Source organism: Rhagoletis pomonella, unplaced genomic scaffold (assembly GCF_013731165.1).
Source record: "Rhagoletis pomonella isolate Grant_MI unplaced genomic scaffold, Rhpom_1.0 Rhpom_scaffold_00008, whole genome shotgun sequence".
Classification (NCBI taxonomy): domain Eukaryota; kingdom Metazoa; phylum Arthropoda; class Insecta; order Diptera; family Tephritidae; genus Rhagoletis; species Rhagoletis pomonella.
In genome coordinates, this window is record NW_023458562.1 from 17,753,619 (window position 1) to 17,825,707 (window position 72,089).

At 35.1% G+C, this 72,089-nt stretch overlaps 5 protein-coding genes across 5 annotated transcripts in view; 3 read left to right on the plus strand and 2 right to left on the minus strand.

Moving 5' to 3' along the window:
• The first annotated feature begins 31,171 nt into the window (after positions 1–31,171).
• On the plus strand, positions 31,172–31,710 carry LOC118744281 (LYR motif-containing protein 2). Its single transcript, XM_036477182.1, has 2 exons — positions 31,172–31,307; positions 31,373–31,710. The coding sequence occupies exons 1-2, from the start codon at positions 31,269–31,271 to the stop codon at positions 31,673–31,675; spliced, it is 342 nt and encodes a 113-aa protein (XP_036333075.1). The 5' UTR covers positions 31,172–31,268; the 3' UTR covers positions 31,676–31,710.
• A 177-nt stretch (positions 31,711–31,887) lies between these two features.
• LOC118744279 (membrane-bound transcription factor site-2 protease) lies at positions 31,888–34,330 on the minus strand. Its single transcript, XM_036477179.1, has 3 exons — positions 33,979–34,330; positions 33,434–33,913; positions 31,888–33,381 (listed from the first exon to the last, which is right to left on the minus strand). Exons 1-3 carry the CDS (start codon positions 34,051–34,053, stop codon positions 32,284–32,286), a joined length of 1,653 nt encoding a protein of 550 aa, XP_036333072.1. The 5' UTR covers positions 34,054–34,330; the 3' UTR covers positions 31,888–32,283.
• Positions 34,331–34,385: 55 nt separating this feature from the next.
• Positions 34,386–36,685, plus strand: LOC118744280 (serine protease inhibitor 42Dd). Its single transcript, XM_036477181.1, has 4 exons — positions 34,386–34,477; positions 34,547–35,859; positions 36,287–36,428; positions 36,485–36,685. The coding sequence occupies exons 2-4, from the start codon at positions 34,999–35,001 to the stop codon at positions 36,613–36,615; spliced, it is 1,134 nt and encodes a 377-aa protein (XP_036333074.1). The 5' UTR covers positions 34,386–34,477; positions 34,547–34,998; the 3' UTR covers positions 36,616–36,685.
• Positions 36,686–36,714: 29 nt separating this feature from the next.
• LOC118744278 (recombination repair protein 1) lies at positions 36,715–41,062 on the minus strand. Its single transcript, XM_036477178.1, has 6 exons — positions 40,317–41,062; positions 39,550–40,020; positions 39,376–39,480; positions 38,861–38,956; positions 38,439–38,650; positions 36,715–38,377 (listed from the first exon to the last, which is right to left on the minus strand). Exons 1-6 carry the CDS (start codon positions 40,843–40,845, stop codon positions 37,718–37,720), a joined length of 2,073 nt encoding a protein of 690 aa, XP_036333071.1. The 5' UTR covers positions 40,846–41,062; the 3' UTR covers positions 36,715–37,717.
• Positions 41,063–70,222: 29,160 nt separating this feature from the next.
• Positions 70,223–72,089, plus strand: part of LOC118745096 (collagen alpha-1(I) chain-like) — a 9,345-nt gene continuing 7,478 nt past the window's right edge. Inside the window, exon 1 of the mRNA XM_036478634.1 lies at positions 70,223–70,472. Coding sequence (XP_036334527.1) covers positions 70,223–70,472 — 250 coding nt within the window. The remainder of the gene's footprint in view (positions 70,473–72,089) is intronic.

Here is a 72,089-nt window from a genome sequence, read left to right on the forward strand (position 1 = left end):
AACCATTTTCCGAAAAGTATTGTTTTTTAAGAATTCTATACCATTTCTATGAAAAGTTGCTTTTTCCATGTAAAATACGTACATGGAAAACTTTGAGCGCTTTGGGCGACCTCTATCATTTTTTGATTTCAAAAAGAAAATAAATAAATAAGGGTATACTTTTTCGGTATAGGGGGTGAGAGCATAAAAATTCCGACTTTACTTTTACCCATATATTTTTAGACCGCCCTACTGTACATACATATTCAATATTATTGTAAAAACGAGTAACATACACCAACAACAACACTGGAAAATAATTCGCATTAAATATTATGGCTATAATGAATGAATGGCACAGGAACAGGCAGGCGTTCGAAGGCGAAATGCTGAATTGGACAAATGTTCGGAAAAAGAGGAAAATTGATTGGAGTTACAAGGCCCGATTGAATTCGCTAAAACGCTAATGGCAAATAAACTTTATGTACGTGTGTTTATATATATGTACATAGCAAATTTGAATTTGAGTAGATATTTTAATATTTGCATAGGTATCTAGTTGGCGTACATAAATACTTTCAAATGTGAGTGATTTCGGAAGAGATGAATGATACGTTTTCAAAACGAAAGGTTGTATGGAAATTCTGAAACGGATGTGTACGGATATGTATGTATGCATGCTTTGGTGTAGTGGTTAGAAATGAAATAAAACAAAACGTTTTTTTCTGATATCCGTCGCGAACTCGGCCAAACACCTAAAGAAAATATGAGTGCCAAGCATTATTTTTTATTTTTCATATGCATTTATATAAAAGCATATCGCATCAGTTGCAAGACTTTCTTTCAATGATCAGAATAATAAAACATAAATTTTTATATATGTAGATATACTACCCTGCCCACATTTAGTTCATACATTTCACACTTTTATTTCATACAAACTTGAAGTAGAAATATATCAAAGTGTATGGAGTAAAGGTGGGCAGGGAAGTATGCGAATATATGTACATCTGTATGGACAAGTTTCTTTATTGCCTCCTTACTTTTATCTTGATGACTGTTTTTATTGTATTTTCGCACTTTCACCTTCTAGCAGACATGTAAACAAATAAGATATTCATATTGTCAACAATATGCAAAAATCCTTGTGAGCTTGCTAGCGACTACAAACTCACCCACTTTAGCATACATATGTATGTACGTATGTATGTACATATATACGTACTACAGACCCTACAGGAAAAGCTAGTGGAGCTGTGAACTAGAATATTAACAGTTTGCTTTGCAGCTCTTCTATCTCTTTTTCATAGGAGCAACTAGTATTTGTCCGACTATTCGTCCGCATCAACTGGTATGAATATTTACTAGGAGTAGGATATGGTGACAGGATATAATGATATACATACATACATATGTAAGTGAGTAAGGTTTTTTGATCGCGCTTCTGCTAGGTTCTAGGCTGAACTTCTCCAATTTGTGGTCTGCGTCTTGATGTTGTTACACAAATTGAGGGATCTACAGTCTTAAGCCGCCTCCGAATTCAAATGGATTTTGTTAGAAATTTTTTCATGGCAGAAATACACTCGAAGGTTTGTCATTGCCAGTGCTTAGGGGTTAAAAATAAAACTTAGAATAGCGAAAAAAGCTCTAAATTTCCTGCAAGGAAGCTTTATTTCATTCTTATATGTACACATGTATGTATGTCATAAATATATGTATGTATGCATGTACGTACATTTAGTTGAGGACACTAAACTATTAATTCTAATTGAGCGCGAAAAAAAGTATGCGTACATAAATGAATGTATAAATGCTTCCATATGTACAGTTGCACAGTATGTACAGTTACTCACAGAAGTATTCGTTATTTAGTTTTTTCACAATATTCAAAATGTTTTACTGAGATACAGCATTTTATCATAAGTGGCCGTGGTCACGCCCATTTTCCAAAACTTTGTGCCAAAATTCTTCATATTCATTCATATACTAATTTTCAACAATTTGGATCCAATATTTACTGAAATATCTTAGTTTTTGAATTTTTCGAAAATACCGTTATATGTGAAGTGGGCGTGGTTATAGTCCGATTTCGTCCATTTTCAATACCAACCTACCTTGGATAAAGGGCAACCTACATACCAAATGTCGTTAAGTTATCTCAATTTTGGCTCGACCACTGTGCTACACGCCTTATCCTATTCTAAACGGGGCCACAATTTATACATATGTACGTGTTGAGGCTTGGGAGATCTGATGTAAAAATTTGCTTCCTACATGTAAGTACCACCCTAAGGTATATACACTCGTGGCCACGCAAACCTTACCATAGCTTTAACTTTTTTTTAATATTTGGTAGAATTTTGTATGTTAATAATTTTTTTGTTTATTATAGATCAAACAGTTAAATAAAAGTTTCCAACTATGTACAAAAATTTTGAAATATTTATCAAATTTTCATCAAAATGGCAACCTTTTTAATACAAATGTTTAGCAAAAATTTAATTTGCGCAAGTTTGAAGTAGCTCAAAATCCTTGGTGATTTTTGATTTTTTTTTTTGCCGACGGTCTTATGTAGTTTTTTCTATGTAACGAGAGCTTTTTATGTGGGAAAAATTCGCAACATCGCATGGAAAAAAATTGTCCAATATCAACTAGAACTTTGAGCTACCTCAAAATTGCACTTCATTATACTAAAATGAAATGGGCTATTAAACTGCATACCCGAAATTTTCCTAAACAAATTTTATTAAAGGTTAGAAGTTTTAATGAGAATTATACGACTTTTTCTAAATTTTGTACAAAGTTTGTATACAGTTTTTGTTGCGGTTTGACCTACATAACATATTATATTAAAAAAAAAAATATTTATTTTTGTTAATTTACAAAATTCTATCAAACTTAAAACAGAAGTCACGGGAAGGTTCGCGTGGCCACTAGTCTATGTATGGCATATTTTTACACACAATATCGCACAGATTCTTGAAAAGTGTATCAGCTCAGAGATTCCCCTTTTTTCAGAAAATGCAAACAAAAATTTCTGAGCTCGGGGAAAGAGAGCTTGCTGTGGTTTCTTCCAGCAAATACGAACAAAGTACTTAATACTTCAGCTTTTACGGGGAGGCAAATTCATAGATGAGCGTGAACGTTTATAGTAAATATTTACCTAATTCAAAAACAATAGTTTTTGAATTGAAACACTTTTGAACAACGTATGCGATATGTATGTACATATGTATGTATGTATATAAATATCTTCTGTTGTTATACGTTGAGTTTTGTTTTTAATTTCAAATTTAGCAAATGACTTAATACCAATAACCTCTGCATGATGAGCAAAGAAAAGGCAACTACTTGTACGCTTGTAAATCCATACATATTTATTTGGCAGATTAGAGAAATTTAAAGAAATGTACGGAAGAGTAGAATGTAGGCATAAATACATACACATATATGCATGTATGAGAATGTTATTTGTAATCTGTTTATATATAAATTTTAATGTTAGCGGCATGTGAACTTTATGAACATGCTCTTTGTAACCACGCGAGCGATTCTGATTGTTTTGCCAAATCACTCATTTATAAATATGAGTGAGTTTTTTTTTGAGAAAGAAAGCACGTGAGCTTCTATAAAAACCAGTGTTGCCATCTTTTGATTTTCAAAAAGCACCAAAAACTTGGGAAAAGAGCGTTTTACCACACTAAAAGTACCAAATTTTTTGAATCAAGGGATGCTTTTTTCATAACATAATACCGAAGTACTGCACATTAAAACTGGTATATCTCGAGAAAAAAAATCGAATGGCATTAAACGAAAATGATGCCCTAATTATAAATGAGCAAATAATTTGATGTTTTCATTATATAACCTCAAATATCGCTAAAAACCGTGTTTTTGGCATTTTGAGGTTGGGATATCTCAAAATTCTAGTGCTACAGCAATTGTGAGGCCAGATTTGGATTCAGCACCAAGAAACGACGTGTTTTACTCAGGCGGTAAAAAAAAAAAATTTATACAAATAATTAGAAAAGAAAAAAAGAAATACTTAACTTACTTGCGTACTAGCATTTTCAAGCCGAATAGAATTTAACAAGGTGGGCAACTTCAGCTTTTTATCAATCATGGTTGTATTTTAGTCCATTTAAATTTGTAGGTTCTTGTAAATTCAGTGCTGCCATAGCCTTAAACATTTCAAATAATTTCAGGTTTTAACTATCTCGGAGTAATTTTAGTTCAGAAAAAAGCACTAAAAAAGGCACTAGGCACTAAACAATTTTTTTTGGCGTTTTAATTTTCAAAAAGCACTAAATTTAGTGCTTAAAGCACCGAGTTGGCAACTATGATAAAAACAGCTTTGACCCGTAATAAGGCGCGCCAAAAAAAAAAGAAATATGTATGTATGTATATAATTTGAAATCAGCTTTTACACCTTTTTCGATACTTATAGGCATACTATTTGGAATGAGGTTTCTGTTTAAAGAGATGGAACGAAGTAGAGGCAATCAAAGGAAATTTAAATGTTGATCAAGTTTCATATAATACAAAATAAAAAATATTTAGATTTTACACTGCCTTTTATAACGGGAAGCACACTCTCATAGTTTTATTTTTGCAACGCCTCCCTGTTCTTGAAACTCTGGCCATTCCATACAAAAGTAAAAGGTGTAAAAAAACGATCGCGGAAGGTCTATCGTTTCAGAGGATTAGAAACAAGGGGATATAATATTTTTAGACAGCAAGTGAAATGAAAGGTGTACAAATTTACCTCATAATTTCTTATACAGTAAAACCTCGATATAGCGAATTTTGATAGTACGAAAAACAGCGTTTGCTGAGTCCCCTGGAAAAACCTCGCTGTTGCGGAATTTCAATTACAAATGGAAATGACGAAAAAATTTTAAGCGTGAAAATCTTCGGAATAAATTGACAGTTAAAGTCCCGTTTAGATAACCCATTATATAACGAAGTGTTACAAAAGAACGAAACTGTATTTATAACGAAGTTTTTCAAAAATTTTAATATTCTACATAACTATAAATATAAAACGAAACTATAGATTTAATGAAGAATTTTTCGAACCCCTTCAACTTCGTTTCGAGGTTTAACTTTAGTAGCTGTGTATGTACAGATCCGATTAACTAATTAGTAACAAAATTCAAAATGATATTTTGTGCAAATTGTGTTTATTTATTTATTTATTTTTAAAAATTTTAATTTATATTATAATTCAATTTAAAACAGAAACCACATTAACAAAAGTTTCAAAGCTTGCACAAATTAAAAAAAAAAAACAAATTTCAAAAACTCGTCATCAAAATTAAAAAAAAAAAATCAGGTATGCAGTTTTGTAGCCCATTCAATTTTAGGCTAATAAAGTTTCAAGTCGCTAAAAACTACCGTTGATTTTTTAGAATTTTTTTTTTTGCGGAGTGTGTTGCGCATTTTCTCCCATATGTCCCACGATCAAAATCTATTTGTATAAAAAATCCGCAAAACCCTCCACAAAAAAATCTAGAAAATCAACTGCAAGTCCTAGCTACTTAAAACTTGTACTTTATTAGACTAAAATTGAATGGACTACAAAACTGCGTACCCGAAAAATTTTTTTAAATTTATATGACAATTTTTTGAAGTTTGATAAATTTTTTTATATTTGTGCAGGCTTTGATACTTTTATTTGGTTTCTGTAGTATGTAGGTTGAATTATATTTTAAATGAAAATTATTAAATATAAATAAATAAACATAATTTGCAAACCATATCATTTTGAATTTCGTTGCTTATTAGTTAGTTGATCGCATCTGTACATACATACACACATATACATAAATATTTTTATATCTGCATATATTTTTTCATCTTTGCCACATTGACTTTTTGAATGCCGCTGTCGACGTGGTTGATCTCTTACCGATCAATCGTGCTGCCGATATTTTTACTTTTGTTTATGTTATTGGTTCATGAAAAAAACGCTACTAAAATAATAAAACGGCGCACAACAACACTTGGTTAATAAGAGATATCGCACACCGTCTTCACAAAAGGCACAACTCAAAATTTGGCATTTTTTTAAATTATGCGCTAAAAATGTACACAAAGCTTGTATGTATTTACTTTTCATCAAAAGCTGGAGCACATTTTTGTTAAATATTTATTAAAAAAAAACTAAGGTAAAGTCTTCATATGATTATCATGTGCTAAGAAATAGTTTTTCGCATTTTCTGATAAACGTGTAATTTTGAGTTGTGCCCCTTTTGAAGACGGTGTGCGATATGTATGTATGTTCGTAAATGAGTATACATCCTGTATTGAGGAGAACACCACCTATGCATGTACATACACATATACATATCTACATATATAATTGAACATTTTTAATTATCTACACAGTGAAATATTTCAAAGTAAGAATTCCATTACAAAAGAATCGACGATACCCGATACGCAAAAGTACTCGCTACTTCCCATCACAGTGTACATAACTATGTACAAACATATCTATACCCCAGCGTCTGCCTTCAAGTAGAATGCATGCATCTTTTAATTGCAAATATGTATGTATTTTCATCTCTCTGCACACCAAAAAGAAAAACTTTATTTATCGCCTTTAGCCGCTATTTGTCTGCACTCGAGGGGTATCGACCTGATTACGCTGCAGCCTTATTTATGCGTAGAGCATAAAACTGCATTTATAAACGCCCATAACCGCCAGAGTCGCAACCGAGTGTATGCACATAGTTGGGATTAAAAATAACATATTGGGAAACAAAAAAAAAATCATTTTAATACGAATGCTAATTTAAGAAATACGCTTTAACAGTTGGGCGGGCGGGGCGGCAAGTGTGCGGCTATATGGCTGGGGAAAACCATATGTTTTCATTTAGAAATAGCAAAGCTCGCCAGTTGCCATTGGGATTTGTTTGTTTTTCAGTTTTTTTTTTTTATAAAAATTCTATTCTTTTCAAATAAACGCTAACCAAAAAGTCTACCAAATTGCTTTTGTTATGCTAAAATGACCATTGCTAGGGAGTAAATATTACATTGTGTCCTTGTGCCTTTTACATTTAGTTAGATAATATGTAGTGGACAAAAGGCAAAAAACACGCAATGTTTAGAGAAGTTTTCAAAAACTAAAAGCTCAGCAAATATCGTATTACACAATAGCGTAAACTATTTACACACAAATGAGTATGGGTCCTACACACACGAATGAGTATGGGTGCTACATATTAGATACATAAATATGCGTGTGGCAAGATTTGTTCTAAACTAGCAAAAGATTAGGAACGCAGCGAGTGTGGTAACTCAGCTTTTGGTGTCGGTTGGCATGGGGAATAATCTTACAGTGCAACATTAAAAGCAGGCGAAGAAGTAAGTATGTGATATGAGATGTCTTAGGCTCTGGTAATGCCCAGTAGCAAAATGAGCATCCCGAAAAGTTGATTGTTGGTAAGCGAAGAGGTAATGTGTAAGCTTAGTATCCAGCTCCTGAGGAAACGGTCAAGAAAAAATTGTCATTACTTCGTTTGTGTGAAATCTAATATTTCGCAGACTATAGTCTCACTATTTTTTCACGAAATAATGGAACGGCCATATATTTGTGTTGCAAACATGGGTTGCCTTGTGCTCTTTATCGCAAAAAAAAACTTTAGAAAACCGTAGTAGTACTATCAACTTTCTTTATAGCCTACTGTTTTTTTATCTGACAAATGATATTTCGTGATCTTTCGCAAAAGGCTCTTTCGTTTCGTGTTTAGTGGAAAAATAAGAGAAATTGTCAGAAACTTTTTTTTAACTAATTTTTCATGTTCCTCAAAATAAAAACTTAGCTTAAAAGTAAGTCAAATCTGTGTACTCATACATATATTTTAAGCTGGATTTCCACTAGGCATTAAATGAAAAAAAATTTAATGACAAAGTAGAACATTAAAAAATATTTGTATTAAAAAATAGTCATTAAATTCAATTCTACATGGCAATTTTTAAATGCCCTAAATATTTCGTAATTTCAATGCCTATGCTTTTTGGTATAATCATCGAATAACTGACTGCAGTTTACCTCCAGCTATAAAAAAAAATCATCATGCCTGCCGTTACGATAATTTTGTTATCGGTAAACGTATGACGCTATTTGTACTTCTGATACATAGTTTGACAAAACACATTTCAAAGGTAAGAAATGGTCGTTGCTAATATGAAAGCAACTAGTAGCATTCCCTGCAGGGTCTATACATACATACACTTATGTATTAGATACTTAGTGCCGCAGCTCGAATGACCGTTGCCTTCTTTATTAATGAAAAAACATATCAAATTACCATCAACCGTAAGAGAATACAAACAAATGACAACGAAAAGCATGTTAGGGCAAAAGAGTAGATAGTCGAGTTGTGAATTGTGGTGAATGTGTGTATTCTCTGTGTATGCATTTGCAATGATTGTACCAGTTTGAGTGTGGAGATCAGAGTAGCTATAGTTTGAGCTGCCTTTGAGTAGGTGATTAAATGAGTGAGAGAGTAAGTGTACTCGGCTTGCAAATCGTAATATAAATTTGTCGGTACAATTATATGTACACTCAGTTTGTTTTGAAATACGGTAATGGCTTTAAAGGCAAGTGATATTAAATAAATGTGATGTGCGAATAAAAGGAGTATGCGAAACATTTTTCAGTTCTAAGCAATTAAAAAGAAAAATGTTTAATTATTTAAAACTTTGATTCTAATTTAGCACCTGATTTCACCAAAGCACAAACCGGAAGTTTCAAAAGAACATAGTTTCGTTGCTATTCGCATACTTCATGAAAGTCGAACCTGCAATCATTCAGTAATAGCCCCAACTTTTTTTTATTTGTTTATCTTATTTAAAGAAATTCCCAATTAATATATGTATGTGCGAGTATAAATAGGTTATGTATAGGGTGATTAAAGCTTGATTCAGATCTTTGACATCAGTTATGTTAATGTTTTTTTTGTTCCAGGAAATTCATACTACATGCTTTGGCAAAGTTAATCATGGAGCGATACTCAGTTGAAAAACGCGTAAAAGTAAGTGATCCACGTGGCTGCTCTATAAGAAGTGCATTTCGCGCATTGCGTGATTTTTTCGGTCAACATAACCGGCAGAAACTCGAGGAAATTAGGTCGTTGCAAAACGTGACAACAACCCTGCATTTCTGTACAGGTCGTTCGGCCGAAAATATTGCTGATGTGGAACAAAATGTGGATCAGGCCGCGATAACAGCAACTGAATATTTCCTATGGCATCGTTTATAGGATTTTAACAAAAGACCTAATATATTTACAAGCCTACAAAATTCAATTGACACAGGAACTGAAACCTGTTTTAGCGCCATGAAGTCATCATGGGCGATGAGGCACATTTTCACCTAAACGGATACGTTAACAGGGAGACTGTCGTATTGGGGTAGTAAAAATCCACATGTCATTGAAGAAAAAACTATGCACCCACAACGAGTCATTGTTTGTTGTGGTTTTGGGCTGACGGGTCAACGGACCGTACTTCTTCGAAAAGGATGCCGGCAACACCGTTATAGTGACATGATAACAAAGCCCTATTAGGAACCAGTTTCCCGGCACGCATTATTTCACGAAACAAAGAGGTCAAATCACCGCCAAAATCTTGCCATTTGACACCCTTGGACTTCTTTCTCTGGAGCTAAGTGAAAAGTTTGGTCTATGTCCGTAAGTCCGAGACACGATTCCAGCGCTGAAAAACGAAATTATATGCGTTATAAATTATATACAGCGCGAACTATGCCAAAAAGCCATTTCGACAAATTTTGTTGTGAGTTATTTATAATGCTGATTACACACGAGGCAACATAAAAGAACATCTGTGATCTTACTAAATTGCACTTATGTATCTCTATACTGGTGGCTGGTACTATCTTTTTCTTTGCCACTTTGCACAACTTTTTAGCATAGTATTTGAAGCACAAATTTTTCAGAAGCAATTCATAAGCGCCAACATCAACATAAGCAACTTTTGTATTACTCAACCTTTTGCTAATGAGAAGGTCATGTCTCGCTGTTCTCGCACAGAGCGCGTCTAGATAATATTGGATTTATGTACGTTGAGTTGCAAGCGAATATGACTCTATACATATGTAAGTACTATACATAAGAATTAACAAGAGCAATAGCGTATGTACATACTATAACCGTAAACAATTATACTAACATCAACAGCCAGTCACAAATGCCCCCCATCAGCAAAAAGTTGCACCACCGGGTTATTTATAGGTTGCCGAGCAAGGAATGAGGTGATGTCGTCATAAAAAGGTAGCCTTTTTATTCTTGTTCCTTTGAAAAATGTCTTTATTAACTTGATGGAATAATACCACTATTACTATAGTTCGAAATGACACTGAATTGCTTATTTTGGTGTCAGTCACGTGCTTATTTCTGGAATAATTTCTTGCAGGGGAATAGGTACATTGGAAGTAACTAAGACCATACCACCCATGATGCACTCGCAACCAATTGGCATATCCCATTACTAAAGTCTCTATGTACACAAGTACATACATATATTAGGATAATGATTTACTACTCAGTTTCGTTTTCTATTTCTCTAGTTGAATTTTTCTTTGCCGTTATTAGTATTACTGCAATGTAAGTGTATGTAGTTTTGTTCTTGTTTCGTTTGCTCCATGTCTCTGCTTTCACTGTTCTTCTCTTTAAACTTTGAAGCGAAGTCTAGACTTACAATGGCCTATCATATGTCAACGTCAGAGTACAATGTACTGAGCTAAGTGGGCAACCCACATACTCAGTTAACTTTACTTTGAATTGGCGCAACCTAAAACAGTGGTTCACATACGAGTATCTAGAGCTCCCCGCGATAGTTGGGGTCCAAACAATTTTGGAAGTCTAGTATTTTTGCTTGTTAGTATAGATCACTGGTTTTCCCCTACCCACATACCTGTATGAAATAGGTAGTGTAGTTGCAGTGCTTAGAGCGAAGACATTGAAAAACAATATCGGACCTAATCCTCATTCACCCAATCCCAATTCGTTTTTTTCGTGAAATTTACTTCATGGCTAAGTACACCCGGAAGTGTGCCATTGTCTCTTTACGGGTGACGGGTATTCAACATTTTATCTATCATTTAGATATAGCCTGGCTGGGCCTCGAATTTGGATCATACTTGAAACTTATTAGTGTGGTTTCCGACCTGGTAAGTCCATTGACCAGATTTTCACAGCGCATCAAATAGACACTCGATAGGCAAATCGACACACACCATATTTTTGTACATCTTAAAGCTGTTTTTAACGGCACGAAAGGAAGCTGTCTGTACGATGTCACGTCTAAATTTGGGATCCCCGCAAAACTAAGACGGTTATGTAGAGTGACATTGAGCACGACTTTCCGCTCCGTCCAAATTGGGAAGGATCTGTCCGCGCCGTTTGATACCAAATGAGGTTTCAGAAAAGGCGATTCACTCTGGAAAGCGTCTTAAGAGCTGCCAATCTGAGTCGCAGTGGGATGATATTGAAATCGTTGGCCTGAGACCTACGGACGTTAGCGAAGCATTTTGCAGTTTAGAAAAAGAAGCTATAGAGGTCGGTCTAGCGGTGAACGGGGGCAAGACAAAGTGCCTCTTGTTAACCCATAAAAAGTCTTTGCATATTGGGACACACATCACTGTTGGCAGCCATAACTTTGAAGTAGTGTCACTTTGGAAATAAAGCGAAGAACAACTCTTACCAAGAGGTTCTACTTTGGGCTCGGTAGGCAACTGAAAAAAGGGCGCTTTGCTCTTTCGACGAAGAAAAATCACGCTCTTCAAATCTTTCATGTCTAAAATCGATTATAAGGCTTCGGGCCTTTTGAGAGAACTATTATACGCAAGATGAAGAAGATGGAATGTCAAACTGTACGCGCTTTTTAACGACATGGACGTAGATAAAAGCATATAAATACAACGATTGCGCTGGCTTGGACATGTTGTTTGCATGGATGACGACGCTCCGGTGAAAACAAAGCAAGGTCGCCCTCGAACACAAGAGAAGGAGCAAGTTCAGAAGACCTGTCCGCGCTAGGGATGAACAACTGACGCAAATCCGCAAAGGAGAAGCTTTTGGTTCCGGCCCAAACCGACAAACGGTTGCAGTGCCAAATAAGAAGAAGTAGTTGGACACTGAGAAGTTATCAGTTTAATCTGAGATTATTTTATAATTACATACTAACAAGGGAGGAATTGTGTATGGCTAATCTGCTTCTTTAATTACAGTTTGTAGAGTTTAAGTTCAAAACTGAGGATAATCTATTTACCCAAATGTAAACCTATAATCTACGTATGTTTGTTTATATGTGGTGGGATGAAATTATCTCAGGATCTACTACTAAGCTCTTGATCAAAACACTCTTGGGGTGCCCTCTTACTCTTATAGTTCGTGTTCCATGCTTCTGCCCACTTCTATCCGCAGCCCTATCTACATAGATATGTACATATAATAGGGCAGCCAACTTTACCTAAATTGGTAAACCATGTCTCAATCCTCAATAGGAACGAAGAATACACTTATCGATATTCTATAATTGCATACAATAAGTTTCAACAGTATTAGGCGAAGGAAACGTGTGCGTACGAAAATGAGATTTTTTCTTTATTGCATTTGCAACGCAACCCACTATGCCGCGTCTAATGTTTCCGGCAGACTTGGCAGTCGGTTTTAAGTTCAGGCAAACTACTACATTATAATGTTAGTGCTAGCCAAGCTGTTGGTTAGGAAATTTTCCTTGCTATAACCCCCACAAACTCCTTGACTGACTGCGCTCAGGTGATGCATTACTACCACTCTTGTGTATATTATGGCGCAACATTAATAAAGCTCAATGGGATAATGAATATCAAGATAATGTAGTAGGAAAGAAAAATGAAAATTGATGATAAGCAACGTCAAGACGGTAAATTCAAATTGCCAGTCATTGTAGTTATGGAAAATTGTCTGAAATTTAGTACTTTTAGTAAAACTTGAGTATGTATTTCGAAGCCTTTAATAACTCAACAAACTTTACAGTGGCGCACGTGCGGGGTAGGGCAGCGGGTAATACTGCTTACTGCCGGCAAGAGAAATCTGATCTGATCCGATACCCCCACCCCACCCCTCGTCTAAAATCTAATATTTCACACTGTTTGTCTACAATTTGTATGTATGTATGTACTTGGAATAGTTATATTTTTCTCCGCTTGACACCGAGGATATCACACTCACCAAACTATTTACATACATACATATGGAAGTATGTGCGAGAACATGTACTATAGAAGGCAGCGCTTAGTATTGAATTGTACTAACACATACCGGGTACCAAGTGTAATCGAATATCAATAGCTAGATATTGAATAACGCGGGCGTCCTTCTTCTTGATAGCACTTTTCTTATAGTACACGAGGTGTGTGTATTTGTTTTGGTTGTGTTTTTTTTTGCAATTTAATATTTTCTACTATTCTATATTGCAAAACAAAAACACAATAACAGCAACAAGCTACCGAAATGGGGTGTGTATGTATATATTTACATATGTATGTCTGTATGTACATGAATCGGAGTATATATTTCTAAATGGATAAAAGTATTGAATGCCGCCTATATACATACATACATACATACGATGCATACGAATATGTGTGTATTTATGAATGTGCCTATGAGAATGTGTCATACGATCATATGTGTTGCATGTGGCTGTCATATGAATACAAATGTTATAAATATGCATGAGATTATTATATTACAAGGCGTATCGTAAGTGCATTTTCCGATATTAAATGACATTCGTGCAAAACGCAAAATTGTTAACAAAACATAAATGATCACACATCTGTGGTCTTGACTGGCATAAGTTAGCTAAAAGTGGTTTTAGATTGCATTTTTGTTCTTGGGTAGGACTATGGTTGTTTAAAGTCCAAGCCTGGTGCGAAATTCACATACTCTAATTTTGATGTTAAGCTGTTGGGGCAGGCTAAAATTTTGCTTTGTTGTTAAGCTATTAAAAGTCTCATATGTATAAGGCAAAGGCTTAGCGAGAAAATTTGACTAAAATGCGAATAGGGATAAAGTTAAAAATTTCTAAAAAATAAGGATATCGATTAATATGTATGTATATCGACGATTTAGTAAAGTCGACAATTAGTTCCATTAACAGCTTTATTGCAGGGACCGTAACAGTTACAAAATCGCTCTTTAACAAATTTTTTGTGATTTTTATTTAATTACTCTTTAAATAACCGTCATTTCTGACTCTTATTTTATAAATCGAAAATAACAATTATTTTTGATTTTTATCTAAATAATCTGCAAATAACAGTTACTTATCTTTGATTTTTGAATTATTTATAAAAGTCATAAATAAAAATCAGTCACTGACTGCCAATGATTTAAAAAACAAAAGCCAGTGACTGATTTCAAAAGTAAAAGTCACTGATTTCTTTTTATTGAGGACTTTATAAATAAAAGTCTTCAATAACAAATAATATATAAGTCAAAAATAATTATTATTTTGGATTTATAAAAAAAAAAAAAATATTTTCAAATTTGAGTCTCGGTGAAAAAAGAAATCGATTGGCATGTATCACTTAGTTGTAGAACATTTCTTCCATAGTGAACTTTTTCATGACAATTTTCATCAATAACCGTTATATTCGGTCCCTGCTTTTTTGATAAAGACAACGCGAACTACAGAAAACTATCTACAGTAGTAGGTATTAGCTAGATAGATTTGTTAGAGGATTTTCACTGCGACCTTGGGTCTATTGTGCCCTCAAAGTTCAACTTAAAACCTCGTCCAGGCCTAGTGCCTTGATGAAACCGAGCAGTTTCGTTAGGGGTAGAGACTGAATATGCCTAAAGTTCGGTCACAACCTCGTGTTAGTCTTCTTCTCGCCACCGCATTGCATTCTAAGAGGTTTCTGGTGCTCTGTCATCTGCGCTAATTCCCACGAAATGCATATGTGCCTGCAGCCTGCAGTGACCTGTTAGAAGTCCTGCTATAAATTTCAAATTAGTCTTTTGCAGACGTACTTTCGCCTGCCTTAGGCCAGGCTTGTTCTCCCAATGTACTTTTCTTAGCTGACGTTATTTAGATCTGTAAGTAAGGGTCTGGTCCTACTGGTCGAGTGGCTGCTGCTGATCTATCTAGTCTGTCAACGTCCTTGTTGCCCTGTATGCCTTTGTAGTCCAGGACCCACAGCAGTTGCACTGTGTTTCGATCCGCTAGTTTTGTTGTTTTCGTACAAAATATCCTCCTAAACACTTCCACATTTTCTGTGCCATTTTGCACGCCTTCGGCAGATCTCGGAGCTATCGACTTTCACTCTCGCAGATGGAAATTTTTACAGTCACTGAAAGTTTCCTTTCTACGCTTTCACCTCGAGCATTCAGCGCAACCGTCACATGCCGGCAAGGACATGCGGTCGAGCCTAATCATGCCTTCTCCAAAAATAGGCAGTCTTATAACCAAATTGTTATGAATCCTTATCTGTGTACGATTGAAATGGAGGTACGATGTAGTTACGTATGTTTGTATGTATGTGACACCTGCAAAGGCTTTTCGTATTGTTTTTGAAATATCTATGTTTCATTGTCCGTAAAACGTCATACTTATGCACTTTATCTTAGATAAACGCGTAATTCGAGAGGTTAGCGCAAGCAAAACAAAAATCTTACCGAATTACCCACATTACATATGTGCATGATGCGATGCGGTAAGCAATTATCCATATTTTGGTATCAATTAAGTTATGACTCTTCTACGTACATATGTACATACATATTTATGTATTTCCTCTTTCTTGCTAGCGCATTTATTATGCCTGTCTAAGCTCCTTGGCGAATTTGTGCTTGCAATGAAATATCATCTTGCATCAGCGGCGAGTCGGTATAATATTTTGTTTCGTTTATAATTATAACCTCACACCTGAGTTTGTTTTTAGATTTTCGCCTCTGTCGTCTAACCAAAACAAACGGTTATATGTTGGCAATGTTTTGTTAATGAAGTGCGCACGTTTACCTTTTCGTCTTCTTCCCATTTCCATCATTTCAAGCTTTGTTTAGTTACCTTAATATTTTTTCTGTATTTTCCTTGTCATTAAGTCGATGCGCTAACAAATGGCGCCTTACAAAAATACGCCATGCAATTTGATATCTACATAGCAGTGATGCTTACTAAACAACAAAACGGATAATCACCAAAACAAAGGTCTTATGCCAGTTTTGTTGCAACAAGGATAAGTGACATGTGTAACGTGTTATTTTTCCGCGAAATATACTTTCATTGTGTTTATTCTTACATGTCTTTCGGCTTACGTTAGAACGGAATCAGATATGCCGCTAAGAATAGACATCAGATGGAAGAAATCATAACAAATGTTAGCGATTAATGTCGAATTCGAAGGCGGGTGGTGGAACGATGGTTTCGATGTGGTTTACTTAGCGAATAATTAAGTAATTAATTTGATGGTGGCTTATAAATAATGCTACACTCTCCGTTTAATGTGGACATAATTATTAGACTAGCTGAGAAGCAGACAGAAAATGGGCGAAACAATTGGAAAACTATGATTTATATTGACTTTTGTACGAGCTATCCGATGGTGCTATGCCTTTTCCAAAATTTTTCCATTTTCACTGGGAAAATTCGAAACGAATATTTATTTGAAATTTTTCTCGATGATGGTGATTTTCAATATTGTTTTAAGTCGTCTCAATCGAAAGATCAGGTCTTTTTATATAGAAATCATATATAAAAAGGGACCTTTTTTTATTTTTCCGAGTCATGTAGCATTTTAGAGAGCGCTAAACTGATCGCGGCGCTCCGTCGTGTAACGTCGGCTACGTTCACTAGCACGACGAGGTCGGACCAAAAGGAAGAAGGCTGTTAGCTGAGTTGGATTGACTGTGCATTAAAGTGGTCCAAAAATGTATGTGAAAACATTAGGTCGGATTTTTAATTCCACCACCGCCTAGGATTGTTCTATACCGAAAGAAAATATACCCATATTTTTTTATTTTGAAATAATGGCTGCATTTCTTTATTCATTCTGAACGTTTGGAATAAACTTTTTTGTTTATTTATTCTTTAGAACGTTCCTGATGATATGTTGACGTATATTTCAAACGCATTCTGTTTATTCCGGCTGTGAAATGGGATTATCCGGAATGTATAAAGAAACGCAGCCAAAAAAAAATTAGGGAGTGCTCAAAGCGCTCAAAGTTTTCCATGTATTTTATATGGGGAAAAAACCACTTTTCGTAGAAATAGTGTAGAATTTTGGAAAATCATTATTTTTCAAACGGAGAACTTTGCTTATCTTCAGAAAATTCCCAGTAATAATTGTTTCTTTAACCATTTTTTCATGCTAACTATATTTTATAGGTCCTCCAAAACCCCAAAGAAAATTCAATGGGGGGACAAATAAAAAATCTTTAATATTTAAACATGGTTAAATAAACGATTGGAAATTAATATTGGAAGTCTCCTGAAGAGAACCAGAGTTTTCCTACCGAAAGATATTAATTTTCAAGAATTTTATATCATTTCTAAGAAAAGTTTTTGTTCCCCCATATAAAATACATGGAAAACTTTGAGCTCTGTGAGCACTCCCTAAATATTTTTTGATTTCAAAATAAAATAAAATAATAGAGGTAGATTTTTTTTCGGTTCAGAACAATCCTAGGGGGTGGCGGCTTTAAAATTCCGACTTTATGTTTTTGGACCACTCTACTGTGCATGTGAAGAGGTGGTTGGTGTTTTGGGGGCAACCTTCACAGGCCGGGCTTGCATTTACTACGTCCGGGTATAGTCTGGACAGATTGCAGCTTAACCTACTACAATATACTGACCGCAATTGAGTCAGAGTAACTCGGGGCTCCCTTGCCGATTGAAGCTAATTTTCTGTGAAAGAAAGCGATTGTACTCCGATGACGGCATTCAAAGGACGGGAGTTAGAGAAAGTGGTGACAGTTTACTTGTGAATGACGTTAACTGCATGTCTATGCATTGTCGAGTCCAAAGGATTTTGTACATAATCTAGGAACTCGCTCTTCAGTTCGCAGAGCTGCCTGCTGACGTGCCCTATGTGGAGGTTGCGGCTCAAGCTAGTGCCGTTTTGAGTATTCACGTCTGTAGCAACCTACTAAGAACTCTTTTCTGAGCAGATTATTGTACTCCCATACTGGGAGCATTTGTACCTCACTGCAGGCGATGTTCTGGCGACATCAGATGGCATACCATAGTTGTCCGACTAAGTATGATTTATCGGTGAGATCACGTAAATTACTTGGGACCGTTGCGTTAACTGGCTTGTTACTTTTAGTCTCAGTGCCAGTTCCTAAACCTTAGGAGTTAATTAGTGATCTACAACCCTTTGACGTGTGCCTTTTGTTCCGCCGACTACAAGGAGACTATGGCGCATTGGCTTTCTTAACCTTTTCTTCCACATTAGACCCCCACGTCAACTTCCTATCTATAATAACTCCTTGATACGAGTATTTATTTTAATTTTGAATTTAAATTTTATTATCAAGGCAACGCCATAGAAAAAACAGTAGACCAACACGAAGTTTAGAACAGCGTTATGATACTACTCGTTGGAGTGAACAGTAAAAAAAAGACACAAGTCATATGAGCTGTCATCATTTAAAATTTAACGGCTGCAATTTGAGCGAGGGTAGGTACATATTTGAATAAATGTAAACATTTGTATGTATGTAAGTATGTCTCACTCACTGCACTTTGTCTTGTGGCAGTTCAATGCGACTTGCCAATATTTATACCAGTTTATAATTACTTGAAATTTTTTTACTCACTCATTTGCTGCAAAATCCATTGATGCAGCCGTTGTTGTTATTATTTTCATTTTGTCTCGTTGTTGTTGTTGGCATTGCTGTAGTAAAAGCTATTATTGCTGTGCATTTTGCCTATTCGTTTGTGAAATCTCAGCTTACAAAAGCATATTAAATTTATTTTATAATGAATTGAATACAAGCAGACACGCACACATAGCAGCAAGAAAAAAATGCATAAATGTGTGCGCATTCATACATACTCGTATGTACATTCTATGTTGCAGCAACAAATTTTGCGACAGCAAACATTTCAGAAAAACAAAAAGTAAGAGCTATCTGCAGGCGCATGGCATGCAATGCATACCACTGCAGCAGCTTCTCCACCCAACCTCAGTCTTCTTTCGCTTGCATCTGTATAGATTAAGTATTCCAAAATCTAAAGCTGTAGCCAGCAAGCTCAGGCCAGAGTCTACAGATTTTCGTCTGCCGGTTATAGCTGGAGTTGGGTGTTGCTAGTCTGCCTGAAAGACTAAGACGATCGCATGTGAGCTTCGTTTATAGAAATTCGATAGTGTTTTGGATGCGTACTTGTGACCCGAGGATTTATGTTGCAAGGCGCAAAATGACACATACGTGCACATATGCACATACATACGTGCATATGTGAGTATAGCTAGAGTTAGCATTTTCGCCACAATCACATTACCAGGCAATGGGTATAGGAATTGAAATATGTACTATAATAAATATGCCGCATTTCATCCCCCCCTTCCACAACACCAACAATTCTTATTGTTGATCTTCTTCTCCTACCTACTTCTTTGGTATTTTTATATGGCCGCTGCGCTGGTAGCATCTACTACGCCTTTTGGCAATTCGATTACAAAGCAACAACAACAATAACAACTGGCAATGAATAATAACAAATGCACATACACATACATATGCAACACTCTGAAAACCATATCACATGCAACAAACAGCCAAAGGCATGATTACAACAACAACAGCGCAAGCATGGAAAGTAGTTAAATAAGCAACAGCAACAGCAAAACTGTCATTACCCTGATATTTGATATGCGCTCTCTGGTTTTGACTGCAACTCGGCAAGGCTGCCTGGCAGGCTGGTAGGGCGGTAGGCTGTTAGTGGATCCGGCGAAAAGTGGCCGGTAGGAAAGGAGTAAATTGACAAGAGTGCAGGAATGAGTATAAATCTCATTTTACGTGCATATATACATATACGTTTGTGTTTGTAGATGTGCATATACTGTATGTATGTATCTTGATATCAGAGACTGCAATCGGCATGAAATTGTACATATGTATGTATGTACATATGTGTAGGCAAAACGCATGTAAAGGATATTAGGTTGCATGTTACGAGGCGACAATTTTTAGTGAAAAATATCAAGTAAAATTTGATTAATTAAATAATAGAAGAAATAATTGCAGTGGTATAAAAAAAAAATCATTTAATTGGAAGTTTTAGTTCGAACATTTGATTTGTAGTTAATATCATATTCAAAAATGTACCCATACCTAGAAATGCGGCTGGATTATTTGGAATATAGTAAAACCGAGTACCCAATCCATTTCAATGTCTCTGGTTTCCTTGCACTAATTGCTATTTTATCTATGTTTTTCCCTAATTCAGGCGATTTGAGCGTCTAAGGGTCAATTTCGGAGTGCGTAATTAACTCAGAATACCTCTAGTACATATAATAAAAATTCTACAACGTTTTCAATATCCTAATTTTATCAAGAAAAAATATTGTTTTGAAATGGTTACATAGATCTGTCTTTAAAGTTGTGGTAAAAAGCTATTTTAAAATGGAAAAATTTATTTAAAAGTTTATTTTTATTTTTTTGAAAAAGCAAACTATTTTTCTTTCTTAATGCACCTCAATCGCTTAAAAAATAACTGGGAAGGTAATTATTTAATGCGAGACGTTTTGTGAATATGTTTTTTTATGAATAAGTTGATAATTTCAGGGTGTTATACGAAATTCAAATTATTTGACCATAACTACAATCTATATACAAGTAAGCTGCACGAGTATGTTAGTATCGGAAGAGTACGTCATTAATTAACACTTCTGACGATTACCACTATACGAAAGTAGCATAGTTATACAGGGTGACAATAAATAACCGGTACAAAGTTTAGCATGCGCTGCCACAAATTTATTACATGATAAACAAATTATTTTTTGCAGTTTTTTTGGCTATAACATCAAAACGCGATTTTAACTAAATTCGAGGGTATCCATGATCCATAGGTCGTTCGTGAGACCGGGATCAATCGTGAATCGGTGCGGCGAATAGCTCAAAAGAGCCTACACCTCAAGGCGTATAAATTCCAAAAAGTTCAGCTCCTCTCGGAAGAAAACAAGAGCTTGCAACTGCAAAAATAACGATGGGAGCACATTCTCTTTACCCACGAGAAGCTGTTCACCGTGGAACAGCCGCACAACCATCAAACCTGGTACCTCAGCCATTGTCGAATGCCGTAAAAATACGCACTCGGTTATGGCCTGGGTGGAATTTGGGCCAGCTGCAAGACTCCCCTGGTTTTCGCGGATGAAGGACTCAAAATCAACCAAGCGGTATACCGCCGCGACATTTTCGAGTCCGTGGTGCTTCCGTGGGCGAAGCAGCACTTTGGCGATATGGAATGAACGCTTCAACAAGACTCTGCACCGGCCCGCAAAGCGAGAATAACGCAGAACTGGTGCAGAACCCATTTTCCAGATTTCAACTCGTCTGCCGCATGTCCACCCTACTCCCCGGATCTTAACCCAATGGACTACAGTGCGTAGTCGATTTTCGAGGCCAGAGCATGGCTAAGGACCACAAACACACGAGGCACTAACACAATCTCTCCGTCAAGAATGGGACCAATGGTCTTCAAAAAATCTGCGGTCAATTGTAGAAAATTTTAAATCACGTTTGGCATTCGACGCAAAGGGGTCGCTTTGCAATCGGCTAAATATGTTGTTAATAAATGTCCATGCTACTGCTATTTAGACATAATTTTTGTTTTTTTTGATGAATTGTTTCCGTCTAAAATTTTTATGATAAAAAAGGCTAGTACTCTTTATTTATTTTCACCCTGTACATATGTATGTACATTAGACTTCATCACCAAAAAAGTTGCGGTTTTTCCAACGGGACTACAAAATCTATTATATTTGAAGATGTGCACCAAAATATTTCGCAAAAATATTAAGATTTACGTGAGCTGGGCCAATTTGAAAATACCTCCAAAAATGAGTTTTTTATGCATAAAAATAGTCTCTTGAAGAACTTTTTGAAAAAAGCCCCCTCAGATGGAAAAAACAGATTAGGCTTAAAAAATCTGCATGCAAATATTTAAAAATCCTGTCAACGGAATCGTAATAATGAGATTTTTGATGCTGTTTTTTACATTTTTCAAAGTTTGATTTACGAAACTATGCTGATTTAGACTTATGGGGTATTTTCCCACTATTTTTATTTCTGTGCAAAAAAAAGTCATTCATGTGACAATTGTTTTTTTTCAAATACCAACACACCTTAATTCAACTCGGACTGACGCTCGTTCATCCTCCCTTTCTCTTTCATACCTTGAATGAGTTTATTAGCAAAGAAATAAAAAGAGCGAGAAAATACCTTTCCAATGATGCCTCACAAGTCTAAATCGGAATAGTTTACGTTCAGTTATTCAAGTTTTTCTTATGCCATTCTTTGAAAAAAGTTAGAAAACAGCATAAAAAATCTCATTATTACGATTCCGTTTAAAATTTTTTTTAAATATTTTTATGCAAATTTTTTAAGCTTAAACCGTTTTGTCATTTGAGGGGATTTTTTTATCGTTAAGAAACTATTTTTATTCATATTTTCAAATCGGTCCAGCTCACGTAAATCTTGATATTTTTCCGAAATATTTTGGTGGGCGTCCTAAAATATAATAGGTTTTATAGTTCCCATGGAAACGCAGTACCGATTTTTTTTTTGTATGGAGAGTGATGCAGTCTAATATACATACATATGTACGTACACATAAAGATTCACTATGTATTAAAACTTGAACATCATTCCTACACTCACTCACCTTTATCTCATCGCTGGGCAGCTCCTTTTTTATTTTAACCGCTTGCATATCTGTTGGGCTGTTGTCTGCTGCGTTCGAATTCGAACTTGTTGCTATTGTTGTTAGTTTAGTTGTTGTTGTTGTTGTTGCGGTATTTGGCGCTTGTTCAGCCACTGTTGTAGTTTTTATTTTAATAAATTCAACACTATCGGGTGCAGATTTTTTGGACATACTTTTTTAATGGCAATTAAAAAATTGCAATACAATTTTTCAAACGAAAAATGCTTAATTTTTTCGGGTAAACACTTCACTGGAAACACTATTTAATTAACATTTCTATTACTGAAAGGAAAAAACAAAAATTAATAAAGTAAAATTTTAAATGAGTTCACGATGGATATGCAAGTATGTTTCAAACAGTATTCTAGCCACATATACTTTGTAGATTAAATGTACATTTCTTGTTTTGATTGAATATTTTGAATTTCTATTTTCAAGTTAAATTTGCCAAGGCATTCTAAACTGTAGTGGAATGGTTATATAAAACCATATATGTATGTACACGCACATATGTACATATGTATGTACATATACCTATGTATGCAGGCACACACTTAGTTGCAGATAAACCCCTGAGCAACGTATTTTTTTACACATTGATTTGCGTGCATTTGTTTTATGTCTGCCTTCCCGTCAACTTTTTGGTAATTTAATACTTTCGTTGAAATGTTACCAAGTATCGAGTGACACTTCGCAGCGCTTGGAGAACATTAAAAATATCCGAATAAATGGCATGCAATAGAAGAATTGTCGACGACGAAGTTGGCAAAGTTAAAAATTAAAAACAAAAAATATATATTTACAGATGAAAATGATTCACACACAGAAAGTATGTATGTATGTACATATGTACGTACATAAGTACATCCATATGTCCCCACGAGAATGTATATTTTTGCTATTTTATTTTATTTAATACCATTTACTTTGTCTTATATATTTTATTTTTATTTTCTTTGAGTTTGTTTGTTTTAATTATTTTACTTTATTTTGGATTCATCGATTTGATTTACTAATTTATTTCATTCATTTGATTTTTCTTTTAAATCTACTCTTTATTTTCCACTTTTGTATTTTGTTATTTACACAAATTCAAAGTGCAATTCAAATCCAAATCGGTTCGCTCATTTTAGGCACAGAAAAAAATTTTTCATTGCTGATATTTTCCATATTTCACAGCACGCACGCTGCTTTTAATCCAAAAATAGCATTCTTTTTGATTTGTGCATACATAGGTATCTATTTATTTGAAGAAAACGAAGAACGAAAGCACACAAAATAAAAGAAAATATTTCACTCGCACTTAAATAATTCACTTTGTTATTTTATTAGTTAATTTTTTCAATTTTAAATTATTATAACCTTTTAAAACACTCAACTGTAGTACATATGTATGTATGTATGTATATTTATATATGTATGCACATAAAAGTATATATATATACATAGGAGATTAATTAAAATCACTCGTTCACCCGCCAGATTCAGTGGCCAACCGTACACGCTCACGTTTCGCTTACAAATAAGCCTTTCGCGCCACATTCTAGTTGTTTTGCTCCAAAGTACGAGTATATTTCTGCAGATATTTCACTAGTACATGCCGAGTGAGCCATTCGGTTGCATGCGCATTTTACTCACTCATTCAGAGCATTTTATGTGAGTGAGAAATTCACCCTTGCATTCTCTTACCTTAGCTACAACAAAAGCATGTCAAGAGAATTTTTTTATTTTTAACTTTTCGTTACGTTTCATTTTGCAATTTACTTACATATTTTATTTTATCTTTTTGTTCCGCTGTTCTTTCTTTCTTGCATTTTGGCTTTAGAATGAAATTGAAATCAGTAATGAAAACGAAAGCAAATTGAGAAGAAACTTAAAATCATATAAAAAGAAAATTCATTTCTCTCGTGTATGCATTTACCTTTAAATATTTTAGTAGTTTTAAAAATAGTATTAAGGGAATCGTAGGAGGGAGGGGAGAATGCATGGCGACATGCATAGATTAATTTTCAGTTGGTTGGCCAACGTGGGGCATGTTTTGTACGTACAGTATCGGTCATATCTATAGCCACGCCATTTCAAAGTGATATTGTGTGTCACTTATGTTTATTTCTTTATTTTTAAGAATTTTCAATTAAAATTTAGTTCATTCTCGGACATACCCCATATATACCCAAGTTCAACAATTTGTAGAAAACTACAAAAAAGTGTAACAAATTTTCACCTAAATTTCAAACTTTTTTCTCGGAAGTGATAGAATTTTTTTGAGTACACAGTTTTTTAGCCCCTGTAATTTTAGTCTGATAATGTGCAAATTTCAAGTGGCTACGAATTACCGTTAATTTTTTAGATTTTTTTTTGTCGCATTGGCTTCCATATAATGAATAAACTCAATTTATTTGTATGTATATGGAAGAAAACCGCAACATCCTTGGCGAAAAAAATTCTAAAAAATCAGCGCTAAATTTTAGCCACTTGAAACTTGCACATTATCAGATTAAAATTGAAGGGGCTAAACAACTGTGTACTCGAAAAAATTCTAACACTTCCGAGAAAAAAGTTTGAAACTTAGGTGAAAATTTGTCGCACTTTTTTGAAGAATTCTACAAATTGTTAAACTTGGGTTTATATGGGGTTTGTTAGAGAAAGAACTGTATTTTAATTGAAAATTCTTAAAAATAAATAAATACATATAAGTGGCACACAATATCACTTCGAAATGGCGTGCTATAGATATGACCGATACTGTATGTACATATGTAGATATGTATGTCTTTAAGTAGATATGTACGTATGTTGGCAAATGCCTTTCGGTTTTGTTAGTTAAAAGTTGATAGAGGCCTTTGTTGCTTCAAATATGTATTATTAATAAAAGTAAATATGTACATACGCAATGCTAAAATGCTTTTGATACTTAATTTATACAATATACATTTGTATGGAAGTATGCATATCCATATAACTTCACATTCGATATAAAATACCATTCACAAGGAATATTAAATTATACAATTTATTTATTTGTTGCTTTGTCAATCGGCGTCCGGCTGAAAATCCTTCTATTTCCATATCAAATTGCACATTTGCATATCGACCATTTAATTAAGTGTTGTTCGTGGAAAATAAACAAAATCAAAGGAGATATACATACATATTAAATCAAAAAATAATAATAAAGCTCATACACATATGTACATAAGATATTATGCCAAATGCGAAAAAAAAATTTTTGTTTGAAAAATGCAAATTTTTTGTTTCCTAAAGTTCCAAAAACAACTTATTTATTACTGCAAATTGCATTGGACAACATGCCATCAGCAGCTTTTCTTACTGCCAAATTGTTGCAAGTAGAAATTTTTCTAATAAGAACTAGCAATTTCTGAATGCAAAGCAGGGTGGTCCAAAAACGCATGTGAAAGAGTAAAGTCGAAATTTTGTTGGCGGTGCTAGGCATTTTCTTCCATATAAAAGCAATTGTTGCAATCTTGCAACTTGTACTTTAGCTTACTAAAAATTAATGGAACATAAAACTGCATACCTGAAATGTTTCTAAAAATTTTTAATAAAAAATTTAAATTTTTGGATAAAATTTTTTAAGTTTCTTGGATTTCTATAATTTGTGGACGAAGTTTAAAATGTATATTTATGTGGCGCTGGTTATGTACCGTTCTAGACTTATATAAAAAAAAATTACAAACATAAAATAGATAAAATATTTGTGTATAACACGAAAATGACAGAGTCGCCGTTTTCTGCAGCCAACTTTATTACCTAACACCCTGTCAAAATCGGATTTTGCAACCGCTCAGCTTGACGCCGCGTTGTTTCGGTATGCTTTATACAAATTTTATGGGCATGAGATTTTTTTGACAGAAGACAACGCTGACGCTTTTGTTTAGGTATGTCAGTAACTGGCGTCCCTAAATTGGAGCGCTAAGCGTTGCGTCCCCATCTCATCCATTGCCCATCCGATGCTTTGTTGAATTTCTTCACTGGAAGGGGTTTTTACGTAGCGGGTCTCAAACCCAGTGCTTAACCCATTGCTGGGACAAAAACGAATTTTGTGCATTGTGGGCTGAATGCTGTCCGCCCCGTTTGCTACATCCTTTGCTTACAGTTTTTCTTAAAAAAAAACCCAAACCAAAAGATGATTCTTTTATTTTCTTTTGATTTAATAACTTGTTTCTTTTCCTCTTATTCCCAGCCAATGAAGAATAACCCCCTTATTCTAGAATCCGCATGCTGCAACCCTTGCGGAAACATGTACAGCATTGCCAGCTATCAGTTGTTTTTCGAAGATAGCTGAATGAAGGAAAACAAAGTGGAAAGGAATTAAAAATGCCCTCGTCATGTGCTTGTTTATTGTAAAATTGGTTAATTTTACATATTTTGAGGAAAATTATGGATTCTGATGTATGTATTTGCAATTATAGCAGCAGATTAAGCGGGCGCTATGGCAATGGATTCACAAAGTTATGCGGAGCTGTCGGGCATAGTAACCATGGGCGCATCTATGTCAGCTTCTAGTTGAATTGTTGAACCACAAGCCAGAACTCCTCCTATGCCTGAAGCTCTGGTTCTCAATCCAGTTAATGCAATAACAGCTTCTTCCAAGCCATTGAAAACATGCACTTTGTTAGGTCCACCACCTATTGCACTTGCTTCTGCCTTCGGCCGCGCTTAGGGACTATAACCTTTACTAAGTAGAATACTACTTTCTGTGTTGCGGGGAAGAGGGGCTTCCGCATGTCAAAGGTAGACAACATTTCTCCTGCATATCACTCCGGCTACGCCGTCCACAGTATTTTTGCGCAGAACCCACGTCGAAATTTGCAAAAAAGTGCATAGTGCAAACCGAGTTTATTAATAAGCTAGTGGTAGGAAATTTGAAACATTTATCTTAAATAAAATGTTAATCCTTTTATTACACGGGTATGTTACAAGTTTTTGGATTCGGGTTATGCGTTTGGACACAACAAGCGAAAATCGTTGTACATTAACTAAACCGGACCCAAGTTTCTCGATAAGGGGCAACAAATATTCTTTTTTGCTCATTTATACAAAGCAGTGGATAAAAATATACGTATATGCGAAAGGCAAATTTATCTGTTTAAATGAACACCACCAATATTTCTTGCAAACACACATCGATTTACATCTTTTATTTCGCCTCCGACACAGAATTGTTTTCGTACAAAATTACGCAAAAAAGCTTACTCGCTCGTTTTTAAGCATGCCATTGTTACGAATTTCGAAAGTTCGAAAATACGATTCGGATTGCAGCATACTATTTCTACGATTCGTAGCAAAATCCGAATACGAAAGAGTTGCAGAATAGGGGTGTAAATCCCAAATGGCATATTCAATTTGATAAAAGATGACTTCCATCAAAACACATAAAACGTAGATTTATTTATAATATGGTGTTCACATGAGGCGATTTTACAGGCAACTTTTAGTTGAAACCAAAAATCGCCTGGTGTGAACGGCCTTTCAACTAATCCCGGGTTGGCTTTACATTACATTGGTTTTTGGGTGTTTTTACAAAACTTTCACGAATTTTGTCATGAAACTTGGCGGGGATGTTAAGAATCGTATACACTCTTAAAAGTACATGTAAAACTACTACTGAAAAGTGTTTATTTTTCAACCAGAATCTGTTCAAGTATACGCACAAGATGTTCAAGATTTGATTTTGAACATGAGTTGTTTAAAATATACACATGAAATGTTTAAAATTACAAACATTTTGAAAGTAAAAGTATATTTTTTACAAATAATAAATATTAAGTGCCAGGGGCGCATGCAGGAATATATTTTTGGGGGGAAAGGGTTTATACTTCTAAATATATATCATCAGCAAATACTGAAAATTCGCTCTTTAAAATACATTTATGAAAGTTTTATTTACAGTATGAAATAAATAAATAAATTTTTTAAAGTATCATCAATTGCATTTTATTTACATAAAATTTACAGAGAACTCATTCTATTTAAAACCGGCTTCAAAAATGGGGAGGTTATCAATTATTCGTGAACCGATTCCAATAATTATTTGTTTTACCGGAAAGATGGTACCTTAAGGGTCGTCTCGTAATTTGGTTTAGATCCGATCATTGAATCATGAAAAAATTAACGGTTAAAGATGCACTTAACTTTCAAAAGTAATACAAAATTTTACAAAAAAATTTTGATATAAATAAATTAAATAATTTCACGAAATTTTTACACTTTTTTATTCATTTTCGTCGATTTCTGGTTTCTCATTTTTTAATACTTCGAATAACGAAAATTTAACTGAACTTGTATTTTTATCATGTAGCTCATTTTGGTGGAACGAATTCGAAGTAAGAAAATTAAATATTCGAATGCTTATTAAGTACACATCAGTGGTAAACTTTTTTAGGCTGTAAAGTCTAAAAACCAACAGTAAGTGAGTATGCATTGCATATTTTTAGGACAATGTTTTCATTCGCAGTTAAACTTTAAAGAGCTCTCAAGAAAAAAGAAAAATTCTTACAAAATGACGCACAAGAAATGGAAAATAAAATTTTTTCCATCAAAATTTCTTATATCATAATAAATTTAGCCACAATACCCACCCCTTGTGTGCGGTACGTGACAAATTTGGTATGTAAATGTAAACAGACAGGGTTTAATTTTGCACACACTAGGAGAGGAAACTGGTTACCTCTTTTTATATGCGTAAATTTAAACGAACATTTTTTAGAGGAAATTTTAAACATTTTATGTGTAAACTTCGAAAATGTGAACAATAAATCTTTAAAACTCAAAAAACAAATTTGAAATTTGTTCTACGCCACACATATGATAAGTAAAAGTAAGCAAACAGTGTTTAGATTTGCATTCATTAAGAGAGGAAACTGGTTACCTATCTTAATATGCACAAATTTAAACAAACATTTTTTAGAGTGTATATTTACATTATTTATACCTCTTTTGACTTTATTAGTAATAGTATTTAACTAATTTGTTGATAATTATTTGCAGTTGAACTAGCAAATTTTCACATAAAAAGAGCACTTAACACTTATATTTTGATACCATCTTTGCAATGTTCACATGTATTTTGTATACATTAAATGTATGTATTTGTTTTTTTTTTTTTTTGTTAACAATATAAAACACGTTTAATAATTTCACTATTTGTCTTCAACAAAGTAAACAAGTAAACAAATCAAAATGGCTGTAATGGTGAATAGAAAGAAGCTACCAGATGTTCGAAAATGAAATCGGTACACTTAACAGAAGGGACATTCAACAATCTACTTCTGTTTCATAATGATCTCGATAATATAAGGGAATAAATGAGTACGTCTGCGGCGCTTTACAAAAAAACAAAACTTTGAAAATTTTAATAATTAATTAATAAAAAATTGCGTGATTTTATGCAAATCAATTGTTTTAATAAAAATCAATACTTCGATAAGTAATGAAAAGTTTTTATAAAAATCACGCAATTTTTTATTCAAAGTTTTCGCCTGCCGCACTTTTTTCATAAAAATTGATACTTCGACAAATAATGAAAACTTTTAATAAAAATAACGCTATTTTTATTAAAAATTTTCGCCTACGGCACTAAAAAAAAACAATAGTTCGATAAATTATAAAATTTTTTTATACAAATTCGCGCTATTTTTCTCTTACTTTTTGTATTAAAATCGATAATTCGATAAGTAATGAACATTTTTATTAAAATCAATACTTTGCCTGCGACTCTTTTTTTGTAAAATAAAATTCAATATAAAGTGAAAATTTTCAATAAAAAATCCGCGACTTTAGTTTAGTATTCTCATCATCTGGCAGCACCAGCATCTGTGTTCATTTCCAACACTTCCATGTAATCAAAAAAATTTGTATGGTGAATTGTGAATATTTAAAATTTAATAACTTTTTAAATACAAGCCTCCGCGCTCTGAGGTTTTCGCTTTTAGAATCGGAAAAAGCTCCTCTACACGCCATCATTTTTATTTTTTTCCCCCTAATCCCTTCCAATGAAGTTCGGGTGCAGCCAACTTTTGATTCATCTAATCGCCTCTAAAATTGCCTGGAAATCGCCACATGTGAACACCATATAACCGAAATTTTATATTCGAATAGCCATTCGAAAAAGTCGAAAAGAAGCGGTTAGTCGATTAAGTGAAGTCGACTATTTTCGCAAGACTCTTGGATAATCGATTAATTTATTAACAGCTGATGAAAAGTAATGAAAAAGCGTAGCACAACAAAAGGAAAACAGCTGTTTTTGGAGGTATGTAGATAAGAGATGCACAAACTCGAAGCTTTTGAAATCCTGTTCATATTTTCTAATTAAAACAATGACTAAATTGGCAAAAACGGCTTTAAATTTGAAGCAGGTATTTATGCATATATTTACACGAAAAAAATATCACATCTTACCATGTGACAAATTTTCCCGCAGTTTATGCTGCGCCAAGAGGTGCTGAAGTTGTATCGCGAAATTTTCCGTACTATAAGGCTTGTTCCCGACAAAACCAACCAGCGGGAATTACGTGATTGGGCACGCCACGACTTTCGGACGCATAGTGGCCAGACAGATGAATTGGCTATCAAAATGATGATTCAATATGGACGACGTAGCCTTACTGAGCTGCAGACGAGTTTGGTTTTGAGCGGAGCTGGCAAGGGGAAGACTGCGAATGTAGTATCAAACGATAGTGAGAAATCCAATAAGAAAAATATAAAAAATAATTTGGAAAATTAGTTAATAAAAGCGGTGAAAGAACTTTTGGAGATGAATGGGTCCGGGCCATTTGAATAAATACTAAGCAATTGCTTTTTCTAAAAAGTTTCAGACTTTTTACTCGATTTATTCAAACAAGATTGAAGTAAAAGGGCTGAAATTTTAAGAAGCAATTGCTTAGTTTTTATTCATACGGCAAAATATTTTTATCCATATAATTGAAACGAAACTCATAGATTGAATACATGTTCGTTTATTTGCATGTTTGTGCATATTATTTGGTAATTCAGCAGTTCCGATTTAGTGCCATATGCGACAACCCACAAAAGTTTCTAATCTAACTTATGTATGTATTATTACTTGTACGTAATTCAACGTGCGTACATTACACGAAAATGTTAACTAGATTTAATGCACGCTACTTGCACCTGCAACTACATCTTTTATAATCAAAGTTTACAGCGTTTTGCTAATTAATTATTACGGAGCTTACGTCCGTTTGGTAGAAAAATTATAAATTATAAAATTTATAACCTTAGCAAACAATTATCCGGCTTAGCTTAAAATTCGTTTTAAAAATAAATATTTAGAGTACGATTTAAGTTAAGAAAAGAGCACCTGATCTTTTACTAATATATATACCGCATCAAACTCATCCATAGAACTTTCAATAACGCTGAGCCAAAAAGCAATGTGCCAGTACTAGCAACTAACAGTGCTATGAAATCGCGCTTTGGACGTTCTGCGATGCGTTGGACTAGAAAACTATGCACAATAGTGCTTGTAATGTGATAGCCATCGAGACCAAAGCATGGAATGGCGTTTAAAAGCGCCTGCCCAAAGCTGAAGATCACATTATATTTGAGGAAGAGAGCGTAGGTATCACCCCATTGTGGAGATATATAGGACTGCCGAGGCACAAATGGTGAAATTCGCACAGTACTAGAGACATCAGCTGGATGCCCAATGTAGATTACGTCCCGCAATTTTTTGGATGGGCTATTAGCGCTGCGTGTTGTGCGTTTAAACGTTAAAATCGTGGTTGTGTTGCGCAATAAGGGACGTAAACAGAAGCCACTTTGGCAAAAATTACCTTCATTGGAACTGCTGCTTTTGCTGTTGATACCGCTGCAGAAGCCACTAGAATCTTCGAGGGTGCGTCGAACGTCCAGGCAAACATGTTGGGGTATTTGTGCGTGTTCTGCTGCATCTGTTAGGTCTACAGTTTCTAAATTATTTAGACTTTCAGATACTGATTCGAAGCAGCACAGTTTCTCATTGCGCTCATCACAACATTGAAGCATGCCATCCGCACTATGATGTGATATTTCGATGCTTTCGTCATTGTAACGTATAAAATCGTGCGAAACACAGTATCCAAGGCGTGTGCCACGTAATGAGCGTTGAAGACATTCATACCAATCCGACTCTGTATTTACTTCACAATCGTTTATTTGCGAAACAATATCTCCAACCATAAGACCTTTTCCGGACGAACCAAGCAGCGGTGATTTACGCGACATTTCTGTTACAACAACGCCATGATCAATAGTATAAAATGGCGCCGCTACATAGCTTAACGTAGACAGAAGAATATAGCAAAAGCAAGCGAAGATGAAGTTATGCCAAATACCAGCGCATATTATTCGTAATTTTTTGAACCATTTCAATGCATTGAGATGCTCTGTTGAGATCTCCGTATAGGCAAACGGCAAACAAAGATATAACTAAAAGAAACACAAATTACTAATGATTTCTAGCCAGAACAGCAAAGATTACCTGTAAGCCAAAACCAATAACTGGTATATCCTCTTGCACCGCTGCTAGGGCATGCCCGAATTCATGCACCATTGTGCACAATAGGAGGGTTAACGCATAGTAACCAACCTCCTCTAGCGGCAAATTCACACCAGGTAATAGTATTTGAACTTTTGGTGCGTTTTGTATTAGCACACTGTTTTGAGAGTTTTCCCTGTTTACGCCACCTCCTACAGGCGAAATGCCATTGTGTGGTGCGCTGTTATTTTCTTCATTAAATATTGTTATGAACAATAAAATAATTCCAATTGGTAGCAATGATAATGCCACTAAAACGCCGACCGTGTAAGTGCGCGTCAACCACACTCGCATCCAACCGCTGTTGTTTCCCCATCGCAGCATAGCACGATTGAACGCGGTTGTATGCCAGCGTATACGCATGAACTGCACCGTCAAGCCCGTATTTTTCAGAAATATCTCATAGGGATAGTGCATACAGCTCTATGGAAAATTTACCATATTAATTTGTTTATGAATAGTGCAAAGTGCAGCCGGAAGTGTCTCACCTTGAACAAGCGATCAATGAAAAAACAAACGCCATACAGCACCACTATCACGCACAGGAAAATCCAGGGGTCCATTTCCGAATATTTCGTTTACTTCTGTTCAATTGTTCTGCTTCGCCCAATTTATTTATTTGGTTTTAGTTCCACCATTATAATAAATTGTTATACTATCGCTTATTTTCACGTTGCCTGCAAATGCAAATAATTTCTTTGCTGGTGTGCACAAGTTTTGATTTTCTCGTTTTGTTTTGATGACAAGGTTGACAGATTTGAGTGTTTGTCAAGAAGATTAGCAAAACAAAACAAAGAAATACATTCAATTTATTGGAGATTTGAGCTGATCAGTTTATTGTAAAAATTCAGCAAGCAAAAATTTTTTTTTTGTTTCAATTGACCCAAGGGCGTATCAATTGACTACGCCTTGAATTGACCACTTTTCAACGTTTTGTACATACATATGTACATATTTGTGTATTCTGCTTTATTATTAAATTCGCTGGTAAATTAAAAATCTGATTTAATTTGTTTACCCAGCAACGCTGACTATTTTCTCTTTGATTTCACTCAGGACTCCACTGAGGAATGTGTTATAAAAACATGAACCACATATACAAATATAAACATTGAAATATTAAATTGACGAAGAAAGAGAGCCATTGCGGAGGAGTTCATAACGACCGTATGCATTGTTTTTATCAGCGTTGAGCCTCCATCTTCCCGCTGCCCCATTCAGTTGTCGGATAAACGCGTAATGTGCAAACTTTTCGTAAACACATAAACTCATTTTTCGGGAAATGAGTCATGTCGTATTGAGGCCATGAATCGGTACACGTAAAACTAGCAATGAAAGCGAGTAACATTGCATTCCAGCAGTGGCAGTAGCTAAGGGAAGATTGATTGTGCTCAAAGTGTATCGCACTCTTATATTTTTACATAGATATTCGTGCAGTGCAAAAACCATTTATAAATTCTTTTGTTACATTTTCAATCCAATCCAAGACATAACAAAACACTTTAACAATGTTCGACTTCAATTTACAATTTGCCCGTGGAGGTGCCAACGTTACTGTAGAATTATTCGAACTGTTGACAGCAGGAGGCGTCAAGCAGAACATAGTTTTCTCTCCTTTCTCCATACAAACTTGTGCTGCTTTGGCTTTTGCCGGTGCTAGCGGTGAAACGGCTGATCAAATCGCTGAAGGACTGAAATTCGCTTCGAATTTTCATCCCGAAGTTGCTGAAACCTTCCAACACGTTTTTGAAAAATATAAGGATAGTGAGTTGCTCAAAATTGCGAACAAAGTGTACGTTCAGGAAGGGCAACAGTTCAAACCCGATTACGAAGTGGCACTGAAAGAGAGTTATAACGCAGAGGCAGAAAACTTGAATTTCGCGGAAAGTGAAAGCGCCGCTGCTGCCATAAATTCTTGGGTGGAGGACAAAACTGCTGGCCAAATTAAAGACCTTGTGTCCGCCTCGGCCATTAATGAATTAACACGTCTTGTGTTGTTGAATGCTCTACACTTCAAGGGTTCATGGGCGCATAAATTCGATGAAGAACAAACTGCTGAAGACGACTTTTGGGTATCCGAAGAAGAATCAATTAAACTGCCATACATGAATCAGAAGGCGAAATTCGGCTATGGCTTCTTTGAGGAATTGAACTGTCAGGCGCTCGAAATGCCGTACAACAATTCGGATCTCTCCATGCTAGTGCTGCTGCCTAATGAACGCGAAGGCTTGAAATCTCTTGCCGAGAAGCTGAAGTCAGTAAATTTGGTCGATTTAGCAGGGAATCTTGATTACAGCGAGGACGTTGTAGTTCAGTTCCCCAAATTTAAGGTGGAATTCGAAGTGGAACTGACCGAAACTTTGAAAAAGGTGAAGATATAGGATTAACCATTTACATAACATTTCCATTTCCTTCATATCATGAGCTTTGTGTTGAGCCACTATCGCTATGGTAACTTGTGTTAGCTGTCGTTTTGGGGTCATAACGTAAATGTTGAAGTGATTAAAAGCCCAGAATGTTAAAATACTTTAAAAATAACAAATTGCTCACTAGAAGTATTTCTTATCATTCCGTTAACTTATCACCCAAATGCCAAATTTTTTATTTACGATTTGGCTAAACTAAGCTGTTGGACGTAATTGCTTGTTTTATCTATACAATTGCTACTGGCGGCACAATAAAAACAAGCGGTAGTGAACTGCTGCGTGCACATTTATTGCTTGCTGCAAGATCGCAATCTATCTTTTTTTATTGCTACATACATTTTATTTTTATTGATTTAATCTTCGCTTTTAGCTTGGAATAAGCAAAATTTTCAGTGAAGAGGCTGAGTTTAACAACATGCTGCAGTCGCCCGAGGGTCTTCAAGTATCCAATGTATTCCACAAAGCTGTTATAGAAGTGAACGAAGAGGGCACTGAGGCAGCTGCTGCAACAGGTAAATTATGGGTTTATTCAACCTAATATGGCTCTCAATTTTAAATGTTCTTATAGCGATGATAATGATGACGCGTTGCATGCTCATGCCACTGCAATTCACAGCAGACCGTCCATTTTTCTATGCAATTTGGAATAAGAGGAACATTCTTTTTGCTGGTGCCTTTGTTAACGCACCAACAGCTTAATTTGTTTACATTAGAAGCACAGAAAGTATTTTTATACCCACTATTTATACATACATATATATGTACTTATTTATGTATTAAGTAAATATTTTCTAAAAATTTGAAAAATTGATTTGTTTTATTTGTCTTTTAATGTATATATTTAGGTAAGTGATTCAATGTTGTTGTCAACGCTCCTTAGCCCTGCCTAAATCAGCTAATATTTCAATTTTTGTGGGGAAGGATGCTAGAGTCCTGGCCAGATATGAATCTGGCTTGTTCCTGTTACGTAGAGCCGACTGTCGTGGGATCGTTTTCTTCAAGCTCAACAAACGGTACTCCCAGCAAACTTGGTATTTCGACAGGGACGGAGCAAATGTAGTGGAAAGGCGTTGATTGGGTAGGCTTAGGGAAGTGCCATGCGGGGAACTTTCAAATGCAGAACACACATTTGGTACGTTAGGGAGTCTGGATAAGTAGGAATTTACGCGTTTAGAATATCCAAACCGTAATGTTTCTGACCGAGTAATACGAGAAAGCTGAAACTCTGCCTCTGCGACCTCAATGAGGAAATTCAGGGTCTCACCCTATGGTACTCCCGTTTAACCCTTCTTGATCCTGACGTTTTATTTCGAGAAGGTACTGACGGCCGTCGACCACTCAAATAATTCGCAATCCACCTTTTGAGTTCCTGTTGTAAAGACGGTGCTTTTGATGCCTTCTAATATGCAGCGTGAAGTGACAGAGTCGAAGTCTTTACCACTTTACTATGGCGGTGTAATAATTGTAAGCACTAGTTTACACATACATATCTTATTTATGAATAGTTTTATTTATCAGGATTTAAAATAATTGAGTGGTCTAATCGTATACACATAGAAAGTTATTTTTATAATTTAGTACAGAAAAGTCTACAATTACAGCATTACAAGTTACGATACTTAAATACATTAACTTGAAAGCCATTTATGGAATGAGTTTCGTGACATGGATATGCACTGGTTATGCGTTAAATATGATAATAACAAAGAAAATTAGAAATAAAATATATAGAAAAATGGATCCGAAACATTAACGATTATAAAGAATGCAAAGAGGCTCGTCGATTTCTATACCAACTCCTCTACATTTTCAAAAATAATGTAATTGGGCAATGGTCACTGCCCATCACCTGTGAGCGCATACAGTTCTCCACTACTCGTTTAGTGAAACGTTCAGACACGATAAAGTAATCCAAACGCCATCCAACGTTGCGTGACCGTGCGTTTGCCATGTAAGTCCAATATGTGTAAGCAGCTGTGCGATCTGGATATAAGTGCCTAAATGTATCGACGAAGCCGAGAGCTAACAATTCAGTCATTTTGTCGCGTTCCTCCTGCGTGAACCCGGCATTACGAGTATTAGTTTTAGGGTTTGCCAGGTCAATTGCCTGATGCGACACGTTCATATCGCCACATATGACGACTGGCTTTATGATATCCAAACGTTTAATATACTCTTGGAATAGTTTTTCCCAGCGCATGCGTGCCTCCAAATTAACTAACTTTCGTCCCGAATTCGGTACATATACATTGATTAAGAAGAACTTCTCATATTCAGCTGTAATTATGCGGCCAACTGCATCAAACTCTGTGTTTCCAATGCCATATTCAACGTTAATCGGCATTATCTTCGAGTATATAGCAACACCTGCATAGCCACCGGGCATGCAGAGCCAATAGGGGTGATAACCAGGTATGCGTGCAACTTCCTCCGGCAGTTGATCGGTAGTGCATTTGATTTCCTGTGGTTTGAAAAAAAAAAAAACTTGATGAAAACAAAAGGGGAAATGATGTGTGACTAACCTGTAAGCAAAAAATATCTGGTAATTCGTAATCCAAGAAAGCTAAGCCGTCTTTCTTCAACCAAGAACGCAAGCCCGCAACATTCCAGCTTGAGATTTTTAAATTAAATCGCTCTGCGCCCTCTTCACCTTGGGGTAGTTTAAAGTCTTCGGAATTATATTTTGTGACGGTGGAATTGATGAGAGCACCTTCGGTTTTCTTTGCTTTTGCCGCTAATTATGATAGAAAAAAATTACTTTATTTTTTAAACAGGAATCATCGGGGCTATTGTTGATTCCATCGCAGGTGTGGTTGTCGTGAAATCTACGAAAATCTTATCGCTGAATCAGAAAAGCGTACCAGTTTATACCTTCATACCTATCAGCTCTCCTCTGGATTCAACAATGGCAAGCACGGCAAAGCAGCCAAGTATTAATACTCACGTTTGGATCCATCGACCTCTTCAACACCATCGGAAATATCAGTTTTTGTGGCACCTCGCTTGCGCCCCTGTGGTTTCTTGCTTGTTTCTTTTATATCTATAAAGAACGCCAAACAAGTATTCTATTAACTAAACCACTATACATTTATAAGAATAAAATTATGTATGATATGAACAATTACAAATAAGATGATCAGTGTAAATATAAAAATATGAGCATACATATCGCTCGTTTAATAATATAACTACGTATTTCAAAATTACAATTTTTGTGTGCAGTTAAAGTTTTATAAATTCATACAGTTGGTACACAAAAAGACATGAGGAAAGACGCATATCTTCGCCATTGTTGGGAAGTTTGGTTATCTGTTAGACCGAAAATATTCTACCTATCAAACTTATTAATTGCGTAATGAAATCTCCAGAAGACGTTAAATTTAAGTTACATCTCTATATTATTATACGTGCGATATATGCGTGTAAATATAGAAAATATTTATATATTTGCCCACTTACTATTCTCCAATTGTTCCCCGGCCTCCTTTTCGGGTGTTTTATCTGCTCTTGCCCTAATTTTGGTTGCCTTTGTTTTATTTTCTTTAGGTTCCTTTTTAGACTTTTCTGTAAAAAATATATATAAAAGCATACAAATATTTTACCACATTAAAGTTGCAAGAAATTTCGTGTTACTTTTGGGACTTGGATTTACTTCTTCCTCAGCTTTTACATCCAATTCAAGTTCATTAGCCTGAGCTAAGTTTTCTATTACTGACTCTTTTTTATTGCCTTTGCGCTTACTTGCAGCTTTTTTAACCGGCTTTTCCAAAGATTTTTCTAGTATCTCGCTAGGTTGATCCTGCTCATGTTCTTCTTTTACAGCTCTACCCCTAGACCTTGGTTTATTTTCGTCCAAACCTGGCGCTTTACTATCACTTGCGTCAGTTTGCTCTACTTTCACCTTCGATTCCTTAGTTATTTTCTTTTTTGTGTCTTTTACGGCCTCTTTTGGAACTTCGCCGTTTTGTTGATCCTCAGCTACTGCAATTTCTTTCGTAGATTTATTTTGCTTTCGCAGAGTGGTAGGCTCCTCCGTAAGCGATTGTATTGCAGTAGTCTCTTTAATAGCTGTGGCGGCTGTAGCTGCAACTTTTTTACCCCGGCCTTTCAAAATTAAAAAAAATGTTTTGTATGTATTTCATCCTTCTTAAAATATTCAAATTCTACTGCTGTGTGGAAGATCGACCTACCTCGGCAGTCAGTTCCAAAACGCCCTATCTCATAAAACTTTTGAAGTACGCCCTATTTCAGAATTTGGTTGAAGAATGCCCTATTTCAGAATTCGTTTCAAAAACGCCCTATCTGCCCTAGCTGCCGATACAAAAACGCTTTATATCAGCACATTTTCAATACATTTTCCACTCAGCAGTCGATTTATAATTATTTACAAATGTACATACCTCGTCCCTTGTTAACCGTCGCCGGCGGAGCACTATCAACACCATTACTTTCACTTGCGGCTGGTTCAACCTTCGTAGCTGCTGCTTTGCGCCCACGCTTTGCTGGTGCTTTTGCTACCTCACTTTCCGCATCCAAATTCTCCGCTGCCACCGGTTCGCTATCAACCGTAGCGGATTCAGCCGCTTTCCTTCCGCGACGTTTGGGTGCTGCCGATTTTTTCTCTATTACAGCTTCTTCTACGGAATTTGAAGTTGTAGCTTGTTCTTTCTCTTCTGCAGCTACGACTTTTTTTCGCCCTCGGCCCGTACCACCAGCTTTTGCCACCTTGACTGACTTTCCCGTTGCCGGCAAGACCTCCACTTCTTTGACCACTTCCCTTTTGGCCTTACGGCCACGTCCTTTTCCTTTGAGAGAAACAACAGCATCTTCCTCGCCACTCAAGAAACCACTAGACGACGAGACAACCGCTTCTTCGTTAACATTTTCCAAAGATTTTTGCCCTCCCGCCGGCTTTGCAAATTTTGCCATTGTTGTTTCACTTCGCAAGAATTCTACTGGCAAAATATGTGGAAACTTAACTTGCTTTCTGCTGACAGAGTTTTCTAGTTCAGATTTATAGATTTTCGTCGAAAATTTACAATTTGGCCAAGCAAATTTGCACTTTGCTGTGGTGTGAAAACTTTTTGTCCGCGAAGGATGAAAAATGCCGTACAGGAGGCGCGAAAACGACAGAATTGCTGTCAAATGCTTCTTCTTTTCGAGCATTCAGGCAAAATTTAAATAAGTATTCAAAATAAGAGAATTGTACGCATACCCCAGCAAGAACACTATCGGGAAAGTACATGTGTCATAACGAGAGTTATACCTTGGGCGCCTGTCACATGCTCATTATTAAATGACAATCCCTCTGTATCAAAATATTTATTGAAATCTGTAACGCAATATTTATTGAGGGAATATTATTAGATCGTGATCCGTCAATAAATATTGAGCGCATAGCGTAGGTCGGTGTTATGCAGACAAACTTTTGTTTGCCAAATTAAATGGCGGCTGCTTAGTTTGCTCGGAGGTGGTTATGTCGAGTTTGGCACAGGGTTGCACGTTCATTATGGTTTTCATGGCTATTGCCAACACGAAATGAGAATTTCAGATGTACATAACGCGCAAAATTTAAAATTTTTGTATATGGCAGTTTGACCAAACAAAATTAGTTTGCTGTGAGAGTCGCCAAACTCGCTCTCTCCGAGTTTGCTGCAACAACAATTGCACGCAGTTTGCCAAACAAAATTTCTGCATAACACCGAACGTACAAAGAAACAAATAAGCGGATAAAGCATTTCATTTATTTTTATGTAGTTTGTGACTATTTAATGGAAAAGAATATTGAAGTCGAGTGTGTAGTGACGGTAGGTTAGGTTAGGTTATTCTAGGGGACCCTACAAAATTTGCAGTCGCCTTCTTGCTGCTGCCCTATTTATGGCCACCCTGCTTATAAGGCCATTCTGTGACGTAAATTGGTATGAGCATATAGCCATCAATATGAATCGTGTTCCAAGTATCACTATATATGTATATTGAACGTGTGACAGGCGTTTATTGTAGCAGCAGGCACTGGCGTTACTCGCGCTTAAGGCAAATTTACACAAGGTGGTATTACTGGCGAATACAGATTTTCGCCGCGGTCCTTCTCTATGTCTAAATCAAGGCGAATTTATACTAGGTCAATATTGTAATTGGTTTGAACGGTAAGAAGCTTTCTGGTGAAAGTGGAATAGGAACATTTACTAACATTTAAAGATAAAGAATTAAGAGAGCACCAAGAACGCAGGTTATTAAGCTCAGCTTGCAGCAAAAAGGTCTTGTGAGGTTCTGATCACTAAGTAAACCTTTAGATCATCAGCATATAATAAATATTTAGAGGACTGGAAGCATGATCCAATATCATTTATGAATAAGACAAATAAAAGAGGGCCCAAGATACTGCCTTAGGGAACACCCGACGTAGCTACAAAAGGAGTGGAGAGTATGTTATCAAAAGCAACTGTGCAACGCCTATCGGACAGATAGGAATTAATCCATTCCAGAAAAGTTGAGTGAAAACGCAATCGCGATAACTTATTAATTAAGACTTTATGCGAAACTCTGTCGAACGCCTTCGAAAAGTCTGTGTACACAGCGTCCACTTGTAGATCGGACTGCATCGCAGCAACACAGTCCTCCATGAATGTAGCAAGGTTGGAGACAGTCGACCTCCCACTAACAAACCCGTGCTAGTAAGGGCAAATTAAACTTTTCACTGCGAAATTGAGCTTCTGTTTGACAACTGATTCCAAAACTTTTGGGACAGTGCCCAGTTTGGAAATAGGCCTATAATTCGAAACGTCGTTCTTGTTCCCACTTTTGTAAATTGGTGTAATGAAAGCATTTTTCCAGTCGTCAATAAAGTAACCAGACGAAAGAGATTTATAGAACAATATTGTTAATGGCTGAACAAGCGATGGGCAACGTTTGAGCATAGCACCTGAGAGGCCATCAGAATCCAACTTAAAAGAGTGCTTTATGGAACAGATGGCTACTTCTACGTCACTTTCAGAAATATGCAGTGCGCCTAAGTTAAGGGCAGAATCTGACAGAGGGTAACGTGCAGAAGCCACATTCGAATCCGAGACATAATTGGAGGAGAAAAATTCTGCGAATAGATTGGCTACCTCAGCAGGTGTGTTAGCCTCCTTGTCATTCAAAAAGACTGAGGGCGGCACTCTCGCCTTGGCGTTCTTAGATTTTACAACCCCCAAAATGCTTTAGGGTTGTTTTTAATGTCTGCTTCACTTTTGCTAATAAACTTATTATAGAGAATATTGTCCAAGGAATTAGAGTTCCTAAGGCAGTACTGACAACTGACGAACACAGATTGGGACCTAGTTGCCCTAAATCTTTTAAAAGCCTATTTTTACGATTTTTTAGTCGCTTTAGATCCTTGTTGTACCATGGTAACTTGTACAACTTCCTTGTAACCGAAATTTTTCTCTTTTGATTGCCAATTACAATTGGTGGCATTACCACATATTTACATATGTATACCCAAACATGTAGTGTTCCAAAAAATATTTAGGTTTGAGCTCAACTTGAGGTTAGGTTGAGAACTAAGGTATTTCTCAACTTGAACTCCAATGTAATTCTCCAATTGGTCTCAAAAATATCATTGAAATACTGGAATTGAAATAGTAAAATACCTTACACCTTTTTGATTGAAACGATATACATAAATAGATGAATTTAAATATTTAGCCTTATCATGAGTTTAATTTTCCCCGAACCGGTTCACTTTTCACTTTTGGTTTCCATGGTTTTACTATGGGCGGATGACAAATTTTCGGGTGAATTTTTTTTTCAGTTGAAACTCAGAATAAAGCAGATCAATTTTTCATTTTATTACTCCTTACGCGCGTACTTATGGAGTTTATCCCATAAGAACCCATGTATACAACTTATGTAGCTGTCAAACGCACGCATACGTATACGTACGCATGCGCTTGCCTATGCAGTTCCAGCTTTACTCGCCCTTTCGTCCATACTTACCCTTCATCATATCCAACGACCCAAAGGGCTTGGAATATTTATTAAAAAATAGCACCGGCTATTCAATCAAAGGTCAATTGCTAACCACAGTGGCATGAAAACGCAATTAACCAACTTTTACTACGCCATTCAATGCACTCATTGAGTGCAATTGGCCGCCGCCACTGACACGAGTAATTTTAAATTAACCAACAAGTCAAAAGTACTCCAAGGCATGGCGTATTGTAAAACCCAAAAACAAAATATAAAAAATTTACTAATACACTCACTGCATCCGCGGAATTTGCAGCAGCTGCCGCCAACATCGCAGCGCTCCCTCATTCCGAGTTCATTTGTGCCACTGTAGTAGCCATTATTGATTTTCGTAACAAGTATTGCGCTGATTTTAGCCATCAAATTTCCAACCAACACGCTTATTTAAATGACACCCCCCTCGCCTACCCTTCTCTCGGGCGACCAGATGCCAGTCCTCAAACGAAGGTCAGTTGTAGAAAAACCTTATAAAAATGGGTTGCAAAGCTCGATGCTGCACGACGCGATGGTCAGCGGCCAAGGTGAGTGGTTAATAATGAGTATGAACAAGTTACTTCTCGCTATTATTGGCTTTGAAATTGACAGGCTCGTTATTGCCAAGCAAATATGTAAGTGCTTGGCGTTTTGCAGTTGAGCGTGTAGCAGTTTGTTAACGGGATTAATAATGTAGGAAGCAAGATTATTGGTGTTCAAGCCCCTTAAGTGCTTTTTAATTGTTTGTAGACACAAAACGGCATCCAAAGTGGATGGTCGTTCAAGGTAAGTGATATATATGTATACCAATATGGGTACCAAATCAAGATTTTTTTTTTTAAATTTAAGAAAATGAAACACTTTTTGGTCGCAAGAACGAATAGATATTGAAAAAGTCATTTTAATTATTTTATATTTTTTTTAAGCTAATAAATAAAGTTATAAGGACGAAATTCGAGATAAAATTTTAAAAGAACATTTTCGATACTTATTCGTCGTTTAGCACTAAAAAATTAACAGGGCTGTTCACGATCATGCGCATGTGTTCTTGCATGCCATGGTAGCAAGCATAAAATTTGCAAACGAAATTCCAAATGCAAGTTCAAGACCATTTCCACAATATCCTGAACAGCTCTAAAATTTCTCAATTGTTATGCCAAATTGCACTATATTTTTAAATAGTTTATTGCATTTATCATGATTTATTGAATTAATAATATCTTTGAAATATCAGAGTTTTAAAAAAGAATCACGAAGTCAGAGAGAAAAACTACAACCGTAATTTTCCTATATTTCGCCCCCCCTAGTTTCGCGAGTATTAAAATTTGTTTGTGTATAAAATTTAGTGTCGCATGGTGCAGTACACGTACAGTACAGGTACGGGCATGGCAGCAGAATTTCTCGAATGCTTATTGACTAACTAATAGAAGAACTCTAATGTAATTCAAATACTTTTTTTTTGTTCATGGCATCAATAAATAGCCAACAATGAAATTCCTGATCTCAACGCATTCAGTTTGAATAGCCATAAGAATTTAATTCATAACTTATGCAACAATCTTTGGAAAAGTAGTTGCAGATTGCGCCACCGACAACCAACAACTCATTGACCGGGCTATCCGCTGCCTACTTGTATACTAAGCTATGTGAATATATAAATAATGCTGCCGTTACAGCGGAAGGATGCCACTGCAGCTGGATTGCATATTTATTGCTTTTCCACTTGACTAGCCATCGAAACGAGTATTAAATTGCATTCCGCGCGCATTACATTCGAGCAGCGAGAATTTCTTTCCTTAATAAACTCACACTCTTGCGTTCGTCACACGCACTCGCACACGCACAGTAAAGCGATCGGTAAATAAATCAGTATAGCGAATGATGCAATTTTCTTCAGCAACAAATATCTGCGCAGGAATTTCAAATAACCGATAATAGTTATAAAAATAATAATAAGAAGTTTATGCTCAATTTTACACTTGGCTACTGTTGTCGCCGCTTATGTACACATTTTTTGAAGCCATTGACAATTTATTGAATACGCGGAAGATTGGCCGGCAAACCAAATCAATGCCAACTGTGGACGCGTAAATTCAGCCGACTTGAGCAACGTTGTGATGAACGGTTTTCCGCATTTTTGGCAGAGGATTTGTGTATCTACGGATGTATGTAACTTCGCTAGATAGCTCCGGGAAGAGTGGTAGTAGTTATATCATATAAGTAAGTACATCGTTAGGCATACATACACTAATAAATCTGTACATATGTTGCAAGAATGATAGAATACAAGATTGCGCCGATCAGAGAGTCTTTTTGAGAATAACTTTTGTGTGACGCCCCACTGGTGCAATTGCGAGAGAGAAATGCCAAAACGTGAGCAAGAATGGAAGAAGAAGCAAAAATGTTGCAAGGAATACGTAAACAAGTTGCACCAGTGTGACGTCACGCAAACAACGATTCTGTCAAATTCGTTAAGAGAGGAATAGCGGTTCGAGATCGGCGCAACCTTTGTATTCTCTCAATCGTGCATATGTTGTAATTGATCCTACTTGCTTATGGGTAGGCAGCATGAAGTCGGGCCGAGGTAACAATGACAAAAAGTTATATCTTGCAACGTTTGATTGAGCTGCACGGCATTGGAGATGCATGCTTATGTAAGTATATATGTATGCACATGTACTTTCAATTAAGCCATACCAAGCCATTACACAAATGTATGTATGTACAGCTTATCAATATTAAATAATTCCTATTGAGAATCAATTAAATGGCTTCGTTAAAAAATTAATTTCCATCATGCGGTCGCAGGGTTGCTATTAACCTGCTACTATCACTGCTGGCGCTGAATCTGCTTCTACTGTACATACATACAAAGTTGCCCATTTGCCATGGGGTAGCGTGTTCACTGATATCATTCTCCACTCACAAGCCTCATCATGTTGAATCGAATTTATTGACCAGAAAAGTGCGATTAAAAGAGCGCGTGCTATAGCGAGATGAAAAAACCCCCAACTGAATTCAATTTAATAAAAATTCGAAATAATAAAAATTGACTTCGAAAAAGCGACGCAGTAATTAATAGGCGTGCGGTGCGGCCAGCTGATACAATCGGCGTTGCGCGCAAAGGAAATGTAGCGAGATGTGCAGAATTTCGTGCAGGCTCGGTTATGATATGCACTAATTTGTGTGTGTGTGTGTGCAGATAAAAAAGAAAATTAAAAAGGAATGCTGCACGGCAGACAAATATTTACATATTTAAAATTCATGGCTATTGTTGGCAATTGCTGGTTAAACTTAATACTTTTAATTACTGATAAAATTGAAGTGCAAAGATGGCTGTGATTACTCATACGCCCAGCCGCACAGCGCTTTGAATAACTGCATGGCTGTAATTTTGGGAAAACTGCTAGTTGGCGTTTCTTTAACTTTCTTGTGGTTTAAAAGTTTTTGAAGCGTCCCTTTAAAGGATCTTTGCGGCCGAGTGTAGGTGAATTTAAGTACTGATGAACTTATCGCCAACCATGTTACTTAGTTATCACTTAACATTTGAAAGCAAGGCAAGTAAATATCTAGGTGATGGATGGTCATCTACTCCTCGTCCTGACTGTCCTGACAAAAAAAAAAAAATAAAAAATATGAAATAACCAATTTTTAAATACTATATTTTTTGATTGATTCCATTAAAATTTAGCATTTTTTGAAATTTTGTTAAAAAAAATTGTTTTCTGGAATACCGCAGGGACACCCTGCGTTTAATTTTATTCCAAAATTTTTATTCTTGTAATTCTCTACATCTATATGGAGATAAAAAACCAACATTTTATTTCAAAGAATGTATTTTTGAGATTTTTTCCGTGAAGAGCTTACGCATGGCGAGGCTCTTATTAAAATTTTTAGTATAAAATTTGTCGACTTTAGTGGCTTCCTGGCGGCATATAAGTTATTTTTTAGGGAAATTTCTGTTTAATTCTTTTTAGTGGATAAATTGTCTTTACAAAAACACCAAACACGTTCACATTGCAGATAAAGAATTTTAAAATTTTTGCCCACTTAGTTGACGCTGTGGCGCCGCATCATCCAATCAAAATCAAAACAGCGTTAATAGAATAGTTTGAGTTTTACTCCATCCATTCATGGCTAAATGCAAAATTGCATTTAAGGCATGGAACAGAGGGTCCCGCTCATAAGCAAATATACACTTCTTCGTGTCCTTTGAAGACTTCCTAGTGGCAGTCAGCATATCAAGACTTCATAGAAAAATTTCCGTGAACGTCCAGGGTACTGCATTCGGAAATAATTCGTAAAATATGTATACCTTTTTAAAAGTTTAATTTTTTACCTCAATTCATGCCCGCTTGACTATTTTTTGCGCATCTTGCGATCGTGCCAAAAAGAACATTCTTTATCCTATTTTGTCTATATGTATTCTATATTGTCATCAATTTTTTATCGAAAAATTTATCGATATCATTACCGAAATATTCTTTAAACTGGTTAACACATATTTTTAATATGTTTATCAAAATTTTCATTAAAACGGCACTTATCTATTAGTTATAGATTTTTAATAAACGTCATATTAAATATGATACTAGGTTTTTTACATGCAGTTAAGTTTTTACTAAGACTTTTGACTGTGTCCGCTTGACTATTGCTTTCGCATCTCGCGTTCGTGTCAAAAATACGTTTCTTTACTCCCTTCTAACTTTCGGCATTCTATATTTTCATCGATTTTATTATCGAAAAATTTTATCTATCATGATCGACACAATCATCGATATTCTTGTCGATATATATTTTTAATATACACATATATCTACATTTTTATTAAAACGCCACTGATCGTTTAGTTATCGAATTTTAATCGACACCTTATAAAATACATATTATACTTACATCTTCGAATTTTTAAATATATGTAGTTAATTTTTTTCTCCGATTTTTCTACCTCAATATGTGTTCGCTTCATTATTTATTTCCTTTTTTGATCAGCTCAAAAAATTAAATTCTGTACCCTCTTTTATCCAATACCATTCTATATTTTTATCGATTTTTAATCGAAAAATGTATCGACATCATTATGAAAACATTCATCAAACAAAAATGTTTGCCTTACCGAAATAAAATAATTTTCACATAAATAACTTTTATATGCACCCTTTAATTACATTCCCTTAGTACAGTCTCATGCACATGCAAAACCAAGCCGATCGCGTTACGTATACGCTCAGGTGTGCGTGCTCGCTATCAAACAAATCTACGTGGAAGCGAATTCGCATGCTTCTATTACCTTTATTAGCATTCTTTCTCTTTTTTAAATACAACACCTGATGCAAAAGGTAAAACTGTAAACTGCTTCAATTTCACATGTTATAATGCAGTAGCAAGAGCTGTTTTTTGAATCGCCACTAGTGATTAGTTTTTTATTTCATTTTTTTATTTTTATTTTGATACCTTTTATTGCGAATTGTTGGAAATTTCAAATTGAAATATTTCCACGTCATTGATTTTTTTCAATGTGCCAAAGCTGCAATCGTTCACTGTTTCACAATCTGTATACTTAACACAAGCGCGCACATGTGCATGTGTGTGCGTGAGTGTGTGTTTGTGAATGTGTGATCGAGCTCTTTGATTGGAAATCCTTGAATATCTGTAATGTTTAAACATTTGCATGTTGAATGCTATAAATAAGTAAGCAACATAGTATTCAATGAACACAGCAAATTGAAAATAATAAGACAAAGACTGGAGTGTATGTATTTAGTTGCAAGTGTGTGATGCCATGTGCGAGTGGTGCGAGAGGCGTGTGGGTGTGGGTATGGGTGTGCTTACATTGCATGTAATCAATTCGATTTCGCAGCGAGTGAGTAATGGAAAATAGCAAAATATTCCTTCAATGTTAATACATATATTTGTTTCAATGAGTGCTGTGCAAATTTAAATACATATCTGCGCGTGTGAGTGTGTGTGTTATTTATATCCATAGCTTGAAGGTATATTTAAGAGAACCAGAAAATGGGTAATTGAAATTTTCTTTACCACATGTATTTCAAAGAAATCGATGCTGAAAATTTGGGTTGATACCAAGTTGATTCTATTTAAGTATTTGCACTTTAATTCTGCTGATGTGTATATATATACGAGTATGTATGTATACAAAACTTTTATTGTCCGGCTTAACTTTAAATGTGTATATTTTTGTGTAATACAAAATTGTATTGCTGTATAAAAAAATTAAAGAAATATTTATATGCATATGTGTGTATGTAAAATAGGGTGCATAACTCTCCATACAAAAAATAATTGCCGCTGGTTTTCCTTCAGAATTATAAAATCTATTATATTTTATGTCTTCCGCCAAAATATTTCTGAAATATATTAAGATTTACGTGAGCTGGACCAATGAGAAAAAATCTACAAAAATCGATTTTATCGATGTATATTCATAGATTTCTGTAACCAGTTAGCGACAATCTTCGGATCGCTTTCGCACTTGTTGACGCAAAAACATTTATATCATACGTCAACAAGTGCGATAGCGATCCGAAAATTGTTGCTAACTGGTTACAGAATCTCCCCCATATCTGCTTATATTGAAAATGCGCAGATTTTGCCAAAAGCGCGCTCAACTTTCATGAAGAGTGTCTATTCAAATGAACACATTGCCACTGTATGTATATAAAATTGAAAATACAAAAACAAAAAACGTACCGGAAATGTTACATATTTCAAAAGTTTGAATGGTTTAAAAAAATATATAACAGGTGTGTGGATGCCTTAATAGGCAGTTTTCAGATGTAGCTCATCTTGAAGAAAAAAACTAAAAGGTACGGGAAGTGGAAATATCAAATTTTAATTACACACTCCTCGTTTGTACTTAAATACTGTTTTTTCCCTACTTAGACATTTATGCGCATGTTTGCATTTATAAAAAAATTAGCACTAAGCTACATCCCGGTGAGAAAACGTAATGTATTGTTATCAAAAAAATAATTAGTAAAATAGCCGTTTTCACATTTGAAAATGCATTATTTTTCCCACGGCGATGACCTAAGAAAAGTGGAGCATTCAATTTTGCATTACCGGTAATGCAAGAAAGAATGTGATTTAATATGAAATTTTTGGGACTTTTTGGATACATTCGAATGCTGAGTACATATTAAACAGTAATTGAATCTAGAACTCATAAGAAATACATTACATTATTTATCACGCATGAAATGCATTACTACTTTTCCGACTGGGATGGAACGCTAAGTCCCGTGAGAATCTGTCAGCGTGCATGTTGATGCGCCTTTTTAAATTTCCTCTGATTTACATTAAAAATGCAACATGGAAAATTGTGAAAGGAAATATACACGAGAATATCAAAAAATAAGTGAAAAAATGCATGCAGATACATAAAAAAATATGAAAATAAATCTCTCAACAATTAAACCCTTTAAATGATTTACTTATATGTACACACCCGTCTGCATATAATGCTGAGTAAAATATAAATAAAAAATGTATTTCCGCCATGAGTACTCATCTCAGTAAATATTTGATATCAAATAATCATTAGGGAGAAAGAAAAAAAAAAAGAAATTGTTTTTAACTCAACTGCAGGTAGCCAACGCGCATCTATAGAAGGTGGTGTTACTAGAACAGCTGATTTGATATTTTTGTCTCTACACTAGTACAGCAGAATGTCATACAAGACGAAATAGTGCAACGTTAGGATGTCAACAAAACGAAATGGCGAAAATAGAATAGTTTCAAATTGAGTTGTTGGCTTCGGAATTTTATGCTTGAATTGTGGTTGGCCCCGGTCTTTTCATTTGGTATGATATGGTCGGCGGGTAGCGCATTGAGTATATTGGGGATGGAACTGTGTCTGAATGGCCCTAAAGCCGCTTTTAATTGTGTGGTAGCTGCTGAAGTTTTAATAAAATGATCAAAAGATGTATGACTGTCGTCGCGTGTGTATTGCTGTGACCTTCAAGGAGAGCGGAAATCACCGGAATCCAATCTAGCCTAACTTATCCTAAGTGTTAAGAATTTTATGTTATAACCACGGCAAACGTTATCATGACAAAGATTATTTTGGTTCGATTACCTAGTGAATAAAGCGGGCTTGTGGGAAGTGCCAATACCTGTGAAAGTTGAATCATGTAAATATTCTATAACAACAAGAGGAAAAATGCAAAATATATTCACTTTAGTACTTAATTAGCGGCCAAAGTCTTGAACTCCGACGCCTGATTATGACATTTTACACGTCCAGCTCGTACGCTCGCGTCTCACAACAAAACACAGCACAGCTGGTGTTGTCGTCGGCCATGTCAATGGACCTGGATCCACACAACTCAACAAGCAGGCTGTCTTGTAAGCCTGTGCGTATGTATGTACTGTGTGTGTGTACTTATGTTTAGCCGCGTGCAAATATTTGCTACAAAAGCAACGAGCGGATGATTGAGGTGAGTGAGCTGGTGGAAGAGGCGAAAGGAGAAGTGAAAAGCGCGCCTGCTTAGAATTGTCTTTGCCTTTTGGCACTTTTTTTCCAAAGCCATTCAAAATAATGATCTTAGCCAGCCAGCAGGCGGCATGCATTTTTTCTGCTTCTACCTGCGTCTCTGCCGCTGTGTTGGCTCCTACTTCTATCTTTACTTTTGCGCTGCTCTTGTTTACCAACGAGCTTTCAGCCACCAACTATGTAGCTGAGCTTGTGTTTTTTTTTTGCTGACGGCATTGTTCGGTGTTTATGTGATGCTTATTTACACCATTAAATTGGATGCGCTGGGCCTTGGGCGTGTTGAGTGTGTGGCCAGCGTCTTGGCGACATTTAGATAAATATTATTAAACTTGTTTTTGTGTCTCTAATATTTTACTTACTTGTACCTATTGTGCTGCTGTTGTCGGCGTTGGCATCAGACTTGTTTTATAATAATGCTGTTTCTTTTTTTATTACATATTATTAAACTTTTTATGCTCCTGCTTTTTCGCGTTGGTTCTTCTCGCACTGCGAGTGACACTTTATTTGTTGCGCCTGACCCACAGTAAGTTTTTATCACCATTACGTGTAGCTACAGCGCCTGTGAGTAGGCAGATGGAAATTAAAACCATAATGTTGGCTGACTGTAAGGTGAGGGCCTTGAAATTTATGTAGCAATTGTTAAAGAGCTTGTGCACGGAATTTACTTACTGTTGGCTTTCGCTAGCATAAAATTGAGTTGAAAATAATATTTTTTTGATTACTTAATGACTTAAGTTACTAGTTATTTAAAGTGTATGAGGAACCTTATGTTGATAAGTTTCGACAATTTTTTTTTTAATAATTTTAGTTATTTTTTTTTTATTAAAATATAGTTTCTTTCTTAACTAAAACCCTATACTTCCAAGTTTCGAATTTTGTGTGATATTAAAAAAAATTTCTTAAAAATTTAGGGCCTTTTAATTAGATTTATTAGAAAGATTCTTAGTAAGCTAGTTGGAAGTAGCTAGGACATACCATTGATTTTTGGAAATTCTGTGTTTGTGACGGTGTTGTGCATTTTTCTCCATATAAAAAAAAATAGTCAAACATACTTTATATCGTAGAAAATTAGTGACATTGCCAACAAAAAAATTGCCAAAATGCCAAAATTTCCAATTGGCTACAAAACCGAAGTTCGTAATTGAAGTCTGATTTAAAAGCTTGTAATTTTTGCGAACAAACCAAATTTTTAAAAAATTCTTTAAAATAAATAAATCGAAAAAATTTATCAATATAGGCTGAACTTTACCTTTTTGTCGGATTATTGTAATTGAAAACATTTTGATCACAACCATTCATTAAACTTTTGTAAAAATTTATACTTAAACCCATTTCAACTATTTGTAATAAATAATAATATTTATAAACAACGGAATTATTTGAAATCATAATAAAGAAATTTAATGCTCAGTATCCTCACAAGAGCTTCAAATTTTAAATAGAAAAAAGTGAAAAGCTCTCAAATAATATATATAAAAATTATAGAAAAAGCAAAAATTTTAGTTATTCACGAATTTGTGCAAAAAGTTAATATATACACACATATATGCCAACAGACAATTCTTCTATGTTCGCAGCACATTGCCCTTAAATCGCCTTCAATCCATTATTGAATGCTATGGGTCATTCAAATTTTCATTCTTTTCCCTTTCTATATTTTTAACGCTAAAAATATCCAACACTAATGCGTGTGATTTTCGGTTGCCTTCAGTGCCGAAGCAAATAAAGCAGCTTGACATTCCTAAACACATAAACGTATAAATAGATTCATACGCACGCAGTCTATTTAAGATCAGCGTAGCCATTTTTTTTAATTCAATAAATTCACACCTATCTAAATGTTTACTTACATATGTTTGCATTGCAACGTTGCGTATACCACATGGCTGTCCACCAGGCTGGCATAATAAAAGGCAAATATGTCTGTATTGCCATAAGTATGTATTTTACTGCATTTATTAATAGCTATTTATTTGCGTTTTGTGCATTTAGAGTTTGTTTATTTTTGTTGCTCACACAGTAAGTGAGCAATTAAAACAAAAAAAAAATATTAGTTCGCATTTATGCAAATTTTATTTGAGCGCTAGTTTAAGTCTTGTTCACTATCACTAAGTTCTTTAAACATTTATTTGTTGTAAATTTAGATTTATGGCAACTAAATTATTTGTAAATATTTGCTATTAATTTCAAATGTTTTACATTAAATGTTTACATAAAAATAATTTGATTTGGAGAGCAAAATGGTAATAACTAAAACACCATTAGCCAAAAAAGCCTAAATAGGCTTTTATTTATGCTGTTAAACACGTCATGTACTTATTCGATAAGAAATTATTTCAGTTAAAAATGTGAAACTTAATTGGCAGGATTTCGTCAGCTGTTGGTATTTGGGGAAATTTTGTAATGTGGGCGCCTCATCCCAATCACGAATGTTGTCAAAATTCAGTCGTTTCTGTAAAGAAGAAAAGAAAAAATTAAGGAAAACAATTAGATTAATGTAGAGATTGTTTTTTTAAGGCGAAAAAATTTAAAAAATAAAAATAAAAACATTTCTGGGTAGCTTTTCAATAGGTAAAAAAGTTCTGCAAAATTACACCCATTATTTTTTAAGTTGTGTAGAGAAGATGATTTCTCTACTCAGTAACCTTGTCCGCCAGAGCCAAAAATGTCTACTGGTGTCCTAAGTGTACTGAGTTTCGATCAGAAATAAATAAAGTAAAACGCCGGAAATGCTTAAATGCGTGTTATTTATTTGGATGTCGCGGATCGAATGACTTCGCTGACACGATTAACCAGACTATATATAAGTACAAAACATATGAACATAGGCAAATTTAACAAAAGCAACTAGTGGGAATAATACCGTTACTATATTTTACTTTGTTCAGTGCACAGTGGTGGAGACAAATATTAGAACAGAGGCTAACAATTACAATTATACATATAGGTACAGTCTTGGCGATAATAAAAATGCGAAACAAATGAAATAAAATTAAGAATAACAAATAACATAATAATTAAATAAATCATAATTAAACATAATGATAACCAGCGCCGTTACAGTTGTAAATTTTTTCCAAACATTGACCTAATGTCTTTTTAGAAAGATTTTTTTCGGCGTAATTTTGCCGAGATTTTTCTCATTTTCAGCACATGTAGAACCATTGAAAAGCTACTCAGAACAGTTTTTACTTTTTTCAAAGAGTATACTTTTTCGACTTTTTTGAATAAATTTGTTTTTCATCGTCATTTTTTACATTTATATATTTTTTCTATTTCAAGAACTCTAGAATTATTAAGAGCTATTCAGAAGAGTTCATGTTTTTTGTTTCAAATAAAAAATGTTTAGACTTTTTGGAAATTTGTGTTTGCCTAATTTTGCAGAATTTTTTCTTTTGAAGAATTTTAGGACTATTACAGAGCCCTGCAAAGAAGTTTTTTTTTTAATCAAAGCTTTTTGAATTGTTCTCGGCGTAATTTCGGATAATTTTTTGTTTCCTTTCCAGGAACTCTAGACTTGTTGAAAAGCTACTCAGAAACGTTCTTATTTTTATTTGTTTTTTCTTTCAAATATAAACTTTTTCGACATTTACCCAAAAAAAAAATTTTCGGCACAGTTTTGCTGAACTTTTTATCATTTTCAGAATTATTGAAAAGCTAGTCAAACAAATTTTTAATTTTTTAACAGTAAAATTTTTCGACTTTTCTGAAATTTTTGTCAGAACACTTTTTTGCTTGCCGTTTTGCCATATGTCGCATGTCATACATACACAATTTTTGTAAGATTTTTTTTTGTCAAAATATCCGGAACTTTTCTTTTCGATTTCAGGAAATTTAAAATTATTGAAAAAAATGCAAAGAAAAGTTTTTTTTTAAATCTTTTTGTGACACTCCGTATGCCAACTTCACAGGCATAGCAAGTAAGTCAAAACAACCCTATTACTAAATAAACCTAAATTCAAGGATATAGAAGTGGAACTCTCACACATTTCCAGCTTTAGAGAATTGAAAAAAAATTCGTTCGATCGCAAGGTCATCCTAGTTAGACTCCTACCTGACACCTTTCACACACCTAACCCATCTGCGATACAATTTTTATGTATTTTCAGAACTTTAGTGACGTAAAACTCTTAAACTTCTAAAAATATCGATTTAAAAACAATTTTGCCTGTTAAATGTAATGAATGCCATCTAGCGCCTAAAAATATTCCACAATACGCAGCTCTACAACATTCCCGAACAATTTCGAGCGTGTCACAGAATATTTTATTATAATGAGACTAGTTTAAAGCAACAACAACAAACGGCAAAAAAAAATGAAAGAAGAAGAAAAAGCTAACATCAATTGAGCCAAAATATTTGCAACTAAGTGATGCGTAAAATTGGCATTCCTTTCAGCAACTGAAGTGTATAAAGACAGGCGCTTGGCAATATTTCATTACAAGAACAATAAAAAATTACTCAGCAGCAAGAGAATGCAAACAACAATATCGAAAAACATACAAGAAAACACAGACAAATGTAAAATGAACAAGTAAGAAAGTCTAAGTTCGGGCGGAGCCGAACATTAAATACCCGGCGCAAGTATTAAATATATGTTTTTCACCTTTCCGCAAGCTACCGCTACATGGTAAGCCGGGGTGTATCAATTTTGAGTAAGTTAGCGTCCTTAAATTTCGAAATATTGAAATTTCAAGCATTTCTGAAATTTATTGTTATATGAAAAGCGGCCGTAATTTTAGGCCGATTTCAATAATTTTCAACGCTTTGCTTTTATGCGGCAAGCACAATAACCATACCGAGTTTGGTACAAATTGGTAGAACGGTTACCGAGATACATATATGTGATCACAAGTGGGCGGTGCTACGCCCATTTTCCAAAATTTTGTCATAAACGTATTTCTTGGTAAAGAATTGTTGCAATCATCAATTTTGAATAAATTAGCTTCAATATTTACTGATTTATCGAAGATTTTGTATTTCTCGAAATTACCGTTATATGGGATGTGGGCGTGGTTATTGTCCGATTTTAGAAATTTTCGGCCAGTTGGTATGCTGTACCAGGGCCAACAACTGTGCCAAGTTTGGAAGAAATTGGTGTAGCGGTTACCAAGATATACACATGTAACCATAAGTGGGCGTGGCTACGCCCATTTGCCAAAATTTTGTAATATTCTTATTTTTCGTCTAAAACTCATTGCAAATATCAATTTTGAGTGAATTATCTTCAGTAGTTACTAAAATATCGCAGTTTTCGTTTTTCTGAAAATTACCGTTATATGGGAGGTAGGCGTGGTTATTGTCCGATTTTTAAAATTTTCATCCATTTAGTATGCTGTACTAAGGCCAACAACTGTGCTAAGTTTGGAAGAAATTGGTGTAGCGGTTACCAAGATATACACATGTAACCAAAAGTGGGCGTGGCTACGCCCATTTTCCAAAAATTTATAATATTCATGTTTTCCGTCTGAAACTCATTGTAAGTATCAATTTTGAGTGAATTATCTTCAGTAGTTACTAAAATATCGCAGTTTTCGTATTTCTTAAAATTACCGTTATATGGGAGGTAGGCGTGGTTATTATCCGATTTCGCCCATTTTCAATACCATCCGTCCCACACCCAAAAGAAGTTCACGTACCAAGTTTCGTTAAGATATCTCAATTTTTACTCGAGTTATCGTGTGCACAGACGGACGGACGGACGGACAGACAGTCACCGCTTAATCGATTTCTCTTTTCATTCTGATCATTTATGTATACATTTGTCTATATCTATCTCGATTCGTTTTGCCTGTTACAAACAACCGTTATGTGAACAAAGTTATAATACCCTTGTGCACAAGTGCGCTCGGGTATAAAAAAAACAACTAGGAAAATATAAGACAGCTTATATATAAGCTTGACAGCTTAAAGCCAAGTAGTATCAAGGGAATGTTGTTGAACGCAAAGCAGTGCCCCCTAGGCTATTTAGAGCTTTTCAGTTTTACGCATGCACGCACGCGCGTACACTAGCTTTAGTGCAAGTATATATGTATGTACATATGTGCCAATATTTGGCAGAAAATCCATGAGCTGTAAAATTAATTGCATCGATTTGCTGGAGGCTACCACAAAAACCAAAACAATTTGGTTTAAAGTTCACTTAACTCAAACGCAAATACACACACATATGCAGGCATATGCTGACTTTGCCATCAAACAAATCGATTTGTTTAGCTGATGACAGGTGCACACGTGCGACTAAAGCATGGCTGGCCGGCTAGAGGGAACTCTTAAAAAGCATGTGAAATGACATTTTTTTTTGGTTTTTAATAACAAAAAAAAAAACAGTTGACAGTAGGAAGACTATACTGACCTCAGTTAACAAGCCAAGTCCGAATACCCGTACATTCATACATACAGTACCGTACAACAGCTGTGCTGGCCTCTCATTCACATTTTATCAATATTTACACTAACAAACGGACTAACTCAATTTAGCGATTTAGCTTCGCTTAACTCAACATTTAAACCTTCCCATAGACAACTCGCATATGTACATACACATATCAGATTGATTGATTGTGTGTTCTTTGCTGGGAAGTTCAATCGATGTTTGTTAAAGGAAGGAGGAAAACTACACAACTTTTCATCTATGCAAACTAGTTGTCAAAAAATATTACCTAATTTCGAACTTCTGTATTAGGTGGGTATATGTACTTTAGGATATTTTTCGGCAAATCCATTAGATTTAAATCTGTACATTTCTTAACCCTTTGAAGACCGAATTAAGTTGGGTGGGACTAGACATTTTTGATGACATATTATTGTTGGTTAAGAAGAAATAACTGGGGGTAAACCCGTAAATGTCTCGTAACTACGTAAACTTCGTAAAACTACTTTTGTATGGAAAAAACGTTAATTTATAAGGTTTATGCGTTTACGAGGTGTTTAAACATTTAAGTGAGTACATAAGTATATGATAATTTTTTTTTAAGAGCTGCAAACTGATTTAAGACACTTTTATAAAATAAAATTTCTTTTAACAAACAGCCAAAGCCGTTTCAATTTTTTTAACCTAAATCCTTTTGTCGAAAAGATAATAATTTATTATGTGTATTTTTTAAAATGTTGTAGAACCACTTTTAGCAACATTTATAACGCGCACAAGTAGTCACAACGATAAGACGCTAAAAAGTAATTAGTTCCATAATTATGACATGAAGTTCAGCTTTGAGCAGTCACAACATTCTAAAGTATCACTTAAAATAAATCGTTAGTAAAACCATTTCAAACAACAAGATTTATAAACCAAAACCTCGAAGTTACCCATAAGCAACATCAGTCCTCAAAGGGTTAAGCACGTGATTGTCAATGTTTTTTAATATCAATACTTACATATGTGTATAGATAGTTTGTTTCCCTCAAAGGCAACTCAGCGTAAAATACCATAAGATATCTATTCTGTAATTTTCCGATGTTTACCTTAATACCTTTCAATGAGCCAATGAACTTGCTTTGGTTACATACATAGTCTTATCAGCTTTATACTGGGCACGTCGAATTATAGTATGTATATATATAGGTAGATATGCCGAAAATTCCAATGAACTTTGATTTGCATGGAAATTCTCTAAAAAAAACTAAGCATAGTGAAAGTTATTTGACCGTCAATTTGTTTTGCAGTAGTTATTTCTTAACTTAGGATTTTTAAAAATTAATTTAATTAATTTAAAAATTGCTGAAAGGTAAATAAAAGCTCTGTGTACACTTTTAGCGCATAATTTGAAAAATGCCCCATTTCGCGTTGTGCCTCTTTTGAAGACGGTATGCACTAAATAAGTCCTTGGAATACCTAAAACAAACTCAGGTATGCAAAAAAATTTTGTGGGCAAAACGGTTTTCAGGATATTCTTTAGCGAAGGCTGAACAAAAAAATAAAAATAAATATGGGTTTGAATGCATTCTTCTGGCGATGAAAATCGTTGTCAACGAAGTTTATTACTGTAAACTAAAAAAATACTCGCACTGTAATGAACGTTTCCTTACTTCTGTTCTGTTCTGTTCTGAACGAACGTTTCCTTACTTCTCTCTAGATTGCAGCTGCGACACCGTGATTTGAACGGAAGGTCCATTTTGGCTGCATGTTCGCCAATGGGCCAATGTCCTGTTATCGTGGCAGAAGTTCCTCTGTCTGGCTATATATTCCCCGCAGCATTGCAGGTTTGAAGGTGTATCAGCCAAAATTGCCTATGCAGTTTCCTCTTGATGAGTTCAATTGGATAGTTTATTGTCTCTGCTTTATATTCATCAATAGCTTCCCCGATTTTCCCATTTCCCTATATGTTGCTATGGCCAGAATCCAAATGAGACATACTTACATATGTACTCGCACAAACATACGCCGAAATGAAAGCATTTATTCATGCGCCTCCGTATTTTTCTTTCCCAAAAACAATGTTGCCTTTTACTTTTGCCCACGTATGTACATACTTATCTATGGCTACAATATTCATTCATATGAAAACCATAACATTTATGCAAGTCTTTGCCCCATTTGCCTACTTTTGGGCTCTTTTCCCTTATGATTTTTCGCTTACGAGCAAGCTTTCCTATATTTGTATTAGTATTATTAAACTTTCTTTCACAATACTCGTATGTATGTATGTATGTATGCATGTATGTATGTTTTATTAACCTTTCAAAAATTGCCAGATAAATTCAACCCATTTGCAATTGTTGTATTTTGCTTGTTCTGCATCTGAAAGCTTCTTTTGTATTTGTTCGTATATAAAGAAATATTTCGCGTGTATTTAATATCTGTGCATATCAGTTTTTATTCGGTGCAGCTAAGGAAGATATAAAAATGTTCTGCTTGTGCGATTTAGTATGATTTATGTGTATACATGTGTACACATGTGTATACATATGTACACATCATGTGTGTACATAAATTTGTGTTCTTTAAATAGGCCATTGAAAAAAGTAAAAACATGTTAATCGGCTTCTTGGAACTAGAGCTAAAATTTATAGAAATTATATAGTTCTGGTATAAACCCTATGAAAAGTATTTTGGCTTTTGGTTTCAGGATTTTAAAGAACGTAAAGTTGCACTTTTAAAGTAGTATACTTTCGGGTACTGTATCAATATGACTGAGCGTGCGTGAACTTACGAAAAGATGCCCAGCTCTAATTTTCACCAGATGAAAAAAGTCGTCGAAATGACTGCACATTAGTACATTTTCTGAGCATTTTGTAGCGTTTAAAATATTGTTTTGATGCATATTTTTTGGCACAATAGTTATGATAATAGAAATTTTTGGGTGAGTGGAAATAGGGTGCTGGCAAACTTAGTTGTGATGGTAGTTAGGCATCTACGGACCAAGGCTAAAGTTCTCTGTGTCCATGGGAGCATTCCCAGCATCGTTGAGGTGGAGGTCTATGCCATTAGTCCGTGTGCAGAGATTAATCTACGTAGAAACTATCGTAGCGAGAAAATCGTAATTTTGAGTGATAGGCAGGCTGTGGGCTTTCATCTTTTCAGATCAATCCTCGTGCATTGACAAGTTTAACGCCTTGGCGGAGCACAATGATATTAAGTTAATCTGTGTACCAGGACGCATAGGGGTTGAGGGTAACGAGGAAGCAGACCGTCTAGCTAGAACGGCGGCCGTCTCGTCTGCTATAGGACCTGAGTCTACGAAAAACTTCAATTATTGTATTAAAAATATTTTTCATTTAATCCATTAATGGTTTCCTACTTCTTATGCTGGATTTCCACTAGGCATTAAATGGCAAAAATGACAAATGACAAAGTCGGTCATTAAATAATAATCGTGTCATTACATTAAAAAAATCGTCATTAAATTTATTTCCACTTAACATTTTTTAATGGCATACATTTTTTGTCATTCAATGCCTAGTGGAAATTCGCCATTAGCCTTTTTTCAAGTATAGTTTTTTTTTAATTTTTTGTTGACTTCGAATTAATCTAAAGTACTCTCAGTGTAGGCAAATACACAAATTTTAACACAAAATTAAAACAAACTTTCAAAATTTATGTTTTCATTATTTCCAGTATTTTGTATTTCGTTATTTCTTATTTAAAAAAACTGAGTATTTTTCTGCAAAAAATGATGATATACACAGCATTTACACGAACGAATATGTAGGACTATTATTGACATAATGTTTTCTTCAAAACATCTATGCTTTCAGTTAAGTTTCTTAGAAATTTGCTCAAACACTTTTTTATTTATTTCACTTGCCTTTCTTAACGTTTTCATAAGGAAAAATCACTTACAAATACGCCAAATACTCGTATTCCGTCAATTCAAGAGTGAAAATTAAAACCGATTTTATTCGTTCACTTCGTAATACCAAATCGTTTGAGCAACACGATACAACTGAATTCTAAGAATTTCGAATTTCGCGAGATACTAGCTGCGAGCTTCCGAGTGTTGATGCTATCTTTAATGTGTGTCATTATCCTGTCGCTGTGTGTGTGTGTGTTAAATACCTGAGAGTGGAATGCAAACAACAGTTATTTCGAAAAATTCGAAAATTTCATCTGCGCTATGGAAAACAACTTCCGAAATTAACAGAGTTTCGCTTGAAAATTCAAGCCAAGACAGTCACTTGCATATAAATATGCTGCTAGAGGTGAGCTACAAGTTCGGCAAATACTCAATTCGAAATCCTTTAATTACGATATTGGACTGCCGCTGTAGAATGCAACATTTTGTTATGCCTAGTAAATGGATGTTGTAGGGCTACATGTATATGAAAATGATATGTTATAGCAACATGTTGATGAAAAATAAAGACGGCGATGCATACAAATGAATCTTAAGCTATACATGTACAGATATGCACATATGTATGCATGTTCTTGATTTATATGCTTGAATTTGTACTGTTTTGGTGAGGAGAAAGTGGGTAAGGTACAGTGGGTTGCACATAACAAATTTAAGTCGAAAGTTGATAGACCCATTAAGAGGTACCCAGAATTTGCTGCAAATTTGAGAAATAAAAGCATGTCCATATTTTTTGTGTTCTTATAACTAATGCAATCTCAAATATTGCAATTTTTTTTTAGATCAGCCGAATCGACCACTGTGCGACGGCTTAAATACGACTGAGGAAACGGAACTGTTGACAATAGGAGCACAGAGAGGAAAATCATAAATTTTCACTAGTATTAAATTTATTAAACGTTTTTCAAAAATTATCTAGCCATGACACAAGCTTATTAGGTTTACTTAGTTCACAGGGTGGCAAAAAAAAGTGTCACAGAAGTTATGACTGCATGTATATGCTAGTTAAATACATATGTTAAAAATTCGAGTTTTATACAATTGTGTTCTTTTTTTCAATTTCAAGTACCTCTTTTATTTCACAGCGTGTAGGCCAGTGTTACCATTGTGCGACTAAAGTGTCAAATTGCCACTTTTCGGAGATCGATACCCCCTGGCACCGACTTTTTAAAAATAGGTTTATTATTTTAAGAGAGAAAATTAGTTTTGACAAAAAATGATGATCTCCATTAACAGTTTATTAAAAATAATAGGGCATAGCCATAGATGAAATAAAGCCTACTTAAGCAGCTTTTTATGGCAGATTTTTCGTTGAAAAAAGCTAAAACTAACGTTAGAGTCGATTTTATTTCGACTATGAACATGTCCTAATAAGTTTCTAAAGGTAAAATAATGAAAGTCTTACATACATGGTATAAACGATTTGAATGATTTGAAGACACTTTTTTTTTGCCTGATACACTTTTTTGCGACTTTCGAACAGTGGTGTAGGCGTTCATTAGTTCCACATCCACTGGAATAAATGGTTTGGAAAATCACAGCATATGTATCTTCATGTGTTTACAAAATTTTTGGTGCGCAAAATACTCTTGGTTAGTGTCTTCGCTGGTATTAATGGGAAATCGAAAAATGGAAAATAATAATTTTAAAACTAGTTTTCCTTCCTCTCTGTGTTCCTATTAACGTCAGCGGTTCCGTATCCAGAGTTCTACATGCTTAAATCGTCGTTTGTATAAAGTGCTCGTTTGCTCGGTCTTTCGATTCAAGTGAAAAGTTTTAATAAATCAGTGATAAAAATTAAATATTTAATGTGCAAATATGTATGTTTCAATAAGTGTTTCAGTTAATATAATTCAATGTTTGTTTTGTGAAAAGTGTATGCATTGAAGTGTTTTCAAGTCGCCGCTGGCGCCGCAGCTCAGAAAGCAAAGGCAATTGCGCAGGGAGCAAATCGGCTACATTTATGAGTATGTATACATATGTACATATGTGTATGGGTATGCATAGACTTGTACATACCCTGCAGGGAAACCCCGAACTGGTGAACCAAATTTGTAGTTCCGTACTAGATCTTTATCGCCAAAAATGAACTAGTCCGATAGGAACTAAATCCCCACCAGTCCAAAATCGGCGAAAAGTGGTACTTTTAAAAAAACTATTTTTTTCAGTTTTTTTCACTAGAAATCTATATCTAAAGTGACGAATTTAGAAATGGTTTGGAACTATAGAAAACGGGATACAGAACGAACTAGATCTTATTTGTCGAATTTAGAACTAATTCGGAACTATCGAATAAGGGATGCAGCGGGGGGCTTGTTTACTTTACATAGATATGTGTTCGGCGGCTTTTTCGTTCAAATACGCTTCAATTCCGCGCTTCGCAGATGCTTTTTCATAGCTTGGTAATACAAAACTAAAATTTGTGTTAACATTTCAACATCTTGGGACCGTCTGGAATCTAAGAAATAACAGCGAGCACCTCTGAAAACTCAGCTACCGCTAAAGGTATGTAAACGTACATTTCTTACATTCATTCAAACTAATTTAATTTCAAATTGAAAACACATGTCTTCCAAAATAACTCAAAATCGCACACACGGAAGGAAGAACCAAAAAGATTAAAAAATCATGATACTTTTTTCTTTCGTCTGTCGATTTCAGAACTGGTTCGGAACTATAGAATTTAGGACTAGTTCGGAACTATCGAAAAAGGTATGCAGTGGGGGGGCAATTAACACTTCCTAGGACATCGCCATTTTAAATTCGCCAGTTGCTTGCAAGCAAAAGAGATTTATCGCGAACCAGTACTGGGTCTAAATGTACTAGAAGCGCCCCAGTTCAGAACTAGAGATTTTCCCCACAGGGTATGAATTTATGTATATAGGTATTCTGTGCGAAAATACTGTGGCCCTGATCTATTTTAGCCTTGGAAAAACTAGTTTATCCTAAGATCGGGTTTGGCCGGTAACATATGCATACATATGTATGTAGATATATATATGTGTACATATAATTGATGGTCCTTCGTATGTCGATTGTTATACTGTTGCGCCGAATTGCATGTACAATTTTAATCGAAAGAAATGTTGAGTCATGTGATTTTTTATTTTATCAAATTATATTGATAGTAGCTAATTTTTTTATTTGCCAATTAATACGTTCTTTGAAAGTTAGAGTTGCCTTAGTTTTTCTTAAATTATTGAGATACTTTCGATTCATCACTTCGTTACACGGTTAAGGTCGGGGCTCGGTTCGTTTAACTAGGGATTTCATATAAATAAGTGACATAAAGTAAATTTTAGCAAAAACAAGCGAGCAGAGGCAAGTAAGTTTATGAACGATTACCTTGTTAATAAGTGTCATAAAGTACCTAATGCTGCTAGTACATGTGTACTTATCAGGGAAAGCAGGTAGGGGTTTTTGGGGTTCCCCCTTATATTAGAAAAGTCCGCTAGTCTCCTACTAAATAGCACAGTCCCAGTGGTAGTGTGCATCCTTCTACAGACGGTCCTCCTAACCTAACGCTATGGTTAACCTAATTACTTAGGAAATAATCCGATGAAAGCGAAAGATATATTAGGCACTTTTTAAGCACATATGTGTACTAAAATATTTATTTATTTATTTACTTACAATTAGCAGTAGCTCCCTAAGCCTAATTAAAAAATGAAAGTGTTTTTTGCTTTGTTTTTTATTACAATCAATTGTCGCCTATTTTTTAAGAGATAATTTTATGACGTTGTGAATCTAAAAATATCAACCCATTCGCACAATCAAAGCAACAGCTGAACAGACACGCTCCAGCCAGCCGGCAGGCCAGGCCGGCTTACAAAGTGGCTTATCAATCGCCCTCATAAGACGTGGAAACGCACAAACGCATTCATTCACCACGCCGAACTCTGGGAGCGTAAACGATTTGAAGCATAGGGGAGCAAGATCAGCGGATCGCACAAAGAAAAGCTGAGCGTTATGCCATACTCAAATAGAGCAAAAGCGATGATTGTTCGTAATAAAAAATTATGTTCTCAATGCAGACTTGCAGATCTACACGTTCGCGTTCTAGTAGCTCTTATACGCATACGAAAATTTGATTGTACGTACATACATACATATGTAGTTAGTGGATGCTGGTCTATTGCGGACCGCTGCCGCGCTGATAACTCTCCGATTGAAAACTTTTTGGTAGAGTTCTGCGTTAGGGCAATTAATTTCCGATTTTTTTTCCTCTGCTGCGATCGGCGGTTGCTATAAAAAGCCTAGCGCGCCGCAGAAACGCTTCAGTTCGTTTGATTTCGGTTTACATTTGGTCTCGGGTAAGAAGTGTTTTTCAAGTGCGGAAGGAAATACATAGTGTGGAGTGCAGAAAGGAGTGAAGGCAGCTGCTAAACCTGAAAAGGGGGTCAGTAGGTCACGTAGCAGATATGGACCGAGCATAGCGGAAGGATGCTATGAAGGATGTTTATTTAAAGAAATGTGGAAATCGGAAGATTATTTATAGAGTGACACCGGAAGTGCGACTATAAAAAGAATTCGTTAATCGGGTTTAATCGGTGTGTGTGCGTGTAGAAATGGATATTAATTATCTGTGCAGTTTTTGATTAAAAAATTTTAAGTTTAGCTTTGAAAAAAAAACGCATTTTTTATAATATTTTCATGCATAAAAGTGAACATCAATTTCATTGAAAAATTATGCAATGCTTTAGTGAAACACGTCTACAAATGACCAACTACATTAGTGATGTATTTATTTAGCGTGACGAATACGATTTCGAGTACAAATCAGAAGAAGAAGGAAACAAATTTTGATAATATATGTACATTATTAAAAAATAAAAGAACTGATTTTTTTTCAAAAATATTCGGATCTATAACTAACTGCCGGGTTCACCTTCTGTCAGTTTTCGAACTAAATTCAAATAAGAAATCACTTTTCATTTAAATTGCTTTCGAGAAAGTGGTTGTAAATAGGGCTGTGCGATTATTCGATTACTCGAGCAAGTTGGTTAATCAATTATTCGGTTAATCAATTACTCGAGTAATCAATTCTTTAGAAAATGCTTATTTTCTTTTTTACATTCTGTATATGAAAAAAATTTTTCGTTGTTTTCAAAATAGCAAGGAACTTTAACTACTTTATACATATGAAGAGAGTTGAAATGTTGATTACTCATTTTACTAGAAATGTTGATTAATCATAAAGCAAATTACTCAAATATTTTTTTTTTTGGTTAATCAAAAATCTTGATTACTCGAGTAACTGAACTTTTGAATAATCATAATTTCCAATTAATCGAATAATTGAGTTATATACTTTATGATTAATTAAAATTTTGAGTAATCAATTAATCGCACAGCCCTAGTTGTAAATGATTTAGCAACGAAATATTGCAATGAAAAGTGATTTTTAAAAAGTGAAAATTTTCAATTATTGTTGTAAAACTATGTAAGTAGCTTCGAGAAATCATTTTAGACAATTTTTCGAAAAGTTTGGCTGGTCAAAATAAAAGAAAACGGTTAATCGTTTGAAAAATAAATAAGCTCCGCGGTATGAAATGTTTGTTTGAAGCCTAATTTGTAACTGAATTTTGATTAACCGATTTGCAACGTAAGAGGTTCATGGGAAAATTTAAATATATGTTACGAAGCTTTATAAATTGTCTTAGTTTATAAAGAGTTCTAACAAAAGTAACCGGCTTCTACGGAAAATAAAATTTTTAAATCGTAGTTTTTGTTTTAGACAGACTTTAAGTTAACGAAAATGACTTGTAAAAATAATCGGCATTTTGAGTAATCGGTTTTATGATTCCAGTTGTTTATTGAATACAGAATACAAGTGCAAATTAATAAACGTACATATCTTGCATGTTAAGATTTGCTTCCAAAGTGTTCAAAACTATCAGTTTTAACAAAAAGTAATCGTTTTATTTATGCTTAAGTCAGCAAATTGTAAAGTATTATGGCCAGTAAAAGACTAGGTAATTCTATTGTTTCAGTTTTGATTCACCTAAAAAAAATCCACGGAAAGTATTCGGTTTTATGAGTAATCAGTTTAATGGTTAGAGTTATTTAATAAATGCAAACAATTTATAAAAAAGAAGAAGTTTACCTTGTTTGTAACAAAATTTTTTCGAATGTCTTTAAAACTACTGACTTTAAAAAAAGTAATTGGTTGGTAATCGTGGTTGGCAACAGGCTATTAGTAATTTAATAATGTATTCGCTTTTTAAAAAAAAAGGGTAATCGGTTATGATTTTGCATTTGCATTTTTTTCCATCACTAAATTTCGCAAACGCTAATGTGCGGTCTATAGCCAACCGGAAACATTTCGAAATTCTCTAAATTATCAAAAAAATAATATTTGTATTTTTTGTTTGCGATTAAATTTTTATATTAATGATAATGTACCTGCTAAGACATGCGCACCAAAAAAAAAGTTTTTAATCGGCAATGAAGCAACAATTTTTGGTCATTAAAATTGTCTGACAGGCCAACAATAAAAATAGTGAATTTTAATACATACATAGATACTTACGTGTACCTAAATATGTATGTATGCTGCGGGCTGATAACAGGAACAGTTCGCGCTATACGATTCACATACATACATACATACATATATGTGTATATTGCGCTATATGCGGACGGAAAAAAGTTTAAAGCGCGCATATAAACACACGCACATATACAGAAGTGCCTAAAATAAATACAAATATTCACAGATATGCATACAAAAAAAAAATAACCAAAAACTAATAATAAAAACAACAGTAAAAATAGCCGATTGCTGCTTTTTTGGACAACAACTGTCATGTTCTAACGGCTGATTTTGTGCGTGTACATTTGTGTATATAATTTTTTTATCAATCTGAGTTGAAGACCTCGCCCAAATAAACTGAGATTAATGTAGATCGGTCGCAGAAAAAAAAGCTACAATACGCTATGGTGATGGCGATGTATCGCGTTCAAAAACGTTTTTTTAGCGCAATAAACACACACGACGATTTGTTCAAACAAATTGCGGTCACAGCAAAAAAAAAATGCATTTGTGTTGAGTCCACTTTGCGAGCGTGTCAGCGCCGTCCGCCCAAAGGCCATTTGACACAGTTTAGCAGCAACAAAATCGAAATCGAAGCGCGGTCGGCTTTGTAGCTGGGAGTGCGGATAGTTGCTGCGGATAGCGGATTTTGGCTTTTAAATTTCACTTTTTCGGTTTTTATGAAGTTTGCTTATGCCACTTCCGCTTCAACTACCTTACCTTTATTTTGTGAAAAAAAATTCATTTTTGGTGCAAGTTTGCCTATCCAAATCCTGTCACTCAAAATAACAGCGAAAAAAGCTTCTCCGCTAGGTTTTCATATTGATTTTTTTTCTTTTCTTATTGTTTTATATCCACTCCAATGTGCAGTTGATGATGCAGCAAATGACTTTATGAATACTAAAACCCGAAGCATTTTGAATTTCCCACTCAATTCAAAATAAAAACAACAACAAATTATATTGTGCAAACAAAATGAAATTCAAACAATCGCACCTTCTTTGCCTCGCATTTGTCCTTTGCTTTCTGTTTGAGTGTGCTTTGGCAGATAATTCAGCTGGTGCTCATGTCGGCAAGCGGAAAACGCGTAACAAAAAAGTGAAAAAACACCGTAAAACATTAAGTGACCGACCGCAGGCAGAGGAACCGCAACCAGAGGCCGATTTGCCGGGTGCAGATGAGTTTGACGCATACGATTACAACAACTACGATGATGTGGATGTGGGTGAGTATGAGTATGAGTACGAAATACGAGGGCAGTTTGATAGTTCACTGATGTTTTTCGGACACCAGGTTGTGATGCCGTAGAATAAAGTAGAACTTATAACCACTGTATACGTGCAATGACCTAATAGGGATGCTAGTCCAGAATGACGCCCAGATATCTCACTTCCTCAGCAAAATTATTAAAAAAAGGAATATGGGGAGTTTTCGTTTTTTTTTTTTGAAAAGAGAACTTAGTTGAAAACAGGCCAGTTTTTCTAGATCAGGTGGATACAGCACACAAAGCGATGTGTACCAGATCGCATGAAACTTGGTGATGCTTTCCCACTCACCCCTCTACCTTGAGGAAGAAAAAAGTTGAGGTTTAGCAGTCGAAAAAATGGTTTTGCTTTACCTTCCCTTTGAAATAAACACAACTTTCGCCAAGGTCTATTTTTCGGAGATGAAGTTTATTCTTAGACAAGCTCTATAAATAACAACTCCCAACAGGCAATGCTGCTTGATGTTTGGACGGAAATAAGCAGTCCATACCTATATAAATTCCTCAGGAGGTGGAGGTACTAGGTTCCGTAGTACAACACAGAAGTTGTGCGCTTTGTAGTGCATCTTTCATTTCCAAATGAGATGACGTCCAGTCGCGACTCGGTTTTTAAATATACTCTAATGTAGGGTGGTAAAAAAAGTAAACTCGTAATTTTAATGCTCTCACTTCTAAGATTTTTCTATAACGAAAAGATAGACTCCTTTTTTTTTTGATTTTAAAAACAAAGAAATATTTAGAGGCCGCACAAAGCACTGAAAATTTTCCATGTATGTACATATTTTATATGGGGAAAAAAAAATTTTTCATAGAAATGGTATAAAATTCTCGAAAATCAATATTTTTCGATCGGAAAACTCTGTTTCTCTTCAGGAGATTTCCAATAACAATACCCAATTATTTATTTAACCATTTTTTCATTGTAACTATATTTTAAAGGTCCGCCAAAACCTTCAAAAACTGCAATGGGGCCCATAAAAAATCCTTACTATTTAAAAATGGGTAAATAAACAATTTGTAAATTTTTTTTGGAGTCTCCTGAAGAGAAACACAGTTTTCTGATAGAAAAATATTGGTTTTCAAGAATTCTATACGCTTCCTATGAACATTTTTTTTCCCCATATAGAATGTATGGGAAACGTTGAGCGCTTTGAGCGACCTCTAAATAATTTTTAATTTCAAAATAAAAACAAACAGAGGTCGTTTTTTTTCAATATAGAACAACTTAGGCGACCACAGCATTAAAGTTCTGGCTTTCCTTTTTTTTGGGACCACCCTAATGTGCATGCATCGGAGACGGCGCATCCTTCGTATCACTTTTTTCATGCGTTCCCTCTCCGATTGTTTCTCCATGCTATAGCATAAACTCTTCCAAGAGACTCTTTGGCTTTTCTTTGGCAATCATAAACTTCTGTCAGGTTTCCTCGTAGGCAGGCCAGCACCATAGCTTCCTACTTTCCTTTTTAAGGGAGCAGATGATGGATGACCTCCTTATTCGACCCAGTATTCTTATTCCTTCTGAACAAAAAAAAAATCATTTACACGAAATGGCATCTCTTCCAAAATAGCCTTTAGTTA

Excerpts from the sequence above, each read along its gene's own strand:
- LOC118744280 (XM_036477181.1), top strand. The coding sequence starts at position 34,999 with ATGTTCGACTTCAATTTACAATTTGCCCGTGGAGGTGCCAACGTTACT. Across the intron at positions 35,860-36,286 it reads TGACCGAAACTTTGAAAAAG|CTTGGAATAAGCAAAATTTT; the intron begins GTGAAGATATAG and ends CTTCGCTTTTAG. Across the intron at positions 36,429-36,484 it reads TGAGGCAGCTGCTGCAACAG|CGATGATAATGATGACGCGT; the intron begins GTAAATTATGGG and ends ATGTTCTTATAG.
- LOC118744281 (XM_036477182.1), top strand. The coding sequence starts at position 31,269 with ATGACTAAATTGGCAAAAACGGCTTTAAATTTGAAGCAG. Across the intron at positions 31,308-31,372 it reads CGGCTTTAAATTTGAAGCAG|TTTATGCTGCGCCAAGAGGT; the intron begins GTATTTATGCAT and ends ATTTTCCCGCAG.
- LOC118744279 (XM_036477179.1), bottom strand. The coding sequence starts at position 34,053 with ATGGACCCCTGGATTTTCCTGTGCGTGATAGTGGTGCTGTATGGCGTT. Across the intron at positions 33,914-33,978 it reads TCATTGATCGCTTGTTCAAG|AGCTGTATGCACTATCCCTA; the intron begins GTGAGACACTTC and ends AATTTTCCATAG. Across the intron at positions 33,382-33,433 it reads TTATTGGTTTTGGCTTACAG|TTATATCTTTGTTTGCCGTT; the intron begins GTAATCTTTGCT and ends TGTTTCTTTTAG.
- LOC118744278 (XM_036477178.1), bottom strand. The coding sequence starts at position 40,845 with ATGGCAAAATTTGCAAAGCCGGCGGGAGGGCAAAAATCTTTGGAAAAT. Across the intron at positions 39,481-39,549 it reads AGTAAATCCAAGTCCCAAAA|AAAAGTCTAAAAAGGAACCT; the intron begins GTAACACGAAAT and ends TATTTTTTACAG. Across the intron at positions 38,378-38,438 it reads CAGATATTTTTTGCTTACAG|GAAATCAAATGCACTACCGA; the intron begins GTTAGTCACACA and ends TTCAAACCACAG.